At 33.1% G+C, this 60,649-nt stretch overlaps 1 protein-coding gene across 4 annotated transcripts; it reads left to right on the forward strand.

The window, feature by feature from the left end:
• The first annotated feature begins 684 nt into the window (after positions 1 to 684).
• LOC143230046 (ribose-phosphate pyrophosphokinase 2) lies at positions 685 to 50,041 on the forward strand. 4 transcript variants are annotated; one of them, XM_076463008.1, is made up of 8 exons: positions 688 to 951; positions 2,590 to 2,773; positions 7,204 to 7,302; positions 14,925 to 15,049; positions 20,314 to 20,487; positions 24,215 to 24,374; positions 33,874 to 33,950; positions 49,624 to 49,750. In XM_076463008.1, the coding sequence occupies exons 1-8, from the start codon at positions 830 to 832 to the stop codon at positions 49,628 to 49,630; spliced, it is 948 nt and encodes a 315-aa protein (XP_076319123.1). In that variant the 5' UTR covers positions 688 to 829; the 3' UTR covers positions 49,631 to 49,750. The 4 variants fall into 4 exon arrangements, with proteins under 4 accessions (XP_076319122.1, XP_076319125.1, XP_076319123.1 ...); XM_076463007.1 differs by lacking the exon at positions 33,874 to 33,950 and having other exon boundaries at positions 685 to 951; positions 49,624 to 50,041; XM_076463006.1 differs by lacking the exon at positions 49,624 to 49,750 and having other exon boundaries at positions 33,874 to 35,053.
• The last annotated feature ends 10,608 nt before the right edge of the window (positions 50,042 to 60,649 follow it).

A 60,649-nucleotide genomic window follows, 5' to 3' on the forward strand; every position in this document is an offset into this window, starting at 1 on the left:
GTTTATTTTTGGAATTTCACGCAAATTTACACGAGAGCTGTCTGCTCTAACGGTCCATAATTTAGCAGTGTAAGACTAAAGGAAAGGCAGCTAGTCATCACCACCCACAGCCAACTCTTGAACTACTCTTTTACCCACGAATAGAGAGATTGATCGTAACTTTATAATGCCCCTACAGCTGAAAGGGCGAACATGTTTGGTGTGACGAGGATTCAAACCCGCGATCCTCAAATTACAAATCGATCGCCCTAACTACCTGGCCATGTCGGGCCACCAAAAATAAATAAACAAATCGTTTTTCATCACAATTTATTATTTTGTGGGATTGACTCTTCGATTCCTTCTGAAACTAACAACTGCTTTTTCTTTCAATAGGGTCTTTGTATGCCAATATATTTTGGCATATTAAGTAATCACGAACTCACAGTCGTCCTTTTTGTATTATATATTATGTTTAAATAGGCATAACAGGCAGTTTCCTTTTTCAGACACATGTTTAGTAATGACAAGATATTATTGCTTTAGTGTTATTATTGTTGACAAACTCTCAAATTTTAATAAACTTCTTTAGAAAATAACGCAAAAGTTTTCAAGTATTCACAATCTGAAGGCACCTTAAAGTTAACTAACAATATTGAAAATAATAATAATATATATATATGTATTACATTTAATAAACATTCCCATTTTGTTGCATCTTCGTCTTACGTTCATGCAAATTATATGGCGTACCTTATCATTTGTACTTCGGATAAATTCTAGGTCGTACGTGGGTTAGGTTGATACTGAAGTAGCGACCGTTGATAATTATTATAATTAAAAGTTGAAAATGCCAAATATTAAAGTTTTTAGTGGGTCGTCACACCCAGACTTAGCTCAAAAAGTTGTGGATAGGTTAGGGATAGGATTAGGCAAAGTAGTGTTGAAAAAATTCAGTAATCAAGAAACAAGGCAAGGTTCAAGCATGTTATTACTGCTACTCGTAATATTAATAGTAGTAATAATAACAAAACAGTAATTCATTGAGCGAGAATTGGGGAAAGACTGAAATATTAGTAATCACTATATATATATATGTCCATTGCTCTGAACAGTTCACAGTAATCTTGTTTGAGTGCACGTATAACAATTTAAAGTTTATTTAGCTGGTTTTGTTAGTAGTTGGATGCTTCACATGGACAGTCTTTATATTTATCGTGTTTGTTTTTGAAAACATTAACATTGCTACTTACTGTGTATAGACATTTCTTATTTCCTCATTCCAAATTTTTTTTTATATATTTCCTGGATCCTTTGGAGTCATAATAAAAACATTACAGCATTCATATTTTCTAAATCCTTTGATAATGTTAAAGGTCTCTGTTATGTATTTATATGCCTCTTCTTCTCTAGTGCAATTAGATTCAGTCTCTTTTGATATGCTTTATCCTTTAGCTCATGAAACAGTTTTGTGGCACTTCTTTGGACCTTTTCTAAGACATCAATAATTAATAACATTTATTGGTTTTTTTTTTTAAAGATACAATCAAGTTTGTACTTCATACTCCAAATGTGGTTTTATATGGGCCTTGTATATTATCAACATATTGAAGTAGATTTGTAATTTGAAATGTTTTACATGATGGAAGAATGTTTTTAATGTTGATAATGAATGTGTATACAATATGATATGTATGGTTAGTGCCAACTTGTTATTTGGATCATTGATCTATTACGAAATATATATAAATAAGATCAGATGTACTTTCACATCATGTAGAAAGAACTTTGAGAACTTAACATATTTCTTATAAAAAAAAAACAAAGTAAGCTATGCAACTTGGACCAGGTTACACTTGATACAATAGCAAAGCTATACAATACAATAGCTACATTAGCAAAGAATCCCTAAGCTACTGATAGTTTACTTTTTAGCACAATTTTGAAATAAGGAGAACGTGGATATGGCTTCATTTGAGGCAGTGTTATTTTTCTGATAAATATGGTTGCTTAAAGAATAGTTTGTCATCATGTGTGGTATAGCTATAAAACTAAAATTACAGGAGCTTCAGAGGTGATTGTATGAATATTTTACAGATAAGGTTGCAATATAATAAAAGTTATTTTATTACATAATATGGAGTAAGGTAAAAATTGAAGTAGCCTACATGCTTTTTCTAAAAAAAACAAACAAAACAAAATAACCAGAATTATTTTTATTATTGTATTTGTGCATTTTATTTCATATTTTTGTGTTAATAACTTGAATTAACTGTAGGTTTTGAAACTTAGTTTGACTAAGAATAAAAAAGTTACATTTAAATGGATAATTTGGATAGTTTTCTGTAATTCTTGACTGGTCACTCTAATTTCCATAGTTATAGTAATGTATAGTTTTTCAAAATGCACATGAAGAAAGATGACTGTTATTCAGGTAAAATCCAGATTTTATTTAAAACATTTAGTAATGGTATGTATAAAGTTGTTTTTTACTTGCAAGCTGATAATTATTAAAATATTAAGGTTTTTTACTGAATCATCAACCAAGGTTTACTTTAATAAAAAACCCACAAATATTGCACGAGTTTGGTAAACTGTTTTATGTTTTAGTGTTGAGATTGGCGAGTCGGTCAGAGGAGAAGATGTGTATATTATTCAGAGTGGATCTGGTGAAGTTAATGACAATCTTATGGAACTTCTTATCATGATTAATGCTTGCAAGATAGCATCTGCATCTCGTGTTACTGCTGTAATTCCTTGTTTTCCATATGCCAGACAAGATAAGAAAGATAAGGTGGGTTTTCCAGTTAATGTGTGCTTTTGATTTGAGGTCATGATAACATTTAAATGTAAATTTAGTTGTTTATAAAGTGTGCTTTTGATTTGAGGTCATGATGACATTTAAATATAAATTTAGTTGTTTATAAAGTGGGCTTTTGATTTGAGGTCATGATGACATTTAAATATAAATTTAGTTGTTTATAAAGTGTACTTTTGATTTGAGGTCATGATGACATTTAAATATAAATTTAGTTGTTTATAAAGTGTGCTTTTGATTTGAGGTCATGATGACATTTAAATATAAATTTAGTTGTTTATAAAGTGTACTTTTGATTTGAGGTCATGATGACATTTAAATATAAATTTAGTTGTTTATAAAGTGTGCTTTTGATTTGAGGTCATGATGACATTTAAATATAAATTTAGTTGTTTATAAAGTGGGCTTTTGATTTGAGGTCATGATGACATTTAAATATAAATTTAGTTGTTTATAAAGTGTACTTTTGATTTGAGGTCATGATGACATTTAAATATAAATTTAGTTGTTTATAAAGTGTACTTTTGATTTGAGGTCATGATGACATTTAAATATAAATTTAGTTGTTTATAAAGTGTACTTTTGATTTGAGGTCATGATGACATTTAAATATAAATTTAGTTGTTTATAAAGTGTGCTTTTGATTTGAGGTCATGATGACATTTAAATATAAATTTAGTTGTTTATAAAGTGTGCTTTTGATTTGAGGTCATGATAAGATTTATGTTCTCATCGTTGGAAGTTCATTTTTGCTATGTCATACAGGCTGTTTCTTAACATATAAATTGTACTATTCACAATTATAATTCATAAGAACTTGCCATTCTACTTGTATCTATTCTTGTTGTAAATGTAATTTTTGATTTTTGAGTATAATGATTTGACTTTACAAGCCTTTTCAAAGCATTTTTCCCAAATGTGCTAACCACGTGCTTTTCACCATGTGGTTTTCAGAACTCTAAATGCCTCCAGATTTAATCTTGGATTAAATCTTGCTTAACTTGTTCTACTTTTTTTTTCCCCCATGTGTGCATAAAACAGCCAAATATATGTTTAAGCTCTTCTATAACATGCCATCCATCATTCTAATTTTACTTTTGTTCTTTCTGATTTTATTCAGGTTTTGTTATCTTTCACTTCAGTCAGGATGTTTGAAAATATTTTCAGAAATGTTTTCTAGAAAACTTGTTTCTACTTCTCTCACTCCTGTCTTTTAGATATTTCTCTATCATCCGAAGTACCAAGGAATTTATCAAATACCTAACAAAAGCAATCTTTAAAGTTTCTACTGAAGTAAATAGCTGAATACATTTTATCCTTTTTTGTAGTTGCACTTTAACTTTCACTTGCACAAACTACTGTGCAAAGTTAAAACTTCAATAAGAGTAATGTTTGACATTTAAATATCCTAAAAATTTGTGAATGAAAGCTGTTATGTATTATAATTTATCTCAGATGACTCTCTTATCTGTTATGTTATGTATTACAATTTCAAATACTCAGAAATTTTAATTTAGAAGTTATTTAAATGTCAATATGTATAAAATTTATGGTATTTGCCGATAAGATTGTTACATACACTTATTTATTAATACAAATATATTTCAACATACAAACAACAATAAAAAATTTTGTAATTACCTTTATTATAAATATGGTTTATATACAAAAGTTTTACAAACAAACATTATTTAATGTTCAATCTGGAGTGGAACTGAATATTTTATTGACAATTCACAATGAGGGAATTAGTTTCGAATTAATATTAGTACAGTTCACTTAATAGGTAACTCTATTCTTGGCAGGTCTCGCACTGTTTACAAGCTGACTTTTCATCAACAAAAACATCAAAAGTCCTCATAGAATTACTAACATCTGAAGTTGAACAGTTTATAATGTTCAAAATCTATAAACGTTCCTGGTCAAGTAGTTTCCTGATTAATAATCGGAAATCTCAGTTATAGCTTCCTGGGTTTAGAGTATACTAACTGTAACAAACCAACAATATATTGTCTTTTTGCACATCAATTTATAAACTTTAGGTGAGGATCTTAAAGCTTCAGTTGGCAACAATACTTGAAGATAAGCTAGTGCTTTTGTAAAACATATATTTGTGATTCTTGCACTTGTAAATCTTCTACAGATTTAGGGAATAGGTAGGAATTTTGTAATACACATTTATCAGTATAAGTGATATGCATTTATAAATATATATTTGACTAAAACAAACATTGATATTAAATATAAATTAGTGAATCCTTTTCTAAGCATAGAAGAATTTATAAAAATAATGATAAATCTATTACTCTGTTTTATTCAGTGTTGATAAGGTCTGTTGTCCAGGGCTTATCAGGCTGGCTGGGTTACAGCCTAATGGTGTAGGTGCTTTTCTTACTTATCTTTAAACTTGAATGGTAGTTACATACAAGACTGTATCAATTGGCAAAATAAAAAGGATAACTGTGTTAAAGAAAACTGCCTAATCATCAGTAAACAAAATTAAACTGATTTTATTTTACTGAATTGTATTTGATTTATGCACTTCAACTAATAGAAATGTTTAAGTGGAGTTAATCCTGTTTTTGGAAAGATGAATTATAAAGTTTGGAATTTAAATACCTGCAAATATAGATGATAAAATAATTAAGGAAACAAGGGCAGAGATACTGTGGACATTGTTTATTCGAACTACAAATCCATATTTTCCATCCTTGCTTTTATATAACATTATATTTGGTGGAGTCAAAATAGGGTTTGATGTTTGAGTAAACAATGTCTTCAGGATCACCTGTGTTATTTCTTTGTTTTTTATGATTCTTATTTGCAGATTCTTAAATTCTCAATGTTTTTTAATGTTCAACTATGGACAAAGAAATGCTTGATATGGTAACTAACCTTACACATTGTAATGATAACAAACGTAGACAGTAGTTAGCTGATATGGTTCATGATAATTTACTGTAGCTGGTGACTGTTTGATCACAGTAGTTTGAATTGTAAAATGTTAAGCTACGACTTCGAGATTGTTGTGGAGATTTGTTTGTGAATAATGTGGGCATTTAGTTTCTGTGTAACTAAATTTTCTATGTATACAATGTATATAAATGGGCAAATATGCCTAGAGAAAGGCATAACATTAAATATTTGTAAGAAAGCTAACTTTAAGGGGTAATGATAACATAATTTACATTAGAATTATGATGTTTTTAGCTTACATTGCTTGGAATACTTTTGAGGCTGATCAACTATTGCACCAAGATCCCATTCTTTCATTACACTAAGGTTATTTCCATATAAGAAAATACTTATAATCCAAATTATGATAAGCAACATGCATTATCTTACATTTATTTGTCCAACTCACTAAATGATCTAAATCCTTTAGTAAATCAGCAGCCTCCTCTTTACAGATACCAACGTGCAAGACCATATTATTGACCATTCTTTCATCAATGTCATTAATGTAAATCAAAAAGAGGAATGGTCCTAAGATTGAGCCCTGAGGTACACCACTTGGAACATTAATCCGGTTTGGCTGAAGTTCATTTATAACAGCAATGTTTCTATCTATTGAGCCACTTTCCTATCAAATTTACTAATTTATCCCCATACTTATTAAGGTGTTATTTTGTTTGCAGGTGACATCTTCTCAAATACTTTGTGTAAATTTGGGTCACATACTTACATCTTCATATACATAAGTAGTAACATTTTAAAAAATGTTAATTTATACAGCAAGATGTTTACAGTAGGAGAAACCATACAATAAAATTTTAAACATTGTTAAATGACTTTACAAAGCATCTTTTATCAGACTTTCAAACTTCATTCCACAACTAATGCAAGAATAATGGATCTATAAATACTAAGACAATTTGTATCGCCTCTCTTGGAAAGAGGAGTTATATTAGGTGGCTTCCAATCTTCTGGTACCTGCCCACTATTCAAGCACTGACAGAAAATAGTAGCAAGTGGCTTGCATATCCTTTCTTTAACCTCCTTCAGTACCCTTGGAGAAATATTATTACAACTTTTATAAAAGTACACATTGCAAAAACTTGAGAAAAAAATGCAAAATGAGTTGTAGACTTATTAGAAATTACCTCATTTGTGACACAATTTTGAGAGAAATTTGTAAACAAATGATTTATTAGAGATTCAATTATTGTAACTGTGTTACCTGTTGTGTATTTTAAAGAATAATTTACCTGTCATATCTTGCATATATTTGTGGTCTAATGAAATCTAAATGTAATGTTTTAATAGACTTTTTATATTTGTTACAGTCATGACTTTGAGAAATTGATGTTTCATGTAAAAAATGAAGGCAGAACTTTTACAGGTGAGAGTATGAAGGCACTTTGCTTAATTGTGTGACTCCTGATATAATGTTTTTCTGTTTATAGAGTCGTGCACCCATATCAGCCAAACTGGTAGCAAACATGCTTTCTGTGTCAGGAGCAGATCACATTATCACAATGGACCTCCATGCATCACAGATTCAGGTAGCTATGACATAACTAAAGATTGAAATAATATTATATAAACTACAATTTCAATAATGTATTTCATTACCAAGGTTTAAGGTGAAATTCAGAAATTATTTGTAATTTGGAAATTCAGTGACTTTTATTGTTAAGATACAAGTGAGTGTGATATTAACATGGGAATAATAGTTTCATATGAAATAAGTCTTAAAATGATGGTCCAAGGTAAATAATTGTAATTGTATAGAAGAATATTTTTATGTTTAAGTAAATAAAATATTCTACATGTTTATTGTGAGGGAAATTTTATGAATGTTGCAATGTCAAAAACATTTTTGTTTACCTTGACTTTGATCGTGACCATGGAAACTAATATCCATTCTATATTTGACTTTCAGTATGTGCACAAAAACTGACATTTCCATGTAGTTTGTATAGACCTAGATGGTTACACAAAAGTTGACCTGTTTCTATGGTTTGTCCTGACGTTGATTATTAACATGAATTGACATCTGGATGGACATTACATTAAGTACATAAAAATTGATGTATGTAAGGTTCATTTTGATATATACAAAGATTGTTCAAACATTCACTGATCTTCTAAAACATGAATGGAAAGTGATTTGAATGCATGTTGTTGACAGTGTGTGAACTTTCTAATAATATTATGAAAGTGTAGTTATATGATAATATGAATCTATCGAAGAAGATAACAATTGCAGTTATTAGCTGTATAACTACTTGCTAAAACAAGCCTTTAAATGATACATGGTCATTTGGTGTTTTAACAGTGCTGTAATGCCATTACTTACCAAAAAACTTCATCAGTACATATCTCTACTGCTTCTCATAGTTATCCAGTATCATGCAAAAGGGTTCAAGAATATGTCCAGCTGAAAAATCTGACAGTAGCTCAAAGCATGGATTATTACTTTCACTACCTTTTGATCAGGTGTTTGTGTATTTAATCGCGATTTGTGCTTCAGATATATCAGTCCTCTTATCTTTGGAAACAAATAACATTTATTTTTGTTAAGAATGCTGTTTCTTCAAACAACAAAGAAAGCATCTTCCATTTTACTGTCATAAAATTTGTTCTTATACCTAATAAGTTCATCCAGAAGATGATAAGAGTTAGCTAGCTTCTTCTCTATATGTATGTATCATTCTATCGGGGCAGAAACTTGTTGCTATTTATTGATTAGAATTTTGAATCTTGTTTTATAATCCTGATACAAGTCAGTCTCAAAGCCAATATTTAATACTGTTACACAATATGTTTTGTCATGTGCCAAACCTTTAAATATAACCCCCATCTTCACACGTAATAACTGGTACTGCATTTTTCTATGATATAGTCATTATTCAATTGTACTGCTCCACCAACAGAAGGGTGACATCCCCCATACATGGTATTCCTCTTTATCATTTGTGTTTACCAGAAACTCATTGTTTGTTTCAACACACTAGTGTTGTTTTTGTCATTAAGAATTCCAAAGAGTATTCTTATTATTTTCAACTTTTAGTTAACACTTCAAATGTTATTTTATTTACTTTCATTTTCTTAAGAAAAAGAAAACAAAATTTTACCAATTGATTTGAGTTAGAGTTGATACAAAGTATATTTTTTATTTCTGTTTAGTCAACATGAAAATGGTCAAGGCCTATGAACTCGACTAATTTAAAACATTGAAGTCATAATAATATTTGTATCTTCCATTAATTTGGTTTCAAGGATTTTATTTAATATGAACTCTCATATTTCTGAATTTTTAATAAATTAAGATGCAGAACTTCCTTTATAGAAATCATCTTATTTTCTTTAAATGGTAACTGGGGTTACTCTGATGTTGAACAGTATAACCACCATTATATATTATGTGATTGGTTCTATCCTTCATAATTGAACTAAGAACAAGGACTCGTGGCCTTTTACCTCTTTAACTTCTGCTTAGCCTGCCTTATTTTTGTACCACCTCTTCCTGTGGTTCCGTCTTTCCTTTTGGTTCTTCCGTTATGGTTAAGAAACAAGTAACATCAACTCTGATAATTTAGTTTCATGATATTTGTTTTATTCCAGTTGTTTATGCTAGTTCTCAGGTAAGCTTTCAGCTTTTTGGGTGTTGCTCCATTATTGTTGCATTATTGTAGATGGTTTGTTTTGCTTTGTGTTTACTTTTAGTTGCTATATTTTCTGTGAACTTAAGATTCATCCTCTGTGACCTCTGATTTTGAATTCTTCCTTTTTACTTCTGATATACTTTCAATCTCTTTTCTTAGTTTGAGAACTTTAACTAATCCTTAATCTACCAGTCTTATCTTTTACTTGCTCAAATTCTTAGCTTCTTGTCCTCTTTATCTTTTCCTCTAAGGCTCCACATCTCTATCATACAGCTTTATTGTAAAAAGTAGAAACTATAAGTTCTTCTTGCTGCTTCAATTTCTTCTTCAGAATTTGTCTGTTTCACTAGGTTTTCCAGAATATACTTTGTTGTGTACCTAACTGTTTTGAGTTGGCAACTTTCAGTTTTATCTCTGGGAAACTATTTGACAGCATTTCTTCAAGACAACTTTTTTTTTTTTTTTTTTTTTAAGGGTGAGCTCCCAGTCCTGTGTGTCATAGGTTTTTCTCCAAGAAACTTTTTTTTTTTTGTATTTGAAGGCACACATGCACCTCTTCATTTTCATTCAGTCCTGAAGGCTTTCATGTGGACAGTAAACACTTTTGGGTCTACATTTTCCCCACTGTATGGACATTTGACATCATTTATTCCTGTGCCAAGAGGCATCACCTGATACAACTATTTTATTATCTTTTGGGTGTTTGCTTGTTTCAGTTGGCTTAATAAGCTCCTAAATCAATAGTGACTTGAGAGTCTTTGTCACCTTGTATGCAGGTTGGGCAACAACATGTTCCTTATGATTCCAAGATAAGAAACCACTGGTGGTTTTCATTTTTGGGACAATGGAGGCTGTCTTCACCTGATCTAAATTTTAAAAAAATAATCCATTTGAAAAAAAATTCAAATACAATTTACATGCATTTTTCTCTACTCATCTCCTATATTTGAATAAAAACTGTACAGATCAAGTAAACCAAAGTTCTTTTGTTTGTTTTATTGTGGACTTAAAGTTTTGAATGCTCAACCACTTTCTTATTAATTATTGTTGTATTACATAATGTTATAAGAACCTAACTCTTAATATCTAGATGCCTGGTAGGGATAACATCTTATTCATTGCTAAACTTTATACTCTAACATTAATTTCTTGCAAATATTTGCTAACTGCTGGAGTTTGTTTCTCATGCTTTCTCTGGGATGCTATTTGGAGTCTGATCCATCTATCAGTATAACTGCTGGATGTAAAGCAGTACTACATCTGCCATGTTATTGAATTTAGTGATGTGATTATTAGGCTATTATCAGTATGTTTTGAGTTGTTTTTTTTGTGCTTAATTGACCCTTAAAATATTCTTAAGCTACTATAAGTTAGGATTCATAACAACATCTGGTAGTTAGTCATTTGTATTCTGAAAGTTTTAAACTCATTTGTTAATCAGCTGTATTGACTGAACTGAATTGTTCTGAAGGAGTTGTTCATACGTTTCTTGGTGTTTGCATGTTTTTTTTTTTTTTTTCAATTTGAGGGTCTTCTTATTGTTGCATTTGTGACCCAACACCAAGCTTCCACTTTTTGTTTGCCAGTTCCAGATTCTTTGCACTGGCAGCTTTTCTTCTTAGTTTGCATTATTTTACCTCTTTCTTTTATACCTGTCTTCTTTTCCAACTTTTTTTCCAGTTTTTAAGAGTTTACAGGCTTAGTTCATAAGGTCACTGTCCATTCAGAGAATGATACACAGTTCAATAATCTGTACAATAACTCTAAGTTTTCATTACATATCTTTATAACAATTAGTAAGACTTTGTTAATCCTCAGAAAAATACAAGTTTTTCTTTTTACAGTATTTTAACAAAATATTTATTTTTGTAGTTATATGCAATCAAACTGAATATTTTGAATATTATCATTAATGAAATGTTTAAAATTTAGAAATAGAAAAAATGCACATAGCTTCTAATTTTTCATTAATTAATTTTGAAACATTTTGTTTTGGTTATATTCTTAATTGCAAATCATTATATGTTTGCATATAATTTATTTGTAATGTTTTATTTTCTTTTTTCAATCCTTCAGTGTAATTATTTATCATGAAACATGTTAATGGGTATCCTTGGGCAATAATACAATACTATTGACAGAGTTACAATAGCCTTTGGCAGAATATTGTTGTACTCTTGTACTAGGCCTCATGAACTGAGGGAAATTTGGGCTATGGTTATAAAAAAAATTATTAAACCTTTCCAATATGTATTTTAAAACAAGAACACAATTAATTATAATATAAAACTAAAACTTAAATACAGTTTAACTCTATCTGATTAAGGGCATAAGCATCATTAATATTAAAAGTGGTTTCAAGTAGTTTTAAGGAATTCTACATGTCAATTTAAAAGTAACTATTACAAAATTTTAATTTAAAATGATCTCTATCTATTGGTTATAAACATCTACAGAAATAGTTAGAATTTGTTTTACCATTCTACCAGGATTTCCAAAGAGATTTATTTTTCCTTTCTCAGAACTTACTCAAAGGAATTTGAAAGAAGGATGTGTAAATAAAGCATTTAGTCTAGTTTCCATGTATACATTGTGGTCTTGTATACAAGAATTACCTAACTTACAGATACCATAAGCTGAAGCTTCTAAATGCTTGTGTGTCATGGGACGAACAAGCCTAATATTGAGAGTGTTTTTCAAGTTTCTTTGAAAATAAAGGTATTAAAACAGAGATAATATGAAACATTCAATTGTAGCATACTTTATAAAGCTAATTTCATTGACAATACATTTGCATAATGAAATTTTTAATGTAAATCAGTGAAACTTAGTGACATGCTTAAGTTAATTCACAGCATTTCTTGCTGTCCCTCTTAGATCTTCTTTGTCATGACTTCTCCTTTCCATCTTACTGATTGTAGGGCCTTAATTTTCTATCAGTTTGAAGGTTTCTCTTTATGTCAGCCTTAGATGTCCATCCTTCACCCCAGTGTTACACATCTTCATCTAATGTGAGTGGCTTTTAACCAATCCATTGCAAGATGGACAGTTGTTTTTTCTTCTACCATTAGCACATTCTTTTTTACTTTGTCAGTCATCCACCATGTCATATGGAAAATGTATCAGTGCTGGTCCATTTCCCTCTTCATTTCTTCCTGATCTCACTTTTTTCTTTTTTTTGAGGGCAGTCTATACATTTCTTCAATCATTGACTACAGTATGGCCTTTTTAAGTACCTTCTGTGTTTTCCTTGGCCATTGTCCTTTACTTTCCTTGGTTCTTGCAGAATTCTTCCAAGGCCTTTATAAATCACTGCCTTCCTCATCCTGTTGCTTGTCTGGGCTGGAACTTCTGTTTAGTTTTTAACGTTGTTACATGTCCTTCATATGAACTTTTGGCCATTTGTTAGAAGTACTATCCCATTTTCTTCTCCTTACTTGTGGGAGATGTCACTCTGATATTTTTACTTTGGACAGGTCTTGGGTCATTTTAATTTTGTTTCTAGCCTACTTTCTCCTTCCCAAAACTTTGACTGCTTAAGAGAGTGGTTAGATATTTTCTACAGTCATTTTATTCTCTGTATGATTAATAATATCTTGTTTGTTTTCTGTTTTCTTTTTTAACAGTTGGTTGTTTTTTTCACTTGCATTGCTTCCTTTGTAGACAATCAAGTCCATTTTTGTTTTCATGAGACTACTACTGATGATCTATCTCCAATCTTGACTGGTTGTTCAACAACTTATCCAACTTGTTCATTCCTTTTAGTTTTGCACTCATCTTCCCATAACAATTATCATTTTGTGGCTTCTCTTGCAATCAATATTTCATGGATGTGATACTGCAGGTTGGGATGTGGACAAACCCAACACCCTAGTTTTATATTACTTACACCTTAGTGTGGTTTCTTTCACCTCTAGATTTCATCTTCAGGTAGTTGCCATTCTCAGTCTTGAGGAGTCTGAAATGTAAGTTGCTAAGTTTTCATGCATCTTCTGCTAATATGCTACAAAAACAGAATCACATCAAACTATAAAAGATGCATATATATTGCCTAACAAAAGTATTCACCCCCTCCTGCCAACAATGTCACCTTTTGATGAAATACAAATAATGTAAACAAATGTTTTAATTAACTCGTTTTTATTGAAACTATAATTATCAAGCTTAACATTTTTATGAGTGAAGGAGGTTGGATGTTGGCAAACCCTCAAAAGAAAATGTATAAATTGTAATTCACAGATTGCATAAGTATTCAACCCCTTAAGTCAGTATTTGGTGGAAAGATCTTTGGCAGCAATTACTGCTGCAAGCCTTTTTTTTTTTTTTAAGATCTCTTCCAGCCTTACACAATGGGATGGTGTAATTTTTGCCCATTCTTCGTAGCAAAATTGCTCCATTTCTAATAAGTTTGTTGGGAATCACTGATGGGATGCAACTTTCAAGTCTCACCATAAATTTTCCATTTGATTCAAGTTAGGACTTTGACTGGGCCACTCCAAGATGTACACTTTATACTTTTGAAATCCTTTCAATGTGGATTTGACCTTGTGCTTTGGGTCCTTGTCCTGCTGAAATGTAAATTTTAAATTCTTGACTGACTGCAGCAGGTTGTCCTCTAGGATTTGTCTGCAGTTTGGCACCCTCTATTTTTGCCTCAATCTTGACAAGCTTTCTAGTCCCTGCTAATGAGAAGCATCCACATAACATGATAATGCCATCACCGTGTTTGACAGTTGGGATGGTATTGACTGGATGATATGTTGTGTTGGACTTGTGACAGGTGTAACACATCATATTTAAGCCATATAGCTCAATTTTTGTCATGTCTGACTACAAAATCTTTCACATGTCTGCAATATCATTTACCTGATTTGTTGCAAACTCAATACAAGATTTAAGTATTTCAATAATAGCATATTTATAGCGACTCTCACAACTAATCTGATGCTCACCATGTGACATGAATAACACATTTACTGCTAAATATCTAGACTTATACTGTAATCATTAGAGTATTGTGCTTATCACACCTCGTCTCTTGTTAACCATGTGACATGAAATACATGTTTACTGCTAGATACTTAATTTACACAAGAACCATTAGTTTTTTGTACTTATCAGATTTAGTCACCTGTTCATCATCTGACATACAGATGACATAATTACTATAAGGTGCTAGTTTTACAGTGTGCCATTAGGTTATCAGATTTAGTCACCTGTTCATCATCTGACATACAGATTACATAATTACTATAAGGTGCTAGTTTTACAGTGTGCCATTAGGTTATCAGACTTAGTCACCTATTCATCATGCAACTTACAGATTACTTGTTGACTGCTAGGTGTATAGTTTTATGGTGTGGCATTAATTTATCTTCCTAATTATATGTAGTCACTTCATCCTGTTTTCTTAATTTTTTTTAAATCAGAAAGTTACATATGAGATGCTTAGATGAAAACACTTGGCCATACTTGGGCCATATTTCATCAATATTTAACATATTTGTCTTCTCTAGGGATTTTTTGATATTCCAGTTGACAATTTGTATGCTGAACCTGCAGTGTTGAAGTGGATTAAAGAAAATATCACAGATTGGAGAAGTTGTGTCATAGTTTCTCCAGATGCTGGTGGAGCTAAAAGGTGAGAACAAAACTATTCTTAAGTCAGAACTGGAAAAGTTAATGATTTTCCAGATGTCTATTTCAAGACTGAGTTGTAAAAGGGTTTATGTGAAGGTCCTTTTGTGATAACGTTCTCACCAAACAGATGACAAAAAAATGTGAAAATTAATGTTTTCCTATTAAAAGTGTAAGAGTGAACATTTAATGTTTTTCAGTTGGTAAAATCTGATTTGTTTGAAAGAATTAAAACAATGTCTAGATATATTTAGTTATAAAATTGCATACTGAAAATCCAGAACAGTGGCTAGATAATAAACGTCAAGAATACCCACAATTCAGTGTCACTATCTTGCATACTTCCTTATCATGGACAAGTAATAAAACATTATAAAGTTATGGAAATAAACTTTTTAAAAATGGCATTCAAGTAGCAATTAACTCTGTCCAAACCAAGTATAAACAAATAAAACTGTTGAATAAACAAGTATATGAAAACCAGTCCAATAAAGGCTTCCTATACCAATACATTTGCAAAGATTGGAATCAATTGTGTATTGGTGAAATTAATTGAGCATCAACACATATGTATGAAAAAAAAAAAAAACCCTTGTGTGGTTTTAAACACTTTTTAATAAGAGTAATTTGTTGAAAATTATTTCTGAATTCTTTCTAAATAGAATAATATAAATAGAAACAACCATTAAATAAATATTGTATATTAAAACAAAAGCCAAACATCAGTAAAAATATAGAACTTACTTTAAATTAATTTAAAATAGAATTATAGTTATTCATGAAATTAGTATATAGTTCAGTGTGTTTCTTGATCTTTTTATGGTTGTTTTTTGCTCGAAACACCCCTACACACAGTCTTTGATTTCTACTACATCCTTGAAGGTTTATAGCCAAGTTAACAATGGTGTGCCTAAAGAAGGAGGTTGTAGGGATAATGATATTTTCTTAGTCTTGCAGCATCTTGGATGGGAAACAGTGACGTAGTTGATGTACTGAATTTTTAACATGTAATGGTGTGTGCTGGTGATACCATTTCTAAATTAGTTTAAGCGAATATAATTATATGCATTTAAAGCTGTTGAGTGAATAACTTTGTCTCAGTGGAATTCCTTTCTAAAGGAATTATGAGGAGAAAAACTTCAGATGTCTTCTTGTTTCATGAGATTGCTGTTGAGAAGTTAGCATGAAGTACAAGATAGTGAGTAACACTAATGAAATTTTTGAAGTGTTTTTATTGTCGAGAATACAGATGAACTTTTAGATACAACAATATATATCCAAGGGTTGACATATATCCATCGTTTGAAGTTGGCAGCTTTAAGAAAAAGATTTATCCAAGTTGTGGATGTAAGATGACTCTTTAATTTATTGGTGAAGCATAAGAAAATTTGTCATACAGTGATTGAAAAAAATAAGAAGGGGGTTCAAGGACCCTAAGCAGTCTTATGGAAGCTGGAAGATGTTAAGGTGCATAAAAATGGACCTAAGCAGTCTTATAGAAGCTGGTGGATTTTAAGGTGTTCTAAACATGGAACTAAGCAGTCGTATGGAAACTGGAAAAATATTAATTCATTAATAGTGAAAGCTAAAGCTATTCTTGACTTGAAATATGTTTAAATAAGTATTGGTATGCTTCTTAGTTTTTCAAGAAAATATGAAAAAACAAAACAAAAAGTCAATTCCATTTAGATAAAATAGAAAACCTTCTCTAATTTTAAAAAAATAGTCATATTTGAAAACTCAAAAATTAATTTTTGTTTCAATTCTACACTTCTATATAAATTCCTGATTAATATGAATAACATGCAAATATAATTAAATTCAAAGGTATTTTTATGAACATACAGTTTGGAGAAACAATACACAATAGAACTTGACTCTTTTAACAACAATTGAAAACCTCATTAACAATGAAGGTGTACAACTGATGAAAGAGTGCATTCTATTTATTATAAGTAATATAATTTGAACATTTTATTTAATTAGCTAGGTACATATACCTAGTTTTTATCTGTGTAGGTTAATTACTTGTATCAAAAGTTAATTTTAAATTAACAAAATTTCTCCCTGTCTCAGAAGAAAAAAAATATGTTCAGGAGTGATAAGGTTCCCTGTTAGACTGTGTTAATAATACTGTATTCTCAGACAGCATGTTGAAATGTGCATGTGCGACTAGGAGTAACATAAAGAAAAATTTCATGATCTTAGCAAATTGACCATGATGAAAACTTGAATTGAACAGAATTAGCAATTGTCAAGCCTCTAAGGTATAGAATTGAACCAACAACTGTCCCCTCTGCTTTCCTATCTTTCATGAAAATGTGCTTGATCTGAGGGATATCAGGATTGAATGAAGTTTATCATAACTGAACAACTGTCAAATTCCACATCACTTTCCTATAATGCTGACTTAAGCTAACAAATATAAACTAAACAAACTTGTTTTAGTTTTATTAAAAAACTTGTATTACTGTCAGCTTATCTCAGTGTGAACAAGAACCCTGCAGGACTAAACTAATGCTAGCATGCTGCAACCTCACTGAATTTCCCACTATTGTTTTCAATGAAAATATGTTTTTTCAAATAAGGCCATGGATGATTATTTGTCAGATATTATGGTCACCTAGAGACAACATTATCATAGTCAACATATCTCATTTGAAAGAATAGGCATGCTCTGACTGATGTAAAGAAAAGCTATCACAATGGCAACTAGTGTGATTTTCTCTCATTTTTTTAAATGTAAAGCCTTTAAAAAAAAAAACAACAAAATTTGGGGAGTAAAAGATGGATTCAACAGCCTGAAAACCATGAAATGGAAATGCAGCTGCTTATTAAAAACATTGAAAAGAAGCTGGCCTCAATACTTTAAAGAATGACATCACCATAATAATTTGACTAATGAAGAGGAATGTACCATCAAGTTCAAAGCTCTAATTAGAGGTGGTCATTCAATCAAAATGAAATTTAACCTAATGCTAACACAGATAATAAAACTTAACTCCTTGGTAAACATTGAAAAGAATGTGAAACAGAAATAGTCAAAGAACATCATATAACAGCACCACCCTACATGTCTTTTTGCCTGCTTAAGATTCATAAGTAAGGCTATGCTACCATCTCCATTATTTAGGCAACTGGAGAAATTCACCAGCCACCCTTAGTTAGATATTTTGTAGATATAACATTCTCACATTTTAAGAACTTAGGCCTTGATGTAACCAAACCATTCACTGACATTCCAGTTCTTGAAACATCACAGATAGTCAACCAACAACTTAAAAATGGCATAACTCTTCAGTAATATACCAAACTGAAAACATCTGCAATAACTGAATTCAACTTTTAGTATTATTGACGTAACCTACCTCAAGCATGAAGGTAAACAAGAAATCATAACCATGAGCTCACCAGAAGGTAGCTTCCACACAATTTACTTCAATCATGAAGATAAACACCAGGAAGGCCTTATCATGAGTTCATCCCTCTAACCTGTACTCGGTCACTTTAACACACCTTACTTAAAACATGAAGCCTAATCATGAGCTTGTCTCCATCACTGGTATTCATTAACCTCAGCATAGCCTGTTTAAACATGAAAATAAACAACAAGGAAGCCTAGCATTAAGCTGACACCTATCATTTGTACTTGGTAATCCCTACACAGAATGTTTTGGAGATGGCATCTTCAAAATGTCCACTCTAGGATTTGTGTTGAATGTTGAGGATACCATTATCGTATAGCTACATACCACAGAAAAGATTCCAGAATTCATGAACAGACATTTGGTGGGATATTGAAGAAGAAGATACAAACTCCTGTTTCTTAATAAGATGGTTATCAAGAAACAACTCATATTCCACAAGAGCTTAAGAGAAACCAGCAGATATCTTGACTAAATCAAAATTCTACAACAATGTGAAGACAGATATCATTGAATGACTAATTTCTAGAAGACATGATATTTAAAGTATTAAAAAAATTTTAATAAACAAGAAGAAAAGTAAATCATACTAACATTCATTGCATTGGATACCTGAAACACTTGTTAAATAAGAAAATGATTTAAAAACAAATACAAGACTAAGTAGGAAGAAATTACATATATAGTCATGTACCTTTATGTCAAGGGTTTTCTTCCAAAAACGTACAGAGGATGTGTAGGCAGAACAGTGTTCAGAAGTGGCAACACCACATAATTGCAGTTAGTGCATATAATACCAATTAAAGAACCAGTGGATAATAAAAATCAACATGGTTTCTGAATGTGGAGAAATGTTCTAACAGAGGATTAGAATTCAGGAAAATTGTAGATACTGGTGTTACAGTCTTGTATATCTGCAATAGTGCATCATGTCAGATAAGAATACCACACCATGATGTACTATTGCAGTTATGAAAATAAATGGATGTAAAATGCACATCATAAAGAAAATAAAAGAATAGGAAACTTTCTAAACCCACCTAATTGATAAAAAAAAACATGGTCAAGCTGGCTTAGAAGTCAGCAAAACCTTACCCCTTTTGAAAGCATTGAAATTTTTAGTTCATTCAAGCCTCCTTGGACAGGGGCAGATTAAGGTAGGGACTATTTGGGCTGTAGGCCCAGGCTTCAAAAAGGCCCATTATGATGATTAGTTTTCTTCACCTTAGTCTTTCTTCACTATCATAATAGACCTGGTAGATATGTTTAGCCCCAGGCCCATCTGATCTGTTATCTTCTCCTGCTGTTGAAGATTTATCAAGGATACCCAGGATCAAATTCATCTTACCACCACAGCAGAAACTGTTGAACTTGGGGATTCCAAGAGGATAGTAGCAGATCAGTAGACAAAAAATAGGGCATAAAGTATAGTTAGTAATTAGTAAGTAGTAGTAAAGAAAATAAAAGTAACTAATTGATAATTTAATTAAGTTAATCAAACAGATGTCTTTAGTCATCTGTATGGTTAATAATCATTGTCAGTTATACTAACAGGTGAATCATTAAAAAGTTTGTTTTTTAAGGTTAGGTTGTGAGTCATGCTATAAAAAGTTGCTTGTTTGGTTGCAGATAATATGAATTTTATGATATATTACCAGTTGTATGCTATTACTTATGGCTAAAGTTTAAAGATGGGCTCAGTCACATTATGTAAAAAACATCATTTCATATTTTCACTGTAAATTGCTGTTTTCAAACTGTGATTGCATGTTTCACATGCCATCTAGAAATCTTGCATTATCAACATGTTCTAGTGAATGCTAAATCATTTGTTTCATTTAAGGGTCACAGCTATTGCTGATCGTTTGAATGTTGACTTTGCTCTTATACATAAGGAGAGGAAGAAAGCAAATGAAGTGGCTTCTATGGTTTTAGTTGGAGATGTGAAGGACAAAATAGCCATTCTGGTTGATGATATGGCTGATACTTGTGGTACTGTTTGTCATGCAGCTGACAAGTATGTGATCATTTTTATATTTCTCTCCTCTAGAAATCTTTTAGCATTTTTTTTAAATTATGCATTGTTTTGAATAATTTGGGTCTCTGGTTAGTTAAGCCTTTTAGTTACATCAGCAACAGTGGTTTTTGCACTGAATTATGTTCATCCAGTCAATGTTACCAAAGATTTAAATTGCAATTCTATGTGTTTAAAATATCACACAGATACTAAACACAGCTGACTGTAAAGCCAGGCTTCATTTCTTGAAATAATTTTGGAAACTTGACAGTTTTATTTTGAGAAGTTTCAAATTGCATTAGAAGTACGTTCTTTTTTATACTTCTGCCTATTTTCAGTTATTACATTTTTGTCAAACTCCACTACTATATTCTACTTTTAGTTTTGGTAAACACTTGCAAACAAACATTCAAGCTGACTTTAAAAAAATCTTTATCTCTGCTAACTTGTTCATGTTATATCTGTATTTAGAGGTATGATACCAAAGTTGAAGAGATACAGTAACATTGCCATAACTCAATATGTACAGGACTGAACTGTTGGCTAAATATGGAATATTACTACATCACTGACTTTTATTTAATCACACTGAAGACAGCAGCTTTATATGTATTTTAGATTAAGAGAAATAAACAGTCAAAATGTAGTAAAAGTTATTGTTTTTCTCTTTGTTGAAATATGTATTAAAAAGAGAGAACTGACAGAATTCTACTGGTTGATATTATTTTGAACTAAAGTTTTATAAGTGTGAGAACTGACAGAATTCTACTGGTTGATATTATTTTGAACTAAAGTTTTATAAGTGTGAGAACTGACAGAATTCTACTGGTAGATATTATTTTGAACTAAAGTTTTATAAGTGTGAGAACTGACAGAATTTTACTGGTAGATATTATTTTGAACTAAAGTTTTATAAGTGTGAGAACTGACAGAATTCTACTGGTAGATATTATTTTGAACTAAAGTTTTATAAGTGTGAGAACTGACAGAATTCTACTGGTAGATATTATTTTGAACTAAAGTTTTATAAGTGTGAGAACTGACAGAATTCTACTGGTTGATATTATTTTGAACTAAAGTTTTATAAGTGTGAGAACTGACAGAATTTTACTGGTAGATATTATTTTGAACTAAAGTTTTATAAGTGTGAGAACTGACAGAATTCTACTGGTAGATATTATTTTGAACTAAAGTTTCATAAGTGTATCAGATATATTAATGTTCATCATGGATATTTTTTGATACTCTTAATGGTAGTTTACTTTCCACAGCCATTTGTTCAAACTAATGATTTAAGAGGCAGAGGGAAAATCTGAAATAAGGTAACAGCATAGTGGTCTAAGACACTGCATTTGTATTGATAGCTTTCATTGACAGCTGGGTTTAAATACATTCAAACTCCCACTTTGGTAGAATATGATTTCTAATTAATTTTTAAATTATCTACTATATCAAAATATATCTATAGATTGAAATAAATGAACATTCAACTAGTATAAATAAGTAAAAACTGCTGGTTTCATCATTTGTCTTTGTGCTCTTTTCTATTACCAAAATAAGAGTGCTTAAATGGACTACAACAATGTGTTCAGGTTTAGGCAAGATGAAATTAAACTTGCTGATTTTTGAATATAGAATTACTAAATAAGTAATGTATTTATAAAGATATCTAGAGGTACTCTAGTGAGACTAATAATTAAAGTTATTAACATTACTGTTACTATGTGCACAGGGACTAACCGGGTTATTGTCATAGCTCTTCCTAATGCTGGAAAGTTTCTGAACAAATCTAGATATTCTTTCATCAAATTAAAAGCAGTTCTTATCTGTTTTAGATTAAGAGCAAGTTCACACAGTAGGTAAGTTGCACATATAATCATGAAGATAGATACAGATTTGAACTAGGGAATGTAACTAGTTATACCTGTGTGGTGTCTACAGTATTGACATAAACTGATTTTATGCTGCTTAATGGTTACTGTATCCCACAATTACTTGGAACATAAATACAATCTTAATTAAGAGAAAAATGACTTTAGTACTTAACAGTATATGAAGATAAAGCCTTCATGTTGTATTGTTATCTGATAGTGTGGATTTAAGTCTCTCTTTAGCTTGGAATTTTTTAAAGACATTTTTGACATCATTTAACATAATGTTATAAGTGATATTTTCAATTGTATAATTTAGTTTGTTGCTATAGGGAACTGCTAACAATGAGAAGATTTGTCTAATATATAGAGAAAATAGTATATTATTTACAAATTTTGTTGAATCATTCAACTTTGGGGCTATATCGTAAAATGTATTTTTTCACTCACATTTTCAATATTAATGATATAATGATACCAGTTTATGTTCAGATGTCAGTACAATTAAGACTGATAATGTGATGTAAAAATGCATTTTGTGATATATGACAAAAGTCAAATGGTTCAGTGAAGTATAAAACCAAAGGATAACCACCATTAACCCCTTTCACTGCAGGCTGGGTATACTATACACAAGTTGGTCCACACATTTCCACTATAACCTTTAATACAGCATGTGTATCTTCACCAAATTTAGTATACATTTTGTAAAGATTATAAATATCTTGTATATAAAAAATCAGATTTTCTAATGACATATTTTTTACTAATGATTTGTTTGTAAAAATAGTTTGAGTACAAAGTTATTTCATGTTAAGAATAAAGTCATTCTTCATCAAAACAATCTCAACTGTTATTTGTGTAATCTCTAGAACCTTCTAAATACATTTCAAATGTTTGTTTACAGTAAGACTGTATTTTGTCATTTTCTATACTCTAATTTTATGGGGTATATCACTTGAAATAAAGCATCAAATATTAGTTAAATAAAGATGCAGAATTACCAACTAAACATTAATTGCACTTTTTGGAAAGAAAAAAGTTATTAAAACTTAAAATGTTAATATTTTTGAAATTGGGCTTTTTTTAAAGGTTTTTATACATCAATATAGTCATAATTATTGGTGTTTTTTTTGACAACCAATACAGTTTTCTAGACAGCATCTGATGCAGGTCATGTCCTTCAAACAACCTGGAAATTTCTTTAAAATTGAGCCCTGAAGCATCAAAGCCAATCTACAACCATCATGTTAAGTAATAATGGGATATACATTGATGTTATTTTTTTCTTCTTGAGACACATTTGATTATTGCATATGCTTCAGATAATTTGTAAACCAATTTTAAAATATGATTTTCATGAAATATATGTAAATGTTATATTTTTTAAACTATTAATAGAAATAGTATGTTGTTTATAAGTAGTAAAGAATTTATTTAAAACTATTGATTTTATTTGCCATAACAAAACATCTCGTCTTCAGATTACTGGAAGCAGGAGAGAGTAAAGTCTATCATTGTTACTCATGGTATTCCTTACTTTTAGATTACTGGAAGCAGGAGAGAGTAAAGTCTATCATTGTTACCCATGGTATTTCTTACCTTTAGATTACTGGAAGCAGGAGAGAGTAAAGTCTATCATTGTTACTCATGGTATTTCTTACCTTTAGATTACTGGAAGCAGGAGAGAGTAAAGTCTATCATTGTTACCCATGGTATTTCTTACCTTTAGATTACTGGAAGCAGGAGAGAGTAAAGTCTATCATTGTTACCCATGGTATTTCTTACCTTTAGATTACTGGAAGCAGGAGAGAATAAAGTCTATCATTGTTACTCATGGTATTTCTTACCTTTAGATTACTGGAAGCAGGAGCAAATAAAGTCTATGCCATTCTTACTCATGGTATTTTTTCTGGGCCAGCCATCTCTAGAATCAACAATGCTAGCTTTGAAGCAGTTGTTGTTACAAACACAATACCTCAAGACAACCACATGAATGAATGCAGCAAGATACAGGTAAAGTAGCTATAAATTCTTATTAAAGGCTGTAAAATTCTCATCAGATTTTTGTTCTTGTAATAACTGTTTTGTCACTCTTCAAAACTCATTTTTAGTTATAGTTGAGAGATGAATTGAGACATGGTACAAATAACATAAAACTAATGTTTTCAGTTTTATATATTTATATACTACACAATAGATTTGAAAATATTGATTAGAAAAGTTGAATTACTATAAGATCCACACTGTGTGTGAAATATCAGACATAAATTTGTTTAATCATATAACATCATTCTGACTGAATGTGAACAATAAATGTTATAGCTAATCAGAATATTCAGGTGGAAAGCTAGCATATTTAATATAACATGTTATTATATTCAGTTGGAAAGCTAGCGTGTGTAACTTATTTACTAGTTGGAGTACCCGTCCTCTAAATGGAAGTAACACAAATTCTTGATGAATGAAAGGTTGTTGTAGGATGTAAGAAGTTTTTTCTCTTATGTGTAATTGTAAAAAATTTAACAAAAACTGCAAAATGCAAACTGAAAATTTTTAAGCATCTCCTCCATGGACCAAATAAACCACCATACCAAATTTGGTGAAGGTCCATCCACAGGAAGTGAGGTAGTGATAAAATTTCCCAAAAACTTCAAAACCAAAAAATGTAAAACCTAACATTTGTATGTTTTTCCCATGGACTCAGAAAATCCAAATTTGATGAAGGTTCGTGTACACCCTGCAAAGTTGTTACATGGACGTATGATAGACAGTACTATTTTATCTGTATAGATTTAGATGGTAAACTAGCATGTTTAATATAACTTGTTAATATATTTAGAATAAAAGCATGTTTAATATAATTTTAATATGTTCAGGTGGAAAGCTAGCATGTTTAATCACCAAGAGAGATCAGTAATGTGTAGATAGGTTGTTTAAGTTTATTAGCATCTTGACTGAAAAAAAAAAACTGAGTTTCTATCACCAATTTATCTGCATGAAAATGTGATGTTTTTATTTTTTATTTAAAAGAAAGTTAATATGGATTACTAGTTGTTATGCAGACTTGGCAAGTCAGTAATTATTTCAGAGCTGAAGATGTTATTGTACACAGAGATGTAACAGTTGCATTTGAAGTAGCAAAATGTCACACTGTCACATTTTGTTGTAAAAATATTTGTAATATTTTGGGTAAGCAGTTCAATGAACATCACATTGCAAAATGTGTGGCCATGGAATTTTTTAATATATACTAGCAAACGAAAACATCACAGTTATTTCAAATTTCTGCATGCAAACAAAGGTTAAATGTTTCTCAAACCAGTACTTTCGTTTGACCATTATGTTGTTTTTAACTTTTTATTATCCATGGGTTTTTTTTCCACTACTGTAATTTGAACAAATGTATGGGTGGAGTTTGTCTAGCATGCATAAATATATGGGTGTAGATAACAAAGGGTTAAAGATATATGACTAGTATAATATAACATTACTAAGATTGTCACCGAAAGCCAGTATGTTGGGAACATTGTCACTGTTTTTGTATCACAGATATGTGGTACTTACCTTTATGTTTTAAAAAACACACTTACTTAGTGAACATGAAAAAAAAGGAAAAAACTTAAGAAACTGGACAAATGCAATGAAGTAAACATTCATTTACAAAAGTTACATTGTTGAAGTTTTGATGGTAAGTAATAATGAGTGAATTATAAACCACCTGGTGATAAATATGGAGGTGGGCCATTTCTTGCTGTGAACATTTCCTGGATTGTGCTTGGTTTACACTTTATAAAATGTTGCCAGTGTCTGATTTGGTTGTAACACACATTTCAAGGATAGGTCTGCAACTCCATAGAACAGAGAGAGATTTTACTTCATATCACAGCCAAAACAATTTTTAAAAATGGGTTAAATCTTTAACAATACTCCCATTCTTACATATATCTAATGCATAGTATATCATTCTACACTGTAAGTAGGGTAAGACTATAACCCTCAAGTAAGAGAACAACACATCATCCATGCACAGTAGTCCCCTTGAGTACAATGTCTTACCACAAATCCATTTCTTTTCACACACTACTGGTTCTTAAACATGTTTTTTTAGTTTAAGGATTATGGAACTTTTGCATTTATTATTTTAAACTTTTATTTATTATGATTCATAGTCTATCTTACTTTTTCTTTCTGGTTTTTGAAAAGAAAGATACAAAACTTGTATGCATTTCTATTAGAATTCCCATATTGATTTCTCCATCAAATTATGATATTTTGAAACACGTGTCAAGAATAAGTGTAACTGACATGGTTTCTTTACCAGCATATTTTCCCATTGCTATTTACCCAGTGTACACATTTCAATAGTTAATCTCAAATTTCATCGTTGTGACAATGATGAAGTTCTTTGTAGTATAAACATATCAGATCAACCTGAAAAAAGCAATAAAAATATCAGTTATATGGGACTGGATTCTTTACATTAGGCATCTGTGATTTGCTGGTGATGAATTTGAACAATAAATAGACAGTACACAGTACACTTGTTTTAAAATATTAAAAAAAGTTGATAGTAGGTACAAAAATATTTTACTCTGTTGGTTAAAATAGTTGTAGCTAAAGCTTTAATATTTTTTTGGCTTGTCAAAAGTTTATATGAGTGGGTTCAATTATTTTAGAACACTTTGACAAGACAAATTATTATTCTTTATCTCTGTTTAACAATACTACTCTGAAACTTATCCTAGATATTGCCCCTTACAACTACACTAACAATCATGCAGTCTGACTTCACTAACTTACCTTAGCTTCTTGCAATCTGTATCTGCAGATATTTATAACATATGACAGAAAAATGTTGAAATATCTAACCCTCTTGTGAGAACAATATTCACCTAACAAGAAAAACTTAGAAAATTTGAGTAACATTGTGTCAACAATATTACTAACACCATGCACAACATGACCCATACAGGGTTACATAGCAAAAGGTGTCATAACTATCACTTTTAAAATAATTAACTTTTAACACCCTTGATATGAAAACTAAATGATCATTAAAAATTAAATCACTGAATAAACCAAATAATAACTCTTAAACTAAACAATCTTGTATATCAAACAAAAAAAGAACAGAAATGGTTTTCTGGATTGGCTTAGTTATTAATTCGTTCCTGTATCCATGTTTCTGACACCTATTAAGGCTCTGATACTCCATGGATTGGCTTAGCTATGAATTCGTTCCTGTATCCATGTTTCTGACATCTATTAAGGCTCTGATGCTCCATGGATTGGCTTAGTTATGAATTCGTTCCTGTATCCATGTTTCTGACACCTATTAAGGCTCTGATACTCCATGGATTGGCTTAGTTATGAATTCGTTCCTGTATTTCTGATGCTCCACAATGGGAGTCATCTGTTATTGTTTTCAGTGGAAAGTGGAGGCATACAGCTAATAATGTTACAGCCATCATGAACCAAGTAATTGGTTCTATATTTTCTAAAGTACAGGATTTCTGATTTCATACTTCTGTTGCTCTAGTTGACCCTGCCTTGTTTTTTGATGATTTTCACTTGCTGTTCTAACCTGCTTTTACTTGTCATTCTTTCTTTCCCAATGAAGAACAGATGTCACTTTGTTCTCTACACAGTTACTTTCATAGGTGTTTAACGTTTTTTTTCTCCAGTTGTTTTTTCCCCAGAACTTTACTGCATGAACCTCTTCTGCCTTCTATTTCACCTTCCATTAATATTCATGTCCATGCCAATACCTTTTTCCATTGACTTTGTACTGAACTCCAGTTGCCTTATCCTCCTAGACCTTAGAATTTTATTGTTGGGCACTTCATCATGTTTCTTGTTTTTTGTCCATTGAATTGTTTCTTCTAACTTAGGGATCTCTTCATCCTCATTCTTTGTATCTCTCTTGCCCTTATCCTGCTGTTCTTCACCTCACTCTAACTCAGCTAATTTCATATCTGCCCACACTTTACACCTTCTCTCAAAGGCTCTGTATTACAACCCTGAATATTCATTGGGTTGGAAAGTGGTGGTTATTCTCATGTACCCGTTCTTCACCTTAGTTTCAACTTCTAAAATTATCTGCAGCATCCTAGTTAACTTGATTTCTGGGATTTGCTTGGTCAAGATGCCTGACTTCCTGGAGTTGCCTCTTGCAATTTACTTCAGGGTCCTCCATGTGGGCTCCTTCCTGTATAGAAATATTGGTAAGATAATTCTTTATTCATTAGAAACTCAGCTCATGAGAAGTATTTTCTGCTTGCTTTGTTCAATTCAAGATGTTTCTAAGATTTCTCTTCTGTTGGAGAATCTTAGGGTTGTCCCCTCTTATGCTCCTCATCCTTTCGATTATCGTTGATGTTTCCATCTCACAGGGTTGGGTGTGGTTAGATCATGGAGGTGACATGTTTCTATAAACATCCCTCAGCTTTGGTGTGGTGGGAGCTCCAATTTGTGTTCCTGTGGACTTCCTTTGTAGAAGACCTTTGGTTCATACAGGTACTCTCTTATAAGCTTTTTTTGTCATTTGCAACCTTATTAGTTCTGTGCTTGGTGCCCAGAGTGGGCTGTATCTGCTTTGCAGGTTGTGAATAATGGGGACAGGACCCTCAATCCCCATATGAAGTTTTATCTCCATTTTTTCGTTTCAATTGAAGACTGGTAATTGGTGACCTGTCATTGTTCTATTGTCCTTGAACCATCTTCTTGTAATTTCTCAGTTTGAGAGTGATGATTTCCTCAGCTTGTGAAGGGTTTTTATTTTCCTAAGGAGAACCAGTCAATATTTTAGATGCATTTTTTTTCCAAATCCAGTTTATTGAAAGCCCATTTCATTTTGTGATTCATCCACAACAGTTGAATTTTCCTATTCCAGGTCCTTCTCTTTGAGTTGGATATGGCCCCATGTATTTTCGCTTGGGTTTTGGGAATATTTGCATTAAGAATGCATTTTAAACAGGTGTTTTATACATACATAAAATATCAATCAGTGTGGGTAATGTGTTCTTACATTAGCATTGTGTCATATTATATCTGAGTCTAATGTGAAAACGTTTTTAATGTCAAACCTAATGATATTTAATGGAAGTTATACATTCTAAAAGTAAAAACCATGGTTATTTTTGAATCTCATTTCCTGTATGAAAGTCATAATGCATATCACTATGACGACTTATAGAATATGCTAAATCACAAACTTCTGAAATAAAAACTAGTTTTAAGGTTAAAGTGAGATTTTAATTCACCTTAATTACAAACTTTGAATTTTGGCATGTTAGATTTAAATTGAAGTTTAATGGAGAGCATGCAGTGCTTGTGTATTTCTCATTCTAATGTAATATTTCATTGTTAGCTGAATGACTTAATATTATTTATAGGATTATTATTAACTTTCTGATCTTGCATTTATACTTTTTGCTTGTTTGTTAGTTTTGGTAAAATATTGCATGCTCTGCAACACTTGTAATTATTTATTATAAATAGGTGAGTCAAACACAAGTAAATGATCCATACATTACTCCAAAAAATTAAGAGAAAATATTCTTGATTACAAGTAAATAGACAACAGAATTTAAATTCGTACTTACGTAGAGCTTACTTCATTTACTGCATCAGTTAAAAGTCGGTGTGCAGATAACTACAATTTGTGGAACATGAATACTTTTAGATCCAAATTAGATTTAGTATTTGACACATCATTCAGACCACCAACTTATCTTTGTACTGTCCACTACTGGAAGGGACAACATATTGCATTGTACTGAGTAACTTCAGTTGATTTCACTGTTATAACACTCACTGTAAAGTGATGTACAAAAAGAATAGGGTGAAACAACTTCTTTTTTATGTAAAATATATATGGAAGACTCAGCATGTAATTACTCTGAGTAATTGTAATCCTGCTGTTTATTGTTATTTCTGTGTCATTGAAAAACTGTAAAAAGTAAAGGTATAAAAATGTGAGCAATTTAAGTAGTAACTAGTTTAGAAAAATGTGAGTTAAAAGCTATTGGAGCAGATATAGATGCTATTGGTAATTTTAGGAGTAATTTACTTGTCTGAAAGACTTGCATTAGTCAACACCAGACACTCATCAACAAGTGTTGGCCACCTCCATCTAGTTTTGGTACAGTCTAAATCTGTGAGACATGGTATTGGTCATTTTTTTAACCTATGTTATAGAAATTCTCTCTCATTCTCTATTAATCTAATACTGTGGTGTTGCATAATGAACCAAGACTTTAATGTTCATGTTGTGTTATGTGGAATTTAAACCTGGACTTGTTGCTGGCATTCAATGGTCTCTATGGTTCTTTCTTTCTTTACAATCTTGGAAGTATTATACCAGCTAAACATCCTGCTGTAGGACAGAATAAAGTGTGATAACACCTGTGAAATGTTATGTCAATGTAAAATAGAGCACTAAATCCACCCTCTAGAAGACGTGTACAATTATTTATCCTCACACCATAACTGAATTGCTTTCAAAATGTCCATACATCTTTACTTCAGCCAGCAGATAGTCCATTGTGTAAGTTCTGTATGTCTGTTATCTTTCCATGCTATAATTGAACTGCCTTTGGAATAAACACATGCTGTTCTGACTATGTCACTCATCTCAGTCTTCTCAGGCACGTTATAGTAGTACTAGGTCCGTAATAGTGTTATATCAAATTCTGATGACTTTGACAAAACAAACATACTCTGTAGTGCTTCTTATCAACTGCCAGAGTGAAACCTGTCTTATGAATCTGTAATAGTGTTATAACAAATTCTGATGACTTTGACAAAACAAACATACTCTGTAGTGCTACCTATCAACTGCCAGAGTGAAACCTGTCTTATGAATCTGTAATAGTGTTATAACAAATTCTGATGACTTTGACAAAACAAACATACTCTGTAGTGCTACCTATCAACTGCCAGAGTGAAACCTGTCTTATGAATCTGTAATAGTGTTATAACAAATTCTGATGACTTTGACAAAACAAACATACTCTGTAGTGCTTCCTATCAACTGCCAGAGTGAAACTTGTCTTATGAATCTGTAATAGTGTTATAACAAATTCTGATGACTTTGACAAAACAAACATACTCTGTAGTGCTACCTATCAACTGCCAGAGTGAAACCTGTCTTGTGAATCTGTAATAGTGTTATAACAAATTCTGATGACTTTGACAAAACAAACATACTCTGTAGTGCTACCTATAAACTGCCAGAGTGAAACCTGTCTTATGAATCTGTAATAGTGTTATAACAAATTCTGATGACTTTGACAAAACAAACATACTCTGTAGTGCTTCCTATCAACTGCCAGAGTGAAACCTGTCTTATGAATCTGTAATAGTGTTATAACAAATTCTGATGACTTTGACAAAACAAACATACTCTGTAGTGCTACCTATCAACTGCCAGAGTGAAACCTGTCTTGTGAATCTGTAATAGTGTTATAACAAATTCTGATGACTTTGACAAAACAAACATACTCTGTAGTGCTACCTATAAACTGCCAGAGTGAAACCTGTCTTATGAATCTGTAATAGTGTTATAAAAAATTCTGATGACTTTGACAAAACAAACATACTCTGTAGTGCTTCCTATCAAATGCCAGAGTGAAACCTGTCTTATGAATCTGTAATAGTGTTATAACAAATTCTGATGACTTTGACAAAACAAACATACTCTGTAGTGCTACCTATCAACTGCCAGAGTGAAACCTGTCTTATGAATCTGTAATAGTGTTATAACAAATTCTGATGACTTTGACAAAACAAACATACTCTGTAGTGCTTCCTATCAAATGCCAGAGTGAAACCTGTCTTATGAATCTGTAATAGTGTTATAACAAATTCTGATGACTTTGACAAAACAAACATACTCTGTAGTGCTACCTATCAACTGCCAGAGTGAAACCTGTCTTATGAATCTGTAATAGTGTTATAACAAATTCTGATGACTTTGACAAAACAAACATACTCTGTAGTGCTACCTATCAACTGCCAGAGTGAAACCTGTCTTGTGAATCTGTAATAGTGTTATAACAAATTCTGATGACTTTGACAAAACAAACATACTCTGTAGTGCTACCTATAAACTGCCAGAGTGAAACCTGTCTTATGAATCTGTAATAGTGTTATAACAAATTCTGATGACTTTGACAAAACAAACATACTCTGTAGTGCTTCCTATAAACTGCCAGAGTGAAACCTGTCTTATGAATCTGTAATAGTGTTATAACAAATTCTGATGACTTTGACAAAACAAACATACTCTGTAGTGCTTCCTATAAACTGCCAGAGTGAAACCTGTCTTATGAATCTGTAATAGTGTTATAACAAATTCTGATGACTTTGACAAAACAAACATACTCTGTAGTGCTACCTATCAACTGCCAGAGTGAAACTTGTCTTGTGAATCTGTAATAGTGTTATAACAAATTCTGATGACTTTGACAAAACAAACATACTCTGTAGTGTTACCTATCAACTGCCAGAGTGAAACCTGTCTTATGAATCTGTAATAGTGTTATAACAAATTCTAATGACTTTGACAAAACAAACATACTCTGTAGTGCTTCCTATCAACTGCCAGAGTGAAACTTGTCTTATGAATCTGTAATAGTGTTATAACAAATTCTGATGACTTTGACAAAACAAACATACTCTGTAGTGCTACCTATCAACTGCCAGAGTGAAACTTGTCTTGTGAATCTGTAATAGTGTTATAACAAATTCTGATGACTTTGACAAAACAAACATACTCTGTAGTGTTACCTATCAACTGCCAGAGTGAAACCTGTCTTATGAATCTGTAATAGTGTTATAACAAATTCTAATGACTTTGACAAAACAAACATACTCTGTAGTGCTTCCTATCAACTGCCAGAGTGAAACTTGTCTTATGAATCTGTAATAGTGTTATAACAAATTCTGATGACTTTGACAAAACAAACATACTCTGTAGTGCTACCTATCAACTGCCAGAGTGAAACTTGTCTTGTGAAATTCACATCATACTCATGGAATTTGTTCACTGATAATCACTCAAGTTCACAAATTCTCCATGTTCTGTAGCATACAGACAAGTCTGATAATGTGTGCAATCCTCCCAATATGGGCTCTCTTGTCTGTGTATTTATCGTAACTTGAACTTTTTGCCACCCATGGGTAATTGTCACATGATTATGTAGAAACAAAAACATTTATATGATCAGTAAGACAGTAAATAGTAAATTTTGAAGGGTTCTGTAAGTGTATGTACACAGTGTGCCAAAATGGCCATACATGAACAGAACAACAAATGCAACAAACTTAACAGTTATTTTTGAAATTTATTAGTTTGAATTTGCACATGATTGTCAGTATTTTCCACATAATTTTTGGAGCAGTTCAAATCATTAAGACATTTAGCACAGCGAGTTTACTAACAGCACAATTTTTTTCTTGCTTAAGCTATAGAGCAAACTTAGTATTTTATTATTTTGTGTCTTTGCAGTGCATTGATGTCTCAACCATCCTGGCTGAAGCCATCCGGCGCACTCACAATGGGGAGAGTGTTACGTACTTGTTTAGGCATGTCCCAATGTAACTGTTTTCATAGAGAAAGATTTTAGTATTAAACGCATGTGTGGACAGAATGTGTTTTGTGTCAATTTTTGAACATATTATATGTCTTGTTATGAAAAACTGTAACTATTCAAGATACAGCATGAACATTAACAAGTGTTTGATGGTAAAACAACTTGTCTTTGTATTTCACTGATACTGACATACATGAGATATTGAATTCCCATGACCTTAGTAACCTTGTTCATTTAAATATGTTGGAGAAATGAGAAAGGTGAAAAGTATATTGTGCCTTGTTCAGAGTGTGAGTTGTTTATTTTACAGTAAGGATTACTTTCACTTATATATATGTACATGTTTTTTTCTCTATGAATTGTAATTTTATCTTTTGAAAATAATGGTAAGTATTCCTCAAATATGATTTTTAGAAAATTACCTCAAATATCTATACTAAAATAGTAAAACGTGTATTTCTAATCATAGCTAAGGCTATCCTTGTAATATTTTTGATTAATTGTTTCTGAACAGTGATCACTTTAAGGTAACATGCAGAATATTTTGTGGTATTTGGGTTTTTGATAGTTGGCTTACCGTATTGGTTACATTGTTAATAACAGTAAGATTTAAAGAATTGTCATTATTTTTTTATTGTACCATATATGTTGTCATATATCAAATTGAAAGTTCCCAGTTAAACCTGTCTAAAAGTCTATATTATTTTTTTCAAGATTCATGTATACATTTGATTTTCCAAAGGAATAAAGTTCAAGTGTTTATGTCCTGCTTATATGAAAAGTATTTCTCAGTGAATAAAAGCAGTGAATATTAGTAGCAATATTAAAATATATTTTATAATAACTGTATAACACTACCTTTGTAAACCTTTACTTCATTTATCACAAGTTTTCATTTTATGGTTTGTCACTTTCGTTGGGTTTTTTATAACACATTATAAAGTGATAAGAACTATTGCATTTTTTTAGGTTTTATCATGCTGTTAATATAAAACAGTTTGTTCTATTTGTTGTGTGCACATCTCTGTCATACTGTAGACAAAATAACCAAAATTATATATTTATTTAGCATAATAAAAATCCTTATTCCATGAAGTGTGGTTGTGTAATAAGATATTATAGTTTTCAGTTGTGGTGATACAGTTTCTGTGTTTGGCAGTATTTTAAAAATTAACCATGATTTCTTACTTGAACTTGCATTAAAAATAACTAGTTTTTCAAGTGTTGAAAAACTTACTAAAAATTAATATAAATTATGTATTGTAATTTTAAAGAAAAAAGTTAACTATGGGAGTATATGTAGAATTAACCATACATTAATAATAATAATAATATGTATATATCTTTAGTTTGACCATTTATGCCATTAAAGTTTTTAAAAACCAAGAGGTAGCACAAAGAACAATTACTTCTTTCAATGGGATATTAGAGTGTAGTGACTTAATATCAAAACAGATTTGGAGAAAATCAGATTTCTGAAGTATTCAGACATATCAAACTGTCTGTACTGTTTATTTGTTATTGGTAAATGGTTTTGTAAACTTCCAGAAATGTTATACAGTTTATGATTATACATGTTTATGTAAGATTCAATAGGTCTAAAAGGCTAGTTTTATGAATTATAGGTAACTCATAAAGTATCCCACATTGTGAACCAATGAGGCTGATGATGTGATAAGCTACTTTAGATATAGTTCTGCTCGTCTCAGGTTTTAACGTACTATATAATTTATTTTTCTTCAGCATAGGATCATAGGTGGGCTCTTCAGGTATTTTACTGTATTAAAATATATGATTGACTTTATCCGTGAATTTATATCTAAAGTTATGATACTACTGCCTTTATCAGGCTTTTAAGAAAATCATGTGCTTTAGAGAGCTTAACACTACAGAGCCTTAGATTCCAGAGCAATAAATTATGTAGTGAATTGGTTAACTTGAAGTATTTCTTGATTTAATTAATTGTGCAAGAAAATATCAAAAATGTATCTTAGTTTCACAAGTGTAATAATATTTGCTTAACCAAATACAATATAAGAAGGAATCTATCCTAACTTTAATAAGTTAAGTATTATCATACTAAGAATTGCTTCAATATAACAAAGCAGCATTTCTTGTTAATTTATTCATAATCATTTCATGCATGTATTAGTAACTGTTTCATAACATTTTTGCTATTACTGAATAGTAGATCTGCACCTTCGTCAAAAACAGCATGACTCACATCAGAAATATAAATTCATGTGAAATGTTTTGTAAAAACTTTATAGAACTGATAGCTATTACCTGACACCACTGCCAAAAAGAGTTTTGTGCATAGCCTTGAACCACACTCCCACCTCTACACTTATAAAATTGAACTGTTCCAGTCTAAATGCAGCCAACCAATGGGAGGGTGAGATATCCTCCATGATCAGCAGACCTCATCATTCTTTCCACAATACTGCTTGTGATTTATTTGTTTTAAGTGTGAATCATGAGCTGTTGTTTAAAATGTAATAACTTATTAAAAATACAATATTTAATATTTACATACAGCCGGTATTAATACTAAAGCTCACAGTGTTTTAATATCTTCTGTGAGGCCCTCAGGAGTTATTTACAAGACATTTGTTTTCATTATGTAAATATTTTGGAATTCATGGTATTTCTTTGGTGCTCACATAATTTGCAGCCTAGCATGGCCAAGTTGTTAGGGCACTTGACTCACAGTCTAGGGGATCACAAGTTTAAATCCCCATACAATCAAACATGTTCCCCCTTTCAGTCATGAAGGCATTATAATTTGATAGTCAATTTCACTATTCATTGGTAAAGAAGTGCCTCAAGAGATGGCAGTGGGGATGCTAATGACTAGTTGCCTTCTCTCTAGTCTTGCACTACTAAACGAGAGTTGGCTAGTACAGATAGCCTCGTGTAGCTTTGCACAAAATTCAAAAACAAACAAATCTAGGTTGCTGCTTGCTGCTAGAAGAAGGTTAAATTGAGTATTTTACTTGTGCATCCCATTGCATCCAAAAGGAGAAACTGTGAAAAAAGGAAATTTTTATTCTTTAGTTGAAAGGGCATCAAAAACTTGTTTGTCTCTTTTTAACAGTCTTCTCCACCTTTCTTTACAGGTTGATGCAGCCATCCTTATCTCTAGAACTATAAAAACAAAAGTCATATCAACTTTTACTTGTGCAGTATTCAAGAAGTCGACTCACTTTTATACCATAAAATCACTTGCAAACATTACTTAAACTAAAAGCTACAATACAAATTACCCAAGAAGCCAAGGTCCATTTTTAGGGTCCAATGAACAGTGCTTCCTGTAAGAGAGTAGACCCCAAGGAACACATCCAGGGTGGTAACCTTGCAGAGAACTTTACAGAAAGGTATTTATAATGCCACCATATTCCAAATTTGTTTCCAAATCTGGAGTTGTCATGATCACACAGTTGTGCATAATATATGGGAATGGGATTCTGAACTAATGACCAAAATGTGATTTCCATTAAAGAATTTGTGAGCTAATTGTTTCATAAAATCTTAAAGATGATTATGGTAACTGTAATTCACATTATCCTTATTTATTCTTATATGAATAACATTGAAATTTAGATTCATTAGTAATAGTCATGGTAAATATCATGACACAGAATGCTTTCTTGATAACTGAGAATTTTTAATATAGTATTATGTAGTCATTTTTTCTTTAATTCTGTTTCTAAATCTGTGTGAATGTGATTACCATATATTTCTGGCATAATAACCACGTGATAGAATGCTAGTATCCTGTGTAGTCCATAATAATCATGGCATGTTAAAAGATGCACTGATAATGTGCATGTCACTTTCTGCAGCTTAGTACAGAGGTAGTAATTATACTTTTCTACTCTATGTCACTACCATCCTGCATAAAATACACAGCTGTAGTGCACAAATTCATATTTCTTTGGCAGTAGCATTCATTGTTGCAAGGTACAGTTTTCTTACTGCAGTGACAATTTCCATCACATCTTTTCTTGTACTTCACAATGTTCCCAAGATTGGCTGGAAGTGAATTCCTAGTCATTCTAATAGGTCTCAACTCACTACTACCCCAGAGTACCCATATAAATTATGTTAATATGGTTAGGGAATGTAATATGATTTGCTGAGAATAGTTGGCAGAGCAACATGTATTGTGTGCTATTCCAGTGCAATATCTGTGAAAGAGAGACCAAGAAGCAGGCCAGTTTTCCTTTTGGGTTCTCAAGCTAATGAGTGTGCCACTTTCACTCCAGAGGCTTGGATAGACAATGCCTTGCTGGAAGCAATTAGGTTATCAGAGATGATCTCTTCTGTATATGGGAGACAGCAAATGCTCTAAATTGTTCTGTATCAACAAAAGCAAAGACCTCCATAACTTTGTTTTGTCCAATCCATATATACAACTAGTGTTACTTGTTTCCTGTGAAGGCATGAAAGTAGGAAAACAGACACTTGTCCTTTTGCAGTGCAGAATCCAGCTGGTGAATATGTATAAAGGGGTTTGGTTCTGTTCTAATCCATAAATCATTTGCTGCAGAATGTTTTGTGCAATAGTACATGCTCAACACAACATCAATACTATTTGCATGGATGATAATTCGTTGGAAGTCCAGAACTTTTGCCCTGTGTAATACATACATCATCTGCATATCAGCTTCACCTGAGTACTTGTAATTGGTTGACATTCACCATCACAGTGTACAATTGGTCAGTGGATCTTCCAGTGGCTTTTCTTTGCGATGACAGTTGCTGGAATTCCATTGACACCAGTGTTGTTGATTCCTTGAAGCAAATGACACATTGTTTCTTGCTGTTGTACTAAGGAACCATAGAGTGACATGTCTACAAGAATGGATTAAGCGCCTGCTGATCATTAGAGTAATTTTCAGATAAATTTGCATCTTCAAGTAGTGTGTTATGTCGTTCTTTATGCTCTTGTACATTTTCATCAGCAGATAATTGTTTCTGTGCAGTGGATGACATTTGGGCCTCATATTCACCAGGGAAGTGTATTTTTCGAAATCATTATTCAGCCTTTCTCATGTTTCATCCTGATGGACACTGACCTCTATTCTGAGGGTAGCTACAGTAACTTTATAAAATGTCTTTTGATGTGTCTGACTTATGCCATAACAAATTTTGCATAGTCTGTGCTAGAATGCTTAAGTCTCTTGCTGCTCTAGGTACATGATTGAATACCAGTAAAACTGGTACTTGGAACAGGTTGTTATTCTTTTGATCAGTCGTTGTGGATCTGCAAAACCAATATCTAGTATACTAGCTATCTAATCGTGTGTTATCATGAGTGTATACCATAAAAATGAGTAGTGAAAGAAGATACATTGGAAGAAAAAAAATCAGTAAATATCATGTAATGATTGTGTCATCAGATTATTCGTCAAGATCAGGACCTACAGAATACTAGATCAGAGAAAGTTTCACATAACGTCAATCATACATGATCATTCCTTGCAATATTCATAAAGTGGTTCTGTATATAGTACCTGAGAGGCAATGAAACTAATTTGTTGTATAATACAAGTTTATCTGCAAATAACAATATGTCAACAGTATAAAATAGTACAAGTTTGAGTGCCGGTATTCTTAAATAACTAACAGGCTATATAAAATATAATCTATAAATCTTTTCACATTCACAATAATTTTTGGAACCAAACTAAACTCATCCTATTAAGAAGATCCTGAATTTGGTGGTAAATTTGCGATTGGGTGGTATTACAAATATCCCTCTGTAAAGATCCCTATAAATTTACCCTGAATGTATTCTTTAGGGCCTATAGTAAGGGAAAAATGGCATCACCCTACAGCAAGCCGCGGTCATTGGATCCCCCTTGGCTTTCTGGGTAGTCCGTACACTCGTTGCAGTGTTAATCTAACCCTTTTATCAGAAGTAGTCTAAGAATCAATGCTGTAAGGATGCAATTTACAACAAAATACCCTTTAACAAATAATGTCTATTATCTTTTAAACTACATAACCTTTTAATAAATGAAAAACATGATAACGGTCTTGATTTTCAATTAGAAAATCACCTAAGTACAAAGTAAACAAAGGCGCACAAATCCCCTTCAGTCATCATTGGTTTAAACCAAATGACCAACCTTCTGGTGTGTTGAACAGTGATCAGAAAATAGAGCAAGTTAATTCTGCTGGTCATCACTACCTGATAGTTCATAAAGGAAGGAATACTACTTTTTTCAGTTCTTGGCTATGTATATTAGTGACTGATAAGATATGTACAGTAATAACCAAACCATGCATTACATATATTGTGTTTCATAATATCACATGGTGGCTTACAATGAAAGTTTGGCGACACTTGACAATGTATCGACCACCCTACCTGGTGGTAATGAGGAAATTTTTGTCAGTGGTACAGCCGAACACTGGAACACTCTATCACACATTTTGATATTTCAATATCTGAGTCGTCAGTGATTACCAGGTAAGTTCTTGCATCCTTTTATCATCAGCTTCTGTGATTACTGAAAGCCCCATCTTCATCAATCATAGTTCAGCCTCCAACATCTGGGTGCATAAGATTATTCTGTAGTGTATGGTTGCAGCTTATTCCCATTTTTGGCTTTAATGAGAGTAGACATGGGTAATAATATCATAGCAAAAATTGACCATGAAATGTTGGTAGTATGATGCAAATTTCTAAGACTCTGGAACTGTCACAGTTTTCGTACGTTTCATTGAGATACCTTTTTATCAATGATATGATTAAGAAACTACTGATTTGTTGATAAATGATCAATTCCCCCTTTCAACTTTAATCCTTCCATTTGCATCTACTGTAAAACGTGAGAAAATTCATAATAGCAGATTATAACATTTAATCAAACACCAAGACATCATCCACATATACCAGGTATGTATCCCATTGCACACCTTTAAATGCTAGTTACATCAGCTATTCAAAGATAATCAGGGCATTATACAGTCCAACGAGCATGACCCTGAATCCAAACAACCCATATTGAGTGCTGAAAGCAATTTTGGCTCTGCTCTTATCATCCAGCTCATCTTACTAGTACCTGTAGACCAGGTTTAATATGTTAAACCATAAGGAGCCTTTTAGCAAAACTATATATACATGTCATGGTGTTCACCCAGTGAAGATTAACACAGAACCTGTGGCAACCATCTTTCGTGACAATTACCACTGAAGGCTACCACACTCATACTGAACGAGTACAACATTTTGCATTACATTAAGAGTGAAGTATTTGTAATATTGTTGTATTTTTGTCACTATTTGTTCGTAAAATCGAGGTAAGAACTTCTGTTTCATTGAGAGTTTCAATTTTTGGTAATACTTTACTGGGACTACTCTAATATTACTAGGCTTTAATATATATTTTCCACTCCTTTTACTTTAAAAGTTAAGCTTACGGAATTTTTCTGTGGCTCCATGACTGGAACAAGACATTGTTTAACCAAATTTTTAACTTTCTCCATCAGCTAATTTGGTTAAGTGGAGATATCGATTACGCAGCTTCTTGTATCATTCTCTTGCAGGAATAATACTGCTATTTTAATAGGGTACTAAATTGTTTTTTGGTCAATCAGGCAGGAACTATTCATTGGTAAACTGATCTGACAGGCACCAGTCACTGTGTTCTTGTGTTAACAACTTATGCTTGTTATGAGATCTAAGAGAAGAAAGCTGGGATCTGGGAAAGCAGATTTTACAAATATTTTTTCAGTGGATATTACAGAGATTTCCTACATACTTCAACAAGGATATTTTACCAGTGTATTAATGTAACATGTTGTGGAAATTTAAACAGTTTACACTAAAATTATGTGTAACTTTGTTTATTTTATTTTGTCTCATTTTAGAGGAACTCTTGTACTCCTGCAAATTTTAGTTAAAATTTAGCTTAAGCTGCCATTACATTCATGTAATTTAAGGTTTGCACCATAAGATTCTTGTCAGCAAATTAGGGTTACTTATGTTTACCATATATGGATAGGTTTTAGTTTTCTTAGTAGTGCGCTGGCTCTGATATTGTTAGAATTGTTTATTTTTCAGTGAAAGTGTTTTTATCATCAGAGGAACCCATAGTAGAGACTTGGATTTTACTATTTGAGTGTATTATTTTACTTAGGTTGACTAAAGTGAGAGTTTGATGTAGTTTATCCTATTGTCATCTAGGATGGGATTATTTTTCATTTGCTTAGTAACTGTATTTCATTGTTTAGTTTACAGGAACAAATATACGTGACATCGGGAGCTTTCTGCTTTAATGAAATCGTTAGCTCCTGCTGGTCCTACATTTTTCATTTAAATCACACATCATCACTCATACATTTTCTGGTAGTGTATTGCAAGGTGATCCAATGCATTGTATCCGATTTGTATTGTCCATATTGAGTTTAAAAACATATTCTGTGGGACCTGTGTCGGTCTCACTCTTTGTGGTCTAATTGTTACACCTGTTAGGAAACACAAATCTATAAGAAATCCACAAACCTTTTGGTTTTACGTGTCTGAACTTCTTATTTTGCTGAAAACCCTTATGATACCACACTTTCTTTTGAGTTCTTATAGCTTACTTCAGCTTCCAATTTATAACTACATAGATACGAACAATGTTTTTATTAAAGTCTTCATTTTGATATTGTCATTTATTCATACACACAAATACCAATTACTTGCCTATTGCCTTACCTTATTTGTGTTGATTTGTACTGTACTATGGTTTTTGATTAAACATTTGCAGTTTCAGAAAAGAGGAAATTTTTATGATGTGAACAAAGGACCTTGGTGCAGATATAGAGTACTTTCAGGAAAGGTGAAAACCACAAGAAAGTTAAAAACAGGAAGTACACCAGGCACATTACAGAAACGCCAGTTCTCACAGTGACAGGTACATGGTCTGAAGGATAATTACTTGCTTACAGAAGGGAGGAGTTATCGAGTAGTGTGGTCAGGTCCAAGAAGAATCCCCTTCTGTATCTGGAAGTTTTGCTGATGTTATAAAAGTCTCTGTAGATCGTGTGCCTTTGACCATGAGAATGAAGCGGCAATGCTCATCTGGAGCAACCTGAAGCTGCCAAGAATTTTCTTCCAAAGGCTAAACCTCAGTCTTGGAGCTAATTCAATGAAAGTTCATGAAGATAGTAGCAGATGTGCTGTGAATTCTAAGGCTCAGCGAAACAATCTATTTAGAAACCATTAGCCAATACCTAGAGTCAGAAAATCAGAGTCCCACATCTAGTTGCTTCTTCCTTTTTAAGTAAGCTTTACACCATGAACTCTTTGATAAACATTAACTGATGCTGAAGTTTATATCCAGTGGGTTAGAGAGACAGTCTTCGAGAAAGAGTCAATAGCCAGGATAAAAATTATTTATATGGCACTTGTCGTGAAGGCAGACCACCAGAAATAGTTTTCCCATTATTTGGTGAGACTACGTGCCTTTGTACAACAGGCCAATAATCTGTGAGAGCCCCAGGCGCTTCTCCACAAAGGGGGCACCTCACTCTGCCGAGAGTAAACTTTAATAAAGGCAGGCACTACAGGTTAAAAAGAGTAGACCTTCCTCGAACGAGAGGTACCTGGCTGCCAAGCTCAAAGTCAAAGGTGGGTGGCTTTTGGTTGAAAAACTACTAACTACTAACGACACAGAAGACACACACTGACAGCGTAGAAGTGAGCTAAGTGAGAACTACTCCGAGAAGTGTGATACTTAGCCACCCCATAAGTGAGAAGGGAAGTACTGTGAGTGAATGAAGTCCAGTTCAACAAATTGTATTATCACCCAATGAAACAGCATATGCTTTCTCCTTAGAAAGTGAAGAAAGATTACCTAGAACAGTGTAACTGTAAAAAGAAGCCCTGCATATGGACACGTCTATCTCATCAATCTGTGTCACTGTCTACAAATACAGCAAATGCTTCGTTCACATAAAGGTGAAGGATGGGGATTGCAAGACTTCCTCAGAGAGATGGGTAACTGAGACAACCAAAGGTAATAAGCTAGCTAGAAGTGCAGCATGACCTCCTAATGAAGCATGAACTACATTCTAGTACTCATCAACTGTAGAGTTAGGAGTAGACAGTCATCAAGGTATGTGACTCTGGAACGATGGAAATTTGAGAAAATCTACTCATATTGATCAGCCATGTTTGAGAAAAACTGTGGGGCAACCAAAGAGTGTTTTATGTTAATACTACATGCACATAGAGTCGTTATTAAACAGATTTCCTCTACCGTGTTTAAGGAGTGATAAAAAGAGGACACAGATTGCTTTTTAATAGTTTCCAGCAAGTAAGTACCTGTAACTGTGGTCGCAGCAAACGCAACATCTTTTACCGTGTCCGAAAGACCTAGAAATCGATGTTGTTGACCTCAAGCTCCAAGAAAATGGAGTCACATGCGGTATCATGTGGTATTAGAATAGAAACCACAATTGCAAAAACATCCAGTAATCACAGAGGCACACTTATACTTATGCAATATTGCTTTATCTTTCCTAGCATTAAGATGTATGGATTTTGTTATAATCACCTGAATGAGAAATGCAGAAGGACCAGCAACAAGTATTCACTAGTGTGAGTATGCTTTCAAAACATTAATAGTGTTTGAGTCAGGTCTGACCATCACTCTGGAGTAGGGAGAACAAAAGCCGTGATAGACACTCCTATATATTAGACACTCATTGATCTCATTAATGGACACTGTTGTTCTAACGAATGGTGGCAGGCTGAATGGAAGAGAAGAAGCACATCCTTAACTGCATCTGGGTTTTATGGACACAGAACAAAGACTGTAATTGGACACCTAGAATTGGCATATTAGAAATGGAAGTACTGTAGAATCTCCCAGCCTAATTTTCTTGTGCAACAAGTGATTATCCGAACCTAGTTAGGGGCAGTGGACTGCTTTCGTGCATCTAACACAGGAAACTGCACTACCTCCAATCATGCAACTGGTGTTCCATGGGTTTTACTGCAGACACGACTGCATACATTGGTAACATGCAATGCAATTGATAGTTGAACCAATATACAAGACATGCCATTCTCTATCTTAAAAGGAAGCCGCTGTATCACTAGTTGTAGTAAACTTCAGGGGCTAATGTGCCCAAGTTGTTTTGCAACTATAGTCTTTCGGCACTCCAACTTCCTGAAGGATTGGCCATTGGTGCGACAAATAGTGTGAAAATGGCTGATACTAAGTTTGATACTAGAGTTGGTTCTACTGCGCAAAATATTCGTACTTAGCTCCCAGCAAATCTGAGATTGCTAGATAAGGATCCAGTAAGAACCTAAATTTCACTCAGTTTCAGGTTTTGTAACTTGTTGTCCAATTGAGTAGAAGAAACATCATGTAACATTAGAGAGATAAAAGCCTAATGAATCATATTTAACTAACCACGAATTTAATTGCTATTAAACCTATAACACTAGGGAAATAGCTAGTAATGAGGCAGTTTGAATTTCAAAGACTGATAGTAACTTAAAAAACTAGCCTCTTATGTTTAAACACTGTTTCAAATATGCCAGTGAACTCTCAGGTTTCTAACATATGAAGAACAATGATTGATCCTTGTTAGACCAGCTAGTCAGCAGATGGTGCAGACTACAAATGAAAGGATAGCACATATGCAGTTGTAATCTAATTTAATAACAAGAATAGCTCAGCTTACTAATTAATTACTTTTTGCTCTGTTTATTTAACAATTCATCTATCTTCTCATTCCTATTTTTGTTTCTCACACTGTTAAGTGGTTTACGAGCATATAGCCCTCAATTTTTAGTTTGGCATAATCACCTCACTCATCGGTAGCCTCACATTGATTTGCTATCCCAATTAATTTCTCTGGGAAAGAATGTTCACTAATCCAATACTCAACTTGTTCCTATTCAATATTTCATACACCTTAGATATTGTATTAGCATTTATCAGGAAATCTTAATACATTTCTTTTGCATTGCAGTCCTTTGAGTTTTGCATATTTTTTTATTTACCAAACACATCCTCTTTGAGTTAGACAATTCTCATAGATCATGCTTACTTGAGTACTGCCAAATGGATCTTGTTTCATTATGTAGGGGGCCCAGCATGACCAAGCGTGTTAAGGCGTGCGACTCGTAATCCGAGGGTTGCGGGTTCGCATCCCCGTCGCGCCAAACATGCTCGCCCTTTCAGCCGTGGGGGCGTTATAATGTTACAGTCAATCCCAATCCCACTATTCGTTGGTAAAAGAGTAGCCCAAGAGTTGGTGGTGGGTGGTGATGACTAGTTCTCTCTAGTCTTACACTGCTAAATTAGGGACGGCTAGTGCAGATAGCCCTCGAGTAGCTTTGCGCGAAATTAAAAAAAAATCATTATGTAGGCTGTCATAAGCTTTATTGTTTGTTGAAATTTCTCCTAATATTGTTGAATAGCTTCGAGTCTAGCTAATTTATGAATTTCACATTGTAAGTTACCCTTTTTTTCTTCCTTCTCTGGATCTAAATCTTATTAATGATGATTGGAGGAACCATCATATTTTGGATCTGTATTCTTTTCAATTATTCCATTCTGTTAAAGCTTTGAGGTTTACAACGCAAACGTCAGGAATTCCCGCTCTTGTTATACCACCACAATGTTTTAGGTACCTGCAGACAGTTTGACTGTGGTGGCATATATCAACAAGCAGGTGTAGGAAACTCGGTATTCCTCCCTTATTTGTTGTTATTTCTCCCATTCTCTGACTATATTCACATCATGTAGTTCTCTGAATTGGTAATTTATTGGTTACTTGCAATGGTTTCGTCGTTCTGTGCTTGGGACATTCACAATAGTAGTACATCATCAAGCCATTTTTTATTGGTTTCCTGTTCCAACTCATCTTGTGTAACAGTAGATACCTTGACTCCGTCTTGGGCGAATTTTTCTTCATGCTTACTGTCTTGTTTATTTTCTTTCGTAAATCCGATTTTCCAGGGTTTGTACTCCCTTTTTTTTTTTTCTCAAGAAATACTGTTGTATAACTTTTTAATACATTGTCCACAACCTTTGCAATCTAGAGTTTCACATCTGGCTGTTTTGTAGTCCTTTACGGATGAAATTTGTTTCTCTTCTTCAGTTGTTTAAATATCACATTCTTGCAAATATTCATCCCTAGCAGCCTATAATTCTCGTTGGTCTAACTTCAGAAGTTAGTGCTCGTGAACTTTAGTTTCTTGTCTTTCTCGAACTTCCTCAGTAGCTTGCCTCACATTTTTACCTTTTTCATTATTAAAGCTTGTATGCTTCTATTGCAGGCTATAAAGTGGCACTCACAGCCATTTTCAGTTGTCATAGATGTCATTTATCTCTCTCCACCTAATTTTGAGGTTGTTTTTCAAGCTCCCTGATAACATCTTCTAGGAGTTCCTAAACATTGTCATCAGTGGGAGTCTGAAGTAGCCTGTTTTTCTCTCCTTTTGAACTGTTCGCGAATTGTGCGCTGTACCATCTTTCCCCGAAGACATATTATTTTTTGCTACTCACTTCCCAGAGAAGGTTATGAAACATTCTTACCAATGTGTTTTCTCCTAATATGCTATCTACTGTGACAAACCTTGATTCTCCCTGTGAAATTTGTTTTCTATGTCATATGAGAACTGTTTTTTCCTTTCTTCCTTAGAATTTTGCTTCGTTCCCATTAATGAACTGGCTTGTGCAACTGCTACATCTCCTTTGCATGGATGTTCTAAACCTTCTTCAGTGTGGATTTCAGGTTACATATCATTCTGTTTACTATTTGGCTGTCTTTGGTCTCGTGGCCTTTATACTCTTTAGCAGACACCTTATAGGCTGACAAGAGGAGAAATTGTATATTTCTCTGCTATTTTATCTTCAAATCTCAAGATTCCACCTGCAGTTATTTTCCAAGCTTGATGGATTTTTGTATCTCAGGAGTTTTCGTATATTCTTCCTTACCCCCACTGTTCCCCATTACAATTTGTCTGGATTGTTTTCTTAATTAAGCACAAAGCTACACAATGGGCTATCTGTGCTCTGCTCACCACGGGTATCGAAACCCGGTTTTTATCGTCGTAAGTTCGCAGACATACCGCTGAGCCACTGAGGGGCGTCTGGATTGTGAATGATTATATTTAAAAACAAACAACACAAAATAAGAAATATGAAATGGTTAAATAGTTTCTTTTCTATGTATCAATAATCTGTACTTATATTAATTTCATGAACAAAATTCCACTTTCTGCACTGGAGCTCCTTGAGAGAATGTTGCTCTTTGAAAGTGGACCGAAAATAACATCTTATCGGGTACCTTTCCCATCTCCACATGCACTTCCTTGTGTGGCATTAAGGATATAGAAAGCAGGACTGCTGCTAACACTAGACGTGTCTGCTCAAACCAGAATTGGAATCACCTGTGTTTAATATAATTAATTATTTATTTATGTTTGATGTTCTAATCGCATTGTCCTGACACTGTTAAAACCATCCTAGGGGCTGTTAGAATCTTTCTTCAGTTCTTTCTGAGAACTCACTCAGTTGGATAGTTGTGTGACAATTTTTGGCATGGAAGAAGGCTACTGGTACCATTGTACGTCCTTTCATAAACTTTTCACCGCAGAAGAACATATTCGTCCTCTTATCTATTTATTCCATCACCTGTGTCCTATTGTTGTCTCCTCAGATTTAATATACCATTACTACTCACACAAGAAATCCCTTTGCTTAATTAATGGGAGTTAGGGTCAAGATAGTACTCTGATGAGAAAAAAATGCCTTCTTTCTGAATATCTTTTAGGTACATTCTTTTTATAAAGTTAATTCACTCCACCCATTCTCGTTTTAAAATAGTTCTGCAAATACTTTTTGTAGTCTTAATTTTTGTTTTCATTTACTTTAGCTTGCAGTTTTGTATGTTTGGTTACTTTTCATGTTTGCTGGGTTACAACTCCTTTACAATATGTGTATTCTGCTTTCATTATTTTATAGGTAAATTGTACCTGATTTGAATTTTACGTTTTTTAAGAACTAATGAGTTTAAAACATGTACTTACACTACCAACTCTTAGATTGCTCTTTTATCAACGAATAGTGGGATTAATCGAAACATTATAACGCCCCCACGACTGAAATGGCAAACATGTTTGATGTGATGGACATTGGAACCCGGGATCCTTATATTACGAGTGGAGCGCCCTAACCACCTGACCATGCCGGGCCCTTCCCCATAATAAGGTTTTCATCATGCCACTTTCAATACGTTATAGCAGGAAATAAGAGCGAATGAAAAATGCCTTGATGCACGTGCAGTTAGCCAAGTGAAAAGTGGGAAAGATGAAAATAATTACCCAGCGATGCATGTTCTGTAATTGGTAAAGTAAGTTTGAGTCACAAGGCTGTTAACAGCATGAATTCAATCTCAATTATGAAAGGCTTTCACTACAGCAAAGGTAAGTGTCTATTTGAAATTAATTTTAATTTTACAGATGAAAAATTTCAAGCCTTTGAGCTTTTCAAAATATTAGCCCTAGAGTTCAAATAGATGTTATTGTTAGGAATCACAGAATCAGGTTTTGCAAAGTTTTTTGTTAAGGTCTAATCGGGAGTGTTAATATGAAATAAGACATTTTGTATAAAGTTATGTATCTATTTTTGTTCCAGTGCTTAGACGTTGCTCACTTTTTTTGCGAAGCCATTCGTAGGAATCACAATAGGGAACCTCTGGGCCCAGTACTGTTCAGCATACCATATTAGTCTGCATCACTGTTCATTGGATTTCTGTACTCAAAACTAGTCAGTGCAACTAATTTGCAGAATTGTTGATGGATTGTTCGTATGAAGTTTAGAACTTTGTTCTCATTGTGTAATAAGATCCTTAAGGATATAAGATAACTCACTGGAGATTATATAGTTTGTTCCAAGAATTTATTCATATTGTGCTTTTCTATCATTGATGGTTAAGTGACAGTTGAGTTATTTATGATTTTATTGAATTTTAACACTTGAAAGTATTTTTTGAAAGCGTAATGTACTTGTAACTGGTTTATTCAACATAATAATAAAATGTTGCTTGTTTTAATTTCTCTGTAAAAGTGTATTATTATTCTATAGATGTTAAACTCCTGAATGCATCTTTGCATTGAAAATAAAAGTAATTAGAGAAACGAATATTCATTGTTTTAATAAAAACAGTTGTTTGTTACCTAAAATATAGACTTTTAAAACAGGAAAACGCTTATATTTTACGAATATTTGAATAATCTGGTAAAATCGTTCATCATATCATTATTTTCAAACATGTGCGTATGTTTTTCTTATAGCAAAGCCACATCGGGTTATCTGTTGTGTCCACCGAGAGGAATCGAACCCACTATAAATCCGTAGACTTACCACTGTCCCAGCGGGGGACATTTTCAAACATATAAAACATGCAAAATTGTAGTTTTGTAAAATAAGCTGAATTAAAAATAATTATTACATTGTGTAATAATCTTTATAAACTTAATATAATCTTGAAATATGTAACAGGACATTCTAAACGTGAATCATCCACATTTGTTTTAAATTATGTGATGTTTAAGATGAGTAAAATTTTAAAAATACTTTATTTATAAATTAATCAGGATCTTCTAATTACACTACATAATTTTTCTTTGTGCAGGATTAGTTTTCATTATTTTTACACCAACTGATGTAATTATATTTGCTTCATATTTATAGATACAATTACGCGTCCCAGTGTTATGTATGCGAACTTACGAGGTCTGTTCAAAAAATACGCGGACTGTTTGAATTGCGCGGCTCCAGTTGGTTCCAGGGAAATCCGCATGGTGTCGCTAGGTTTGCACAGATCAGCTGATTACGACGCCATTCCCCGATTGCAGATATCTTCATTTATGTATTAGCTACGCGGTTTTAAGTGAAGTGCGATTTTTTCGTTTGGCGGATTTCAGAATGAATGACCTGAAGGAGTAACGACTTGCTGTGAAATTTTGTGTTAAACTTGGAAAATCTGCGACTGAAACTTTTGCTATGCTTAACACGGCTTACGGTGATGTTGCTATGAAGCGTACGGCATGTTTCAAGTGGCATGAACGTTTTAAGGATGGTCGACAGTCCATTGAAGATGATGAGCGTCCTGGACGTCCTTTCACGTCAACTGACGACCCACACGTCGACAAAATCAACACCCTGGTGCGGGCAAATCGAGGTCTGACTGTCAGGGAGCTTGCTGAAGAGTGTGGGATATCAGTTGGATCTTGTTACGAGGTTTTGACCGAAAAATTTAAGATGCATCGCGTTGCTGCGAAATTTGTGCCTCAGAACGCGTGAGTTTTTGGCCAAACACTCGATCACTGTTCTTCCCCACTCCCCTCCCTACTCACCTGACCTTGCTCCTTGCGATTTTTTCTTGTTCCCCAAACTCAAAAGACCCTTGAAAGGAAGAAGATTTGAGACGATTCCCGAGATTAAGGCAAATGCGACGAAGGAGCTGGAGGACATTACAAAAGAAGCGTACCAAGACTGTTTCAACAAATAGAAACACCGTTGGGATAAGTGTGTGCGTTGGGGAGGAGTGTACTTTGAAGGGGTCCCAGATCTGTAACTTCTAAATAAAGTACATTTTGTTTTATGACGTCTGTCCGCGTATTTTTTGAACAGCCCTCGTATAACGCTAGAAACTGGGTTCCGATACTCATAGCGGGTGGATACATATATCACTTTGTGTAGTTTTGTGTTTAATTACAAACAAACAAAAGATCAAGTTATAGTTTAAAGTTTAATTATTGGCTGAGCGTGAAATAATAGTTTAATCACATTACACCAGCAACATAAAAATAAGTTAGAAAATGAGAAGTGTCAGGTAACATTTTTAGTTTAAAAATAGCAAATAATGCAATATTTAAAGTAAAACCTTATTTTTGAAAATACTTTATTTTGTGATTGCAATTCATTGTAATAATAATAAAACTAAGAACTCCCAAAATTTTCGGAAAAGTGTTTTCCCCCATGTATATATAATGTACCTTTGATGTTGTTCTTTCATTAGTAGGCCCTTTCAAGTTCTGATAAAATTACTTCAAGGTCCAGCCATGAAAACAATAACAAATTAGTTTATCACTCACAAACATAAATATTAAAATAAATTGTTTGCAAATGATGCTAAGTGTACCATATTAACATAAAAATAAACTTACTTGTAGAACTTCACTGCTTAAACAAAACTGCACTGATTCATTTAGTTGACAACACATTTTTGCTATCTACTATACTGATGTTACAATGAATAAGGTATTTTTGACCTATCATTAAGTTTACTAGAAATTCAGGCGTTAAAATACGTAGAAAATTTCTAGAGCTACATTAATAAGCTTTTCGATCATAATGTACAGCTAATATTTAAATTACAAGATTGAAAAATGTGTAACAATACACATTTCTAGCTTTACCCTAACTGAATTACTGTAGTTCTGCTAATATATAAAAGGTTATCTTTTAAAAAATGGAAGTTTTACTCAGATAATTCATCACCAAAGTACTTTCTTACTTTGTCTATTGTTATACACGTTTTTTTTTATCTCTAATCAAACAATGCTTTAGGGATTTTTTAAAATTACTATTTGTTACTTCTTAACATACCTTTAAAATTTAAGGGTCCAGTTTAGAATAAAATGTACTGGTTTCACTTAAGATGACTGTTATGAATTTAAACACATTGTTTACTACATTAAACTGAAACTATTTCTACAAAGAACACATAAATGGGAACCATATTTGTGATAAGCTAATTAAAAACACTGTTAACAGCTGTGGAAAGGTCTTCTACATAGTAGGGAGTATCCACCTTTATTTTTGTTATGAGAAACTTTCTCACTGTTCCATCAATTAGAACACACACAGGCATACCTGGCCTGTTAACTGATCGTTAGATACTAGACTGGTTCTCACTGCTGCATTACTGAACCCAATGTTTCGTAGGACCTTCACTTTCTTGTCCCCAACAAAGCTTTCACATACTGGCATGTTGTAATTTCTTGGCGCCTCTCAATGTATGTCACGTGCTCCAATCACTACTGGCACTGTTGATTCATTCGCTACCTTGAGCTGACCAACAGTCACACACTGATTAATCATGGAAATGGCACTTTCTTCTAGTGGTAAATCTGATGGATTGTTTCTATTCTGTTTCTTCAGACAGCAGCATCCACGGTGATAGTCACTCTTTTTTGTTTCTTGTCAGCACTATCTTTACAGGTATCTCCGTCTACTTTATGTTGCTTGTTGATGCCAAGCTTACACTCATTTACACTTTTTCCTATTTTATAATAAATATAGCCTCCCTTCTCCCATTTCTCTGTTAATCTCCTGCCACTTTTGACGGATTCCTCCTTCTGATTAACCACCACTGGCTTCGACTTGGATTTTCTTGGACTTGTACACCGTCCGTATGCTTCCACATGCTGTTCTGCCAGCTCGATCATCGTATCTACTTCCTTTAATGGTCTCTTCTTTAGGAATAGGGATAAGCGAGTTGAGCGTGTGATCATGAAATGTTCACGCATGAGTAAATTTGTTAGTTCTTCAAAACTATTTTCTCACTTAGTCACACCTTGTGAAGTATCGCTGTATAAATGACACAAACTGTCAAGTTGATTTTTTTGAATTTCCAATGAAACTTTCTTCGGTAAGTTCATAGCATTTCAGCCACTTTTAACTTTTCTTGGTCCATGGCGTCTTCTGATGATATGCCTTTATAGACTTATAGGTCTTTTCCTGTGAGAAGTGGGCTGAGACAGACTGCCCAGTTAGCTTTTCCAAAGTTTTAAGTTTAGGCGAATGTTTCATACCTTTATAGAAAAGTTTCAATGTCATCTTTCTGTATATCAAATTTGGGCAGTTTGTGCCAACTGGCTCTGACATCATTGTCATTTGGGGTCTTTTCTTTTTCTATTGGGTGAGCTTGGTGATCTCAATTTGTGCTCTTGTTCTCTCTAACTGCAGTTTCTTTCTCTTTCTTCTTTTCTTCTTTCTTAATGTGTAATCTTATTCTCTATATTTACAGTTTCTTCTCTCTCTCATTTCCTTTTCTTATCTTAGTATTTTCCTCTGCCTATGTTCTTCTCTTTTCAGGTATTATTATAGTTTACCAAACTGTCACTGACTAGTTACTATCTTTAACCCTCACCCCTCTTTACCCATTTATCAAAATCAGTCGACAATGAATACACAGTGTGAATGTAATTTCAATTTCTGCACTATTATCTCCGCCACTAAAGCTGTGCATGTATAGGCCTACTTACGTTGTCGTTTACGTATTCTGCATGTTAAGAATATTGAGATAAGTGCTGCCACCTGTAGTTAGGATTTTTTCTGTACATGTGCTCTCAATGAATAAACACGTAACAACAGGTTATGGGCCCAGGAATGCTCTAATAGTGCTTAAACAGATGAAACTGTTTTGAAATTGTCAGTACAAGTAATCCAGGAGATATTGAGGATTACTGTGGAACAGTTTTGGATGACAATTTTTGTTGGATGGCACAGGATTTACACGGATACTTTATCACAAGTGCTAGGTGATTCGTTTCCTTTGTCTGGAAGCCATTGTGAAAAACCAAGATAAAGTGTAAGTAATATATTGATTGACACTCTATTTTCTCAAGTCATATAAAAGGAGAAATAGATCTAAATCAAAGAAAGGAATATTACAGTTGTGGTTGAAATAGTTTGACAATGGAAGATAAAATATCAATTGATAAGTTGGGAGAAAATAATTGGGCCCCATGGAAATTTCAAATGGAACATTTATTGAGAGGAAAAGGCCTATGGGGCCATGTGACTGAAACAGAGGTATTGGCAGAGACAGCCAATGATCAAACGTGGGCAGATTTCAACAGAAAAAGGAAAATTTTCAACAATTGTTCTGAACATTCAAGATGCACAACTCTATCTTGTTACCTCATGCACAACTCCTAAGGAAGCATGGAATGTACTACGTTCTCACTTTGATAGGAACACACTAGCCAATAAACCATTCCTGAAAACGAAGTATTTTCGATGTGAGATGAAAGAAAGCATGACAGTCCAGGAACATTTGAAACAAATGAAGGAATTAACGGATCAGCTTGCTGTGGTTGGGGCGGAAATAGCAGAAAAAGATCAGATTGTTACCTAACTTGGTAGTTTGCTAGCTAGCTATGATATAATTGTAACAGTCCTGGAAACCAAAATTGATGATATCTCATTAGAATTTGTGCAACAGGCACTGATTAATGAAGAACAAAAGAAGAAAAGACCACATCGAATGAAACATCATCAACTGCATTAGCCACTCGCAGCATCGTCAAACCACATAGAACACAAGAAACAAAGAAAAGGGGTAACAGCTTCAAGTGTTACAAGTGTGGCAGAGAGGGACATATAAAACACAATTGTCCAACACTGAAGGAAATGGTCCACAAAACTAAGATGGAAACAATGGTGTTGCCTTTGTAACAAACCAGGATAAAGGAATATGAAATGGGGAATGGTTGGTGGATTCTGGTGCGTCTAGGCATATGACACACCAGAGAAACATATTATCAAATTATCACAAGTTTAGCACACCTCAGCAAGTTAGGATTGGTGATGAAAGAACTGTTGAAGCTCTTGGAGTTGGAAACTGTAAACTAGAAATGATATTTAAAGCCAGTAATTCAAAGCATGTCACATGCAGAGTGTTCTTCATATACCAAAATTAGCTAACAATCTATTTTCAGTAGGAGCTGCTACTGAAAAACGAAATGTTGTGCAGTTTGGAGTTAATCGCTGTTGCATCTGAGGTAAATTAGGACAACTCCATGGCATGAGTACAAGAAAGGATGATGGTCTATACCAACTGGACTGTAAGACCAGTGTTATTGAGAATGCCTCAGTAGCCTCAAACAGCAGCATGAATGGCTTGGATAGATGGCATCAACGACAAGGGCATATCAGTGTTTCACAGTTACAGAAGCTTGTCAAGAGTGGAAATGTAAGTGGAATCAAATTCCAGAAATCTGATGAAGCAAGTTTCTGTGAGGGATGCACTGAAGGTAAAATGCATAGGAAGCCATTTAAGTCAGTGGGAGAAATCAGATCAAAGAGAAGACTGCAACTGGTACACAGTGGTGTCTGTGGTCCTATGCAAACTCCATCTATTGGAGGTAGCAAGTACTTTGTTACATTTATTGATGATTACTCAAGATACTGCAGAGCGTATTTCTTGAAACAGAAGTTAGAAGTCTTTGAGAAATTCAAGGAAGTTGAGAAGTTGTACTCAAATGAATCTGGAAAGCGCATAAAAACCCTGCGCACAGATAATGGCGGAGAATATACGTCAAATGAGTTATAGCAATATTTGAAGTCAAGAGGCATTCATCATGAGATGTCAGTAGCGTATTGTCCAAAACAAAATGGTGTTGCTGAGAGAAGGAACAGAACTCTTGTGGAATCAACAAGAAGCATGCTGTCACATGCTAAGTTACCAAAAATGTACTGGGCGGAAGCTAAAGCTACTGCAGCGTATGTGGGTAACAGATTATCCACATCGGTAATAAAAGATGGTAGTATACCACATGAGAGATGGTATGGGAAGAAACCAGATGTAGAACACATGAAAGTGTTCGGATGTCTTGCATATGCACATGTGCCAGATGCGTCAAGACAGAAATTAGACATGAAGTCTATGAAGGTACGTTTCATTGGATATGATAACTGCACCAAGGGATATCGACTGTATGATGAAAAATCCAGGAAGATTTTCATATGGCGAGATGTTATATTTAATGAAACAGAATTTGGTCAAGAGCCTGTAACAAATGAGTATATCTCGTCAAGTGAACAGATAGTGGACCAAGAAACAGAAGATAAAGCTAAAGATAAAGCTGAACGACAAGCAAGAAACAGGAAACCTCACATCAGCTATGGATATGATGAGTATGCTGATATGGCAGCAGCAAATGAATCAGTTTGTCACACTGCAAACTCATGCAGTATGTTAGAGCCAAGCACATTATGTGAAGCAATGTCAAGTGACATTGCAAAGGAGTGGAAGTCAGCCACAGATCTGGAATTTGAGTCTTTACAAGAAAATGTAAAGATCCACCTGGGATCTGGTGGAATTACCAGCTGGAAGAAAACCTATAGTTTGTAAGTGGGTGTTCAAAGTTAAGTATGGAAATACTGGAAATGTAGAGAGGTTCAAGAGTAGGCTGGTGGCCAAAGGTTACTCGCAGAATTATGATCTGGATTACGAGGAAACCTTCTCCCCAGTGGTGCGCTATGCATCAATTCGCTCCTTGATTGCATTTGCTGTGCAGAACAACTTGAAAATTCACCAAATGAATGTCATAACTGCATTTCTGAATGGAAATCTGGATGAAGAGATATACATGGAACAACCGGAAGGCTACGCTGTTCCAGGGAAGGAAAACCTTGTGTGTAAACTGAAAAAATCACTGTATGGATTAAAACAGTCGCCACGCTGTTTGAACAAATCATTTCATGAACAGATGATGGAACTGGAATTTATTCAGGTTTCAGCAGATCCATGTGTTTACATACGGAAGGGTGAAAATCTAGCAATAGTTGCAGTATATGTGGATGATATTGTTTTGGTTGCTGGTAGTGATGATGAAAAAATCACTATAAAGGAAGCACTGAAGGAAAAATTCCGCATGAAAGACCTTGGAAAGGTTCATTACATCCTTGGACTCAGTGTTGTTCAGGATGAAAAGAATGGCTGTGTTTGGTTAAATCATTGAGAGTAATTGTAAGTGTGTGTAAAACTTAAAATGAAGTGGGAGTGTTAAGAATATTGAGATAAGTGCTGCCACCTGTAGTTAGGATTTTTTATGTACATGTGCTCTCAATGAATAAACATGTATCAACACTGCATCTGTCGTTAACAACAGTGTAATCCTGGCTGGCTCGCTAAATGTTAGATGCTTATATAGTGTATGTGTTTTTTTTTCTTAGAGCAAAACCACATCAGGCTATCTGCCGAGTCCAACGAGTTTTATATAGTGCCGGAATTCTTTACAGTAGGTGCCTGTGACTTCTTGGCGATAAATATCAACGCTAAAGGGACGCAATACAATACACTTGTTTTAAAATAATATACATTCAAAACAAAGTCAAACGTAAATACAAAATGTTTTTACAATATCATCCACTACAGTTGAATTTAAAGCTTTAAATAACTGTCTCCTTTTCGTAAAAGTCTACACATGCGGGTTCAGGTAACTTATAACATCTTTTGATAACACAACTTATTCTCTTCTACTTTGTTATCACAATGTGATTAGTGGTAAATTCACTTACTCTACCCTGTGAGTTACCAAAGTTATATAGAAATTCTGTTTTAAGTAAACACAGGCTGGTTCAGATTTTTTAAAAACCCGACTTACAAGAGGAAGTATTCTTCTCTACTCTGTATATTACAAAACAATATGCGATTATTACGTTTTAAAAGTCATCAATGTATACTCATTATGGCCAAACTTACAAATACAAACTGGATCTAAATCAAATAATTACTTCAGATTTAATGTAAGCTACCAGTAGAAAAAATAATAATATATTTTAGCCTAACACGCATTTTATGCTTGTTAAACTGTTTTAAAATTTTAGAGGTAATTTGAACTCTTAAGACATGTCAACCGTCCTTCGTAAAATTTCCACGAAGAATCACAGTAAAACCTATAGAAGTATCTATATAAGAACATAATCTACAGCAATATATTCTAAAATATCATATAGTGCATAAGAAAAGCATGAACAACTGCGATATTGAAATACAATGATGTGCAAAAGGGATACAGATATAATTATCAGCAAAACATGGATTATTGAAACGCTAATCAAATAATTATTTCGAACATGAACAAATAAAAATAGTGGTATCTATTAAAAGAACAACAATTTGCAGCTTTTTTCCCATCTCTTAATTCGTTACATAACTTAAATTGATTGCTGGAACCAGAAAGCATAATTTTTCGTATACATAACTTAAACTGTTTGCAATGTTCTAACCAGATACCACACTGTTCAGTCAGAACAATGTTCTAACAATAAAGATACCACACTGTTCAGTCAGAACAATGTTCTAACAATAAAGATACCACACTGTTCAGTCAGAACAATGTTCTAACAATAAAGATACCACACTGTTCAGTCAGAACAATGTTCTAGTGCAGTGCGCTTCTATCCTTAGATCACCATCGTCAATTTCATTCCTACGTAAATATTTCAGGAAGACAAACCTCCGTTAAAACATACAAGTCTGGATACCATTACTTGGAATATGACTTCATGTTAGGAGTATCTAACAAAGAAACAGAGTAAGCACATTTATTCCTTAAAGAACAATTACTGTAATATGTAACATTTGCCTAAGACAAATATTAGCATATGTACATGACCACCTAACATCTGTCTTACAAATATGATCTAACGACATGTATAATACCTATATATAAATTTATAAAAATGTGCTTGAACATACACAAATAAATGTGTATTACTTAATTGTTATGAAAAGGTAAAATACAATATTTTCATTCATCATACACATACTTTTTACATTTCTACTACTTATAGGATTTTAAAAAAATAATTTATTTGGTTTCTATTCAGTTTTAGCATAAAAATGTCTTCACAAAAAACATCAAGGTTTCCTCGTTCTACTTCCTTTGTTTATTTGTTCTTTAAAGTATATATCTATTCTGCAAGAAGACATACTGCAGTAATACAGTATCCATACTGAAATTACCACCAAGTGTAATACTCATTGATGGCCGAATTGACGATATTTGTATATTATACACGACCAACGGTGTGAATGAACAAGTGTCACAAAGTATTGTTGTTGACTGAACAAAGAAACCAGTTTTATCTGTTAAATTCAAAAACATTTTCTTTGTTCGGCTCTACTGACTACTCTTGTAAAGACCATACGTCAAGTTACATTTTAGTACTCTGTAAAGAACAATAATGAGAAAGTATAAGATATGAAACTAAGCATCACCTATTAGAATATTTCTTGTGGGTTGTCTGTACAAGTACATATGCTGTATTCTTTTTTCTTTTTGTTTGATTGTGATAAAAATTCATTTAAACTCTGTACAGTCTATTAATTTTACGTACAAGAAAATTCATTAAGCTTTCCAAAAACAAACTATTCTTAAAACTTCCGAGTTTAGCAGATATATTTGATACTTGTATGTATATAAATTCGCCTGAAACACTACTGCCAATAACAAGAAAAAAAAAAAAAAATAAAATGCAAAATGGAATTTAAGTGAATTTATTACTCTGACTGAATTAAGAAGTTAGCTGAATGTTAAATAGAGGTGCGCAAATTCACAGGACAACACAACTGTAGTGATTGAAAAGAACTTGAAATATTTGGAGAATCTTGAGATCACCTGAATATGACTAAGGAATGAAATTTATAATGGCTCGGCATGGCGTTTGACTCGTAATCCGAGGGTCGCGGGTTCGAATCCCGGTCGCAACAAACATGCTCACCTTTTCAGCCGTGGAGGCGTTAAAATGTGACGGTCGATCCCACTATTCGTTAGTAAAAGAGTAGCCCAAGAGTTGGCGGTGGGAGGTGATGACTAAGCTGCCTTTCCTCTAGTCTTACACTGCTAAATTAGGGATC

The sequence above is a fragment of the Tachypleus tridentatus genome, chromosome 10, assembly GCF_004210375.1.
Source record: "Tachypleus tridentatus isolate NWPU-2018 chromosome 10, ASM421037v1, whole genome shotgun sequence".
NCBI classification, from domain to species: domain Eukaryota; kingdom Metazoa; phylum Arthropoda; class Merostomata; order Xiphosura; family Limulidae; genus Tachypleus; species Tachypleus tridentatus.

Bases quoted from the DNA above. Each gene is read 5' to 3' on its own strand.
- LOC143230046 (XM_076463007.1), top strand. From the start codon at position 830: ATGCCAAATATTAAAGTTTTTAGTGGGTCGTCACACCCAGACTTAGCT. The intron at 7,303-14,924 runs GTAGCTATGACA...TGTCTTCTCTAG, and splicing joins TCCATGCATCACAGATTCAG to GGATTTTTTGATATTCCAGT. The intron at 15,050-20,313 runs GTGAGAACAAAA...GTTTCATTTAAG, and splicing joins GATGCTGGTGGAGCTAAAAG to GGTCACAGCTATTGCTGATC.